At 32.5% G+C, this 72,089-nt stretch overlaps 2 protein-coding genes and 1 long non-coding RNA gene across 3 annotated transcripts; 2 read left to right on the top strand and 1 right to left on the bottom strand.

Moving 5' to 3' along the window:
• The first annotated feature begins 19,370 nt into the window (after positions 1 to 19,370).
• Positions 19,371 to 32,575, top strand: LOC127716300 (uncharacterized). Its single transcript, XM_052222461.1, has 4 exons — positions 19,371 to 19,839; positions 26,719 to 26,934; positions 28,979 to 29,677; positions 32,299 to 32,575. Exons 1-3 carry the CDS (start codon positions 19,380 to 19,382, stop codon positions 29,665 to 29,667), a joined length of 1,365 nt encoding a protein of 454 aa, XP_052078421.1. The 5' UTR covers positions 19,371 to 19,379; the 3' UTR covers positions 29,668 to 29,677; positions 32,299 to 32,575.
• Positions 32,576 to 38,335: 5,760 nt separating this feature from the next.
• LOC127716295 (E3 ubiquitin/ISG15 ligase TRIM25-like) lies at positions 38,336 to 51,110 on the bottom strand. Its single transcript, XM_052222456.1, has 5 exons — positions 51,066 to 51,110; positions 48,315 to 49,301; positions 42,372 to 42,410; positions 40,240 to 40,357; positions 38,336 to 38,977 (listed from the first exon to the last, which is right to left on the bottom strand). Exons 2-5 carry the CDS (start codon positions 49,279 to 49,281, stop codon positions 38,479 to 38,481), a joined length of 1,623 nt encoding a protein of 540 aa, XP_052078416.1. The 5' UTR covers positions 49,282 to 49,301; positions 51,066 to 51,110; the 3' UTR covers positions 38,336 to 38,478.
• Positions 51,111 to 67,846: 16,736 nt separating this feature from the next.
• LOC127716325 (uncharacterized) lies at positions 67,847 to 70,453 on the top strand. The gene is made up of 3 exons (XR_007988868.1): positions 67,847 to 67,983; positions 69,216 to 69,356; positions 70,340 to 70,453. It is a non-coding gene; the product is annotated as an uncharacterized LOC127716325 (long non-coding RNA).
• The last annotated feature ends 1,636 nt before the right edge of the window (positions 70,454 to 72,089 follow it).

Here is a 72,089-nt window from a genome sequence, read left to right as displayed (position 1 = left end):
CTTATTGTATAATATAAAAATTAGGAGATGTGGAAGCAAGCAATTATAGGCAACCGTACGGCCTTCGACAATGTGAAAAACTCATACCGTATCATATGGTCGGCTATAAAAAGGCCAGTTATGAAAATAATGAAAGAATTCATTTGAAAAAAACTAACGGACTGATTTATAACAAAAGCTAGTTTTTACGGTAATGATGTTTATGATCATACTTTTCTCAGACTATTGATGACGTCCTTTCATTAGTTTTCAGTAAGGGAACACCCATTTGATTTCGAAAACAGGGAGGGAATGTGAATTTTGAAAATGAATTACTTGGCCTGGTATGAACTGAAATAATTGGCTTTGCACAAGACAGGATGAGAATGAACTCTCTTCAACATGACGGCGAGTACTATTATATCGGTACTTTGTGTTTTTTGTCTTCATGTTAGTTGTTTTTGTGCTTCATGCCGATTTGATAAGTCAAGCCATTCCAAACTGTTTTTTTCAGCAGATTTTTTTTATGCTGTTTTGTAATACCATTGTCCAGGTCAGGGGAGGGTTGAAGGATCACAAACATGTTTAACCCCTCCAAATTCTGTACATGTCTGTCCAAAATCAGGAGCCTGCAATTAAGTGGTTTTCGTTGGTTGCTGTCTGGTTTTTTTGTTGTTGCACGAACAGTGGTATATTTTTGTTGTCGTTCCCACCGAGAGGGATTTAGGTCGAAAACATCAAACAAGACTTTTGATGTGCCATATTCCGGATGTGAAACAAAACCGACCGATTTGATTCCGATACTACAATTATAACAAAATATTTATTCAATAAAAAGTTTTGAAAAACAGACATAAAACAGATTTCTCCGAACAAAGTGACTATCTACAAAGTTAGCTGGCTATTCACAACAAATAAATCAACCACACAACAAGCAAAAAAGACAAATGTTTTGAGTGACCTCTGTCCTTGTTAATGACATAATAGTGTAAGCAACAAAATGATTAATGGCACGAGATAATCCGTGTTTAATCAATACCAAAATGTTGACTTAATTTGTGTTTTTAATTGCTAATTTCTTCAAAACGATTTTTATTTCACGCATGCAATTTGGCACACACATGCACTGTGTCTTATTGCTTAAATCAGAGTAGAAAATATTGTGATGATACACGTACTAATTTTGCTTTCGATGAAAATAGGGTAAATTTCGGGTAAAATTTTACTCTTACTAAAATGCTGAAATACTTATATCAAAATCACTTAAATACTTTTCGATTTCGTTATATGATATATTTAATATATAAACTATATTATAGGTACTGTTTTAACTACCAACAAAGAACGCCATAATTTTATTTTTCATGTTAAAGATTCCCCGTACAATACGGTATCTAGTGGTACCCTGTAAAAACACAAAATTTAGAAAATCCTGACCACGGGAACTTACGACGACAAGCATGATTGTAAAATATAATGATTTTCCTATAATGTGCAAAAAAATCAGCCGTGTGTTATCCGTTAACTTAAATTGTTAACTAGAGGACTTTTTGGACATTGGGCACCCTACTATTAAACGGGTGAACGTTAAAAGGCCGATTTACATGTATTCAATAACAATTTGCGATGTCACTAAATGTGTTTAAACCAACAACAGTGGCATGTATGTATTGTCTTAATATGATAACGATATAAGCATGATAAGGTTCCGAGAGGAAACAGTGACAATTATCGGCAGAGCCTCGCATTTTTCCTTTGCTGATCATTATATTATTATTATGTTAAGTCTATACATACTTATCGTTTTTTTTGACTAAAGTCGTTCGTTGATTATCGTTTACGAACCCACTACTTCAATAAGATGGTGTATCATAATTCAAATATGCTTAGTAATCCTAACTTTTGTTTATCTTTTGGTAACCTTTGAATATCTATATATTTGGAAACCTAAAAAGCACAAGTCATATTGTTTAATACTCGCAACTTATGTGATGAGAATTAAGGACAATAAGTAAAAAGTAAAATCACAAAAATACCGAACTCCGAGGAAAATTCAAAACGGAAAGTCCCTAATCAAATGGCAAAATCAAAAGCTCAAACACATCAAACGAATGGATAACAACTGTCATATTCCTGACTTGGTACAGGCATTTTCTTATGTAGAAAATGGTGCATAAAACCTAGTTTTATAGCTAGCTAAACCTCTCACATGTATGACAGTCGCATAAAATTCCATTATATTGAAAACGATATGTGAACACTGTAAGACACTTTTATTTGAACCTTTTCGAATATTAAATTGACGAAAATGAGGAACGAATCTGGGAAAGCATAAGTTGCTCATTTTTATTTTATCAATGTGCATGACGTATAAATCTAAAATGTGGCAGGCATTCGAAGGTCATTTTGTTTATCAAAAATTAAGATTTATTTGATAATCATCAGAGAAAAAAAATATTACATATTTACTCGTGGAGTATCGGATTAAACTGTCTTGATTTATCCACTCGTATTACTGTAAGAACCATATATATCAATTAGGATATTGTTTTTGTTATCTTATAAATAAATTTTATCACAATGCAAATATCATCGAAGGTTTCAGGGACACTTGCTAATGTTCTGGTGTTCTGTCCAACATGTTAAAAGTTCTCACTGTCATAAAAAAGCTCTTTCAATTATTTTATTATGAACATGCTAATGGTCTTGATATTTATTTACTTAGTTCCATGTTACTAGTAGAGATGAAAACTGTATATAGACACAAGAAGATGTGGTATGAGTGCCAATGAGACAACTCTTTATCCAAGTCACAATTTGTAAAAGTAAACCATTATAGGTCAAAGTACGGCCTTCAACACGAATCATTTTCCCACACCGAACAGCAAGCTATAAAGGGCCCCAACAATGACTAGTGTAAAACCATTCAAACAGGAAAACCAACTGTCTAATCTATATAAAAACGAGAAACGAGAAGCACTTATGAACCACATCAACAAACGACAACCACTGCATATCAGGTTCCTGACTTAGGACAGGTGCAAACAAATGCAGCGGGTTTATACGTTTTAATAGGCGCCAACCATCACCCTCACCTGAAGCAATAGTGTAACATCACAACATAGAAAGACACACTATAAAATATCAATTAAAATGGCTTAAATCAATCAAAAGACATATTAAAAAACAAGTGAACATACACTGAACGAATAAATTTGATCTATGACACAATGTAAATACAAAATAAATAAAAAAAAAGGGGTGAGATGTTAAACAATATCAGAAAGACAACCATAACCTTGGACAAAATGCCGCCAAATAAAATAACGTACACATGTATGAATATGTTAAGCAAAAAAAATGAAACGGTTAGTTTTAAATGATTAAATTTTCTTTCTAGATGACTTTTCACCAGGATATGTTTTTTTCTGTAATTAAATGTTAACACATGTATATTGAAGTATGATTAATTTATCATTATACACAGGTACATATCAATTTTAAAATATTTTAAAGGATACCTCTTCTTTTTTTTTTTGTCTCGGATGCTTGACATAGGACTATCCGGCAGTGACGACAGCGGTGGCGTTAACTATTTGTATACGTAGAGCTTTATATATCAGAAGGAAGAAGACCTATGCTTCATTCCTTCTATGCAGATACCTTATGTTACGAAGTTTCCGTCTGTCCTTGGCCTCGTTTTAATGGTTCAGCGACTACTTGAAAGAATTATAAGAGTTTTTTTTGTCTATGAATTTCTTACTTGTTATTGGTAATAGAATAACTATATTTGATTTGGAGTTTAGTATGTCGTCCATTATCACTGAACTAGTATACATATTTGTTTAGGGGCCAGCTGAAGGACGCCTCCGGTTGCGGGAGTTTCTCGCTGCATTGAAGACCCATTGGTGGCCTTCGGCTGTTGTCTGCTCTATGGTCGGGTAGTTGTCTCTTTGACACATTCCCCATTTCCATTCTCAATTTTATTGATATACAGGTTCCTTGTTACGTCTATATGTCATAGACATGGTTCTCCTGACCTCGACCTTATTTCATGGATCAGTGATCAAGGTTAAAGTTGCGCTATTATGTCCGTTTCTCAAAATACTATAAGCAGTAGGTCAGCTAAATGTGGTGTATGTAATGATCGTTAAGGATACATGTCAGACTGGTAGGTTTCATCTGACTTTGATCTCATTTTCACGGTTTATTGGTCAATGCCAAGTTTTTTGTGTTTTTGTATGTTTTTCAATTACTATAAGCAATAGTTGATCTGTATTTGGTGTGTCGAAGGATTGTAATGTGAATATGTCTGTCTGGCAGGTATCAATTGTCCTTGACCTCATTCCGTTTTTTTATGTTTTGATCTGTTTTTCAATTACCATAAGCACTAGTTCAACTATATTTGGTGTATGGAATGTTTGTAATGTCTGGTAGGTATCATTTGTCCTTATTTTCAGGGTCCATTGGAAAAAAAAAATATGAAAACAATACGTTATGAATTTCATGCGTCCGAAGCGTTTTTCTGGATTTAACTTCATCAGGAACGCTCAAAGCCGAATATTTGAAAGCCAATGATGTATAAAGACCAAAACCGTTGAGGAGCTTTAAACCTAAAAGGACCTTAAAAATAGCTAAATCCATCTAAGGCCAACTTTGCCTGAGGGAGTTGAAACCTTAGTTTCTGTATAATTTCAAAATTTATAAACGGACAATTGTATATACTTTGTTATAAATCATGTCGGTACTTAAGTATTGACTACTGAGCTGATGATACCCTCGGGGAATGATAGTCCACCAGCAGAGGTATCGACTCAGTGCTGTAAAAAAAATGAAAACAACACGTTATGAATTGCATGCGTCCGAAGCGCTTTTCTGGATTTACCGTCATCGAGAAATAAAAGTTATGTTTCTTTAGATTATTCCTCTTCTCAGATACTATAAGTAATATAGCAACTAAATTTGGTGTATTTTATGAATACTAGACGTACATGTTTGTCTGGCAGCGATCATCTGACCTTGACCTTATTTTCAAGGTTCATTGTTCAATATTTAGTTTTCCTCGTTAAGTCTGTTTTTTAAATATTGTAAGCAATAGGTCAACCAAATTTCTGCATGGGATGATTGTAAGCTGTACATGTCTGTCAGACATGTTTTTTTATTACCTTGTCTTCATTTTCATGGTTCATTTGTCAACGTTTGGCTTTCTTGGTGAAGTCTTAATCTATAAGCAATACTAGCAGCAATATGTCATGTATCATCTGAGCTTGACTTCAATTACATGGTTAATGATTCGGTTTGTTTCTTTGACACTACAAGCAAAAGGTCAACTATATTTGGTGAATGGAATGATCTAAAGGTGTGTATTGGTCGTCTGTCTGTCTGTCTGTCTGTCTGTCTGTCTGTCTGTCTGTCTTTCTGAGTTAATCTTACGCTACATTATTGTCATTCATACTGTTACGTTTGTGTGATACTTGCAGCTAACCCTTCATATTTAAGACTGTCAACATTAAATCAATCTTAATCAGGAAACAGGCGAGACATTTCAACGTGTGTACTCTTCTTTGTCATTTTTATTACATTTGATGATCATAAATTAAAGATAATCAACTTGTTTTGAATAGCTGACTGCAGATATATATCAATTTTAAGCATATTTATTATATATATATATATATATATATATATATTAAGACTAAATGCACATATTCTTCATAAAAAGTATCTGAAACTTCTGTGTATTTTAGAATTGTGCATAAAGCTTGACATTAAATATTTAAAACTGTTTGTGATTTAATTTGTTTTTAATCCTGTTTCTGACAGGATATATTGATTTATAATCATTGTTGTTAGACATTTCTTTATCTAAATTGATTACAATATTTAAAGAATTGACAATGCTTAATGCGTCTCACGTTTTTTTTTTTTTTTTTTTTTTTGAACTCATTCTTTAGCTAATAAACATAATTTTGAATTAAAAAATAATTTCAAAGGAATCCCTTTACTCTAGGATCAACTTGAATTGTCAATCAGTCTATTCATCATACAATACTATTTTGTTTGAATGGATATGGTTAGCAATACCGTGACAGGAAACATTTACATTACTACATTGCATTCAATGAACAACGAAAATTATTAATTGTGTAAATTTAACATGTTAAAATTAAAATGATGGTTTTTTCTTATACCTGGAAAATAGTTTACATAAAGCAGCTTAAACATGTTAAAATGGTTCCAATTTTTCCATTGCCGGCTAGTTTCATGAGGCCTAGCTTTCCACTTTTCCTTGGTACGACTTTTCGATTTTCTTCTGATTATTGTCTTTCCATTTTTCCGTGAAAAGAACTATAATCTTTGATGATTATTCTAATTATAATATCATTCCCGTGGAAATACTTTTTGATTTTGTTATGATTGTAATTTTTTTCTCCCGTCACTTTTTGTTGGCTTTAACTGTTTGGTTATTTCGCAAGATGTCGTTTAGATATTTGGTATAAAGTAAAATAACACATATACCGAATTCAACAAGGAAAGTCCTTTATCAAATGACAAAATCAAAAGCTCAAACACATCAAACGATGGAAACCAACTGTCATATTTCTGAGTTGGTACAGGCGTTTCCTTATGTAGAAAATGGTGAATTAAACCTGGGTTTAGAAACTATGGTATATGATATGGAACAGTTAATAAGATTTTAAAACTACTCTGCTTAACAAAGCACTTTTCCTTGTAAAAGTTATTTCCTCAAACACTTTTTTTTCTCTCATTATTACCTATCTTTTGCAATCATAGATGATCCAAATTAATTCTTATCCAAATTTAATCAATCTATTATCAGGAGAGCGAGAATAATTTTGACCGAAGCCATCCGGAAACTCCGTTCGATAGTATATTCCCTTTATGTTATCGACATTGGTGAATTGCTATTGATACTTTTAAATGATACAGACCTATTGTCTTTTATTTGAGGTGTCTTGTTTACCAAAAAATGAGGTCAAGGTTATTGTTTTGAACGTGTTGATAATAAAGGCGAGTAATGGCTATTAGACAGCAACAATACGTAAAAAACAAGACATCTAGATGTCCACATATGGGTTTCCAAAATTGACAAAGCTTTCCCACATTTTTTTGTATGTCACTTCTCTGAACACTTTTGTATATGTTGAACTCATCTGGTTGCTTCTGATTCATGTATCTTGAGAAGGAACAAGGAAGGACAAACAAAATTAAGGAATTGATGATTACTTTCAATTAACTACGTTAAAAAGCTTGAGTCTTGCAACTTGAAGATAGCACAGTATTCCTTCTATATCCATTGTATTGTTGTTCTATGAACTGTACTGAAATGATACTTGCTAGCTCTTTATCTAACGCAAATGGAACATTTTATTTTGATCAGTTTGCTAAGGAATCGTCACATGTTTATAGAATGCCTCAACACCATATCATAGACATGTTAGTGTAAAAACCTAATAATTTTGTATCGAAAGACGACATATGTTAATCAGTGCACTAGAACAAAAGTGCATCAATGAGTGAAAGCATTATCAGGATGAACGCAAATAGACAGCAATCATATGTAACAAAAACAAGACATCCAGAGGTCAACATATGGGTTTCCAAAATTGACATGTTTCTATGCCAATTGTCAAGATGTAAATCGCCCACTGTTTCATGAAAATGTGAATAAATTTAATAGAGACTGCCAAAGTTCTACCATTACCCATTAAGATAGGTGGAATATAATAAAGAGATATTCAAATTTATGTCAAAAACAATTGAAAATGACATACTAGTAGCCAAAAACGAACAAAACAACAGTATACAAACCACAACATAGAAAATTAAAGACTGTAATACGTATCCCGCGAAAAAACGGGTATGATCTCAGGTGCTCTGAGAGGACAGGACTGTGGTTAAGACACTTGGAACACCGTTGTCAAATATGGAGATCAACCAACTTGTGATGAATTTCGTAAAATTTTCAAAGGGACTTCAACTTATCCACTTGGAACTCTTAGCAATAGCTCTTTGAATGGTCCGTAGGTGGCGTGTTGCAAGCCAACATTTCTGTCTATATCTGTCATAAAATATACTATCAATTGAGGCATGCTGTGTTGTCGTTCTTTAGAACGACAACACATTTCTTTAAGCAAAACATTAACGGTTTTTAAAGTGTTTTGCATCTGTTATTACCGCAATTCCAATCAATTACCAACAGAATAAATCACTACAGTCAGTTTTACTGAAAGGCCATATACATGGTAGGTATAGTGTCCGACTGGGATCGTGGTTTTTCGGGTGATGTGATCGGGTTTTTTTCGAGTGTGACCACTTTTTCGGTATTGACATGATTTATAACAAACCTTTCTAAAATTATTTACCGCCAAGGGGGACAGGATAATAGACATATGGTCACTTAAGTCCTCTTCCGACCGACCCTTTCCAAAGTGGGACGTCCGTTTGGTTGTGTGGGATGTCAAAGTACGCAGCCACGTCAGGGCAGAATGGGGCGCCGCCCGAAGTGGACAGAGAGTGCTACGCTCATAGCACGTTAGGAACCCTAGCAATAGCTCTTTGAATGGTCCGCAGGTGGCGTGTTGCAAGCCAAAATTTCTGTTTATATCCAATATACTATCAATTGAGGCATGCTGTGTTTTCGTTCTTTAGAACGACTACACATTTTTTAAAGCAAAACATTAACGGTTTGAAAGTGTTTTGCATCTGTTATTACCGCAATACCAATCAATTACCAACAGAATAAATCACCACAGTCAGTTTTACTGAAAGGCCATATACATGGTAGGTATAGTGTCCGACTGGGATCGTGGTTTTTCGAGTGATTTGATCGGGTTTTTTTCGAGTGTGATCACTTTTTTCGAGTGAATATTATCAAAAATGTAAACAAACAGACTTCCTTTCTGGTGAAACGTGAAAAAAGAAGCTCGAACCTTATATACAATATCCTAGAAGGTAAATTAGTATGTTTGATAAAAAGATAAAAAGAGATTATCGACCCTACATTATTTTGTTTTAAAAACGTTTAATTTAGCCTTACAATGCTTTGTTCCAAAATATAGATTAAAGCCATTTTTATACACATACCAATACAAATGTCAACAGAAATGTGCACATGGAATCTATATTTACTTAGATATATAGACACTTTACAGAAATTCTTGTTTTTGCATTGAAAAGGACATTTTGGAGAGTAAATTCTTTTTAATATGTCCGTGTATTTTCGAGAGCAGTCCGTGTTTTTTCGAGTGTGTCCTTGTTTTATCGAGTGAAAAAACAAAATTTCTTTGGCTTAAAATGTAATATGTCAGTGCATTTACGTATATAGAACAATGAAAATGTTCAAATAAAGTTTCTTTAAAAGCACGAAACAATGCATTTAACCTGTTTGATAATGCTGTACGTTTCATAAAAAGTCATCGTTTATTTGCATTCCGAAATCTTCATGTAAGTGAACCGATATGGATCTTATACAGTAAACATTCGTGATTTAAAGAATCTGTATGTGAGCTTAGACATGTTGGACTGAGACGTACGTACACATAGTACATAAAGCAGGTTAATGTGTTTTTTTACAGAAAATATATCCTTAATGTTTCATTTACTATGGGGGGAGGGGGCATTTATTTATTTATTTATTATTATTATTATTTCCAAAATTTTAATTTTCATAATTTTGGCAAAATTTTTGGAAATTTCTGTCCATATTTAATATATACTCTCATTTTCAGTGAGAGTCTGAATTTTGTATTGAAGCTTACAGATTATTTTTTTCGTTATTTATTGAAAACATTGGACAAGTCCACGAGTTTATTATCAGGTCAGTAGTCACTACTTCGGTATTGACACGATTTATAACAAACCTTTCTAAAATTATTTACCTCCAAGGGGAACAGGAGAATAGACATATGGTCACTTAAGTCCTCTTCCGACCGACCCTTGCCAAAGTGGGACGTCCGTTTGGTTGTGTCGGATGTTCAAGTACGCAGCCACGTCAGGGCAGTATGGGGCGCCGCCAGGCTTGGAGATAGCGTGCTACGCTCATAGCACGAAAAGAACCCTAGCAATAGCTCTTTGAATGGTCCGTAGGTGGCTTGTTGCAAGAACAAATTTCTGTCCATATCCAATATACTCTCATTTTCAGTGACAGTCTTAATTGCCCGATCTTCACAACAAACATCCTCTGTTAAAGTACCTACTTATTGGATTTACTGTTAATTTGTTCTCGTCTGGAACATGCATGACACATTTTGCCACTGGACGTTAAGCAACCAACAATGAATAATTTAGAATTGTCCGTTAATAAATTTAAAAATCATAAAGAGGCTAAGATTTCAACTCCATCAGGCAAATTTGACCTTAGATGGATTTGGCTAATTTTTATAATTAGGTTTCTTTTTGGACATTGGCATAAAATTTAAAGTGTTGCTTCGATTTTTATAAGATATTCCATTCAATTCAAATGTTATTGTAATTTATTATGTTTTTATTTTTTTGGGGGAGAGGGGGGAGGGAAGGTTGGTTCCTTTTCTAGGAGAATATTTGGTTTTATGTTGAATTTTTCTGATGGTTTATTCTTTTTCCTTAGTTTTCTTGCTCCTATGTTTTTTCGTCACTGTATTATATATCAATCATAAAATATTATTGACTGTAAAAACAAAGGCAGCATGCAATGACATTAAAAAGACTATGAGTCCCTGAACTCGGTTCTGACGACCTTTTTAAAACGGACCCATTAATTTCTTAAATATCGTAATTTTACTGCTAGGTTATGGTAAAATGTATTCAGAACACAAAGTTATAATAAAATTGAAAATCGTTAAATTTGATCAATATATTAATCTGTTTTTGTGACTTATTCAGAATATATATTATTGCCCATCGCTAAATTACAGTTACAAACTAGAAAAAGTCAGATTTTAAACCAAAGAATGTCTTCTTTCTTATTCGCATTTTCTTAAAAAAAAAGACCGGACCATTTGTTAAAAAATCCGGTCGTTTTAAATGTACGTTGCTCTCGAAAAAACACTGACAATGTAAATAACTGAATTTTAGGTTAAATACAATGAAATTGTGAGTCTTTTGTGCCCAAAACTTGTATAGTATTCAAATTAGCATGGACGGTCATGAATAATACTATTATAATTGCGAAATAGCAGTTAATTGACCTGATCGCATGTTTTATCACTCGAAGAAAACCGATCTACACTCGAAAAAAGTGGACCGATTCACTCGAAAAAACACGATCTCCGCCGGACACTATACCTACCTTGATTTAATTAGATAGAAATGATTCTTATACTAGATTGACATTTTGGAATATAAAGTATACAAATCATAACTATTTGGCATTAAAGGAGTGCCAATTAAAAAAAAAATGGATACATAAGGGACGTATCGATATCTAGGTCAAAGGTCAAACAGCATGATGACCATGAAAAGAAATGAATTTAAAGTGTTTACTTGAGACTTATAACAATCACTATTAATTATCACAGTCAGATTTACTGAAAGGCCATTTTACTAAATCAGAATGAATATTTTACTAGATTGATATTTTTACAGAAAGGGTATACCTAAGATGAGTAGCAACATCTAGGACAAAGGTCAATCAGCATGATGATCGTTAAAACAAAGACACATAAAAATAACTAAGCCCTACAAAAGTGGTCCAAAAGGGTATGTAACCCCTGCTGTTTGTCGTGAACCCATTTGGTTGTTGGTAATTCATGTATTTGGAGAAGAAACAAGGAAGGACAAACATAAAGAAACAATAATTAGTTTCAATCAACTCCGCTAATCAGTTTCAATCAACTCCGCTAAAAAAACTTAAGTCTTGTAACTTGAAGATACCACAGTATTCCTTCTATATCCATTTTATTGTTTGGTGAACTGTACTGAAATGGTACTTGCTAGTTCTCTATCTAACGCAAATGGAACATTTATTTTGATAAGTTTGTTAAGGAATCGTCACATGTTTATAGAATGCCTCAACACCATATCATAGACATGTTACAGTAAAAACCTAATAATTTTGTAACGAAAGAGAACACATGTTTATCAGTGCACTAGATCGAACAAAAGTACATCAATGAGTAAAAGCATACTCAGCGTAAACGCTATTAGACAGCAAAAAAACGTAAAAAACAAGACATCTAGATGTCCACATAAGTGTTTCCAAAATTGACAAAGCTTTCCCACATGTTTTTGTATGTCACTTCTCTGAACACTTCTGTCATAAGGTCTATAATCAAACATGTATATATACATAAGCCAAATTGAGATTGAAATATAATAAAAGTGCATTGCTGTAAATAAAGTACAGTTTTCCCCATCGGAATATCTTATGTTTTCGTTCTTTAGATCAACTACACATATTTTTCAAGCAAAAAATTAACGGCTTTTAACGTGTTTTGCATCCTTTACTACCGCATAACCAATTTATTACCAACAAAATAAATCATCACAGTCAGCTTTATTGAAAAACCTATATTAAATAGAAATGATTATTATACTAGATTGACATTTTGGAATAAACAGTATACAAATCATAACTATTTGGCCTGAAGGAAGTGCCTATCAAAAAAAAGTAATGGATACATAAGGGGCGTATCGATATTTAGGTCAAAGGTCAAACAGCATGGTGACCATGACAAGAAATGAATTTAAAGTATTTACATGAGACTTATAATAATCACAATTAATTATCACAGTCAGCTTTACTGAAAGGCCATTTTACTAAATCGGAATGAATATTTTACTAGATTGATATTTTTGAAGAAAATGTATACCTAAGGTGCGTAGCGTTATCTAGGACAAAGGTCAATCTGCATGATGATCGTAAAAACAATGACATATAAAAATAACTAAGCCCTACAAAAGTGGTCCAAAAGGTATACATGTAATCTCTGCTCTATATGTTGAACTCATCTGGTTGCTTCTGATTCATGTATCTTGAGAAGGAACAAGGAAGGACAAACATAATTAAGGAATTGAGGTTTACTTTCAATTAACTACGTTAAAAAGCTTGAGTCTTGTAACTTGAAGATAGCACAGTATTCCTTCTATATCCATTGTATTGTTGTTCTATGAACTGTACTGAAATGATACTTGCTAGCTCTTTATCTAACGCAAATGGAACATTTTATTTTGATCAGTTTGCTAAGGAATCGTCACATGTTTATAGAATGCCTCAACACCATATCATAGACATGTAAGTGTAAAAACCTAATAATTTTGTATCGAAAGACGACATACGTTAATCAGTACACTAGAACAAAAGTGCATCAATGAGTGAAAGCATTATCAGGATGAACGCAAATAGACAGCAATCATACGTAACAAAAACAAGACATCCAGAGGTCAACATATGGGTTTCCAAAATTGACATGTTTCTTTGCCAATTGTCAAGATGTAAATCGCCCAGTGTCTCATGAAAATGTGAATAAATTTAATAGAGACTGCCAAAGTTCTACCATTACCCATTAAAATAGGTGGAATATAATAAAGAGATATTCAAATTTATGTCAAAAACAATTGAAAATGACATACTAGTAGCCAAAAAGGACCAAAACAACAGTATACAAACCAAAACATAGAAAATTAAAGACTGTAACACGTATCCCGCGAAAAAAACGGGTATGATCTCAGGTGCTCTGAGAGGACAGGATTTTTGTTAAGACACTTGGAACACCGTTGTCAAATATGGAGATCAACCAACTTGTGATGAATTTCGTAAAATTTTCAAAGGGACTTCAACTTATCCACTTGGAACTCTTAGTTTAATATAGCTTCTTTGCAAACAGCAACCTCTATCAAGTTAATCATGATAGGAAACACAAGGTCTTGAATATTGTTTAAACATGTAGATATGTAATCCATATGCAGGCGGTAATGGAATGTTCACAATCGGAAAGCAGCAAATATATCTTTTGTCGTTGAAGTCTTTTTTCAACCGACCCTCATTGTTAATTTCTAGATGTAAGTCAAAATATGAGGCAGACTTTTCTATATTCGGCGTATCCTTTATTCCAAGTCGACGAGATAGATGCGTTCAACATAATCACCAAACTTTGAATTAATTAGTTAGAGGCCATCATATACATTTTGTATATAGTGGAACGTGAAGTTCAATGATAATGCTAGCTTCATGTTATTTTTTTCCAAAAAGCTCCTGTATGAGGTTTGTCTCGTATGAACAATGAAACGAATCGACATACAGAGGAGCACAGTTGGTTCTATGGGAATGCCGATATTTTTTTTTGTTGAACAGATACGTTTTTCAACCGTGACAAAATTGTTGTCAATCAGGAAATGAAGCAACTTGATAATGTCAATTTCAGAGGATATTTTGTTTCAATCAGAGCTCTCGTATCATGCATGTATGGAAGAGTAATAGATAGGCAAGTGCTTTCAGCTGTAGTGTCCTGTATACACTGTGTACACGTAAATTGTAGTTGGATTTTATCTTTGGATGCCTGTCTGTAAAGTTGTCGAATGATGTCTGTTTTACATGTTCTGTGTTGTAATCATTGGTTACAGCATTCAACCGTAAAATGTCAAAAGTAGGGGTACAGCAGTCAACATTGTATTATAATCTTAATCACTGTTACCTGTTACCTATTCTGTAAATTCCGCCTCTGTCAGGCGCACCACCAACCGGTGTAACTTGGGACTTGCTATATACAGGGGCTCAATCATACCTTAACTACATGATTTATTTTGGGTTTTCAATGTTAACTTTATATTTTATTTTGGGATTTCATGGTTAACTTTATATTTTATTTTGGGATTTCAACGTTAACTTTATATTACCAGGTATATACAATTAATGACCAAAAATAGGAAATTAAGTATATACTTTAAAACGTGTATGTACATGACTCCTCTACTAATTATCCATACTTCTGCTTGTATAGTTCACAAAAGTTCTCCAGATGGAATTGTTCACAATTTAGCGGTTTCAAAATTATTGTCACTTGTATAATTCTAGGTTATTTGAAGTAGCAAAGCTCTTCTCTGATGCAGTCTATAGCAATAACCTCTAGATATGCATTCAATTATAGAGATTGTGGATTCATCTAGGAATTCCAAGGATGAACAGTCAATAATAACTTTGAGTTGCAAATCATCAGATGATAATATTTCATTATACACTCCTACATCAACACTGTCATATAACTTTACTAGCATAATATTTAGGAAATGCTCCTGTATGTCTCTCAATTTTTCACACCATAAAAGGAAATGTTTAATGTCCTCGCTTCCTTTGCCACATAATTTACATGCTGAATTAGTTCCACCAGATCTGTCGAACTTAGCTCTGTCATGTTGTAAGGTGTATGTTCCACACATGATTTTTGCTTTTATACAGGCCATAGTTGAAGTAAAAGGCTCTGTTCCACAGCTATCCCATACATTATGGGTTTTTCCTTGAGTTATATTATTGACATTTAAAAACTTAAGAGATGACTTAGATTTTACCTCTGTTTTTAGTAGATCCATCCAATATGAGGAGATAGTTTTTCTTACAATATTTTTCCACTCAATTTTTCCAGGTGGCACATTAATAAGATCATGTGGTGATAGTAAGCCATACTGTTCGGTTAAATCAACAATTTTCACAAACCAACTATTTGAATCACGCGGCATTACAGCCAATTATCTGATAGCAACTTCACGCTCGACAGAACCATGGTTTCTGATGATGTTTCCGAAAAAATTCAGCATACGCTTATGCAGTTCAGACTCAACTGGAATTTGACCGAGAAGTAAGTAAACAGCAGACGTAGCAGTGCGCTCTGGCAGATGCTGAATTTGCTTTAGAAGTTTGGTATAGTATACGGACAGTAATTTCATATCAGAAACGGAAAGTCTTATAGAGTCTAAGCCATTCAAAAGTCTGGGTAGCACATAAATTTTCACCAGGTGCATCGAAACTTTAGGGTTAAGTCCATTCAATCCATGGAGCCCAGCTCCCATGAGGGCATACACCGTATTTCTAGCTGTCTGAATTCTACTAGGTACACAATCCTTCACACCATATTTAGAACTGACATCATGATCAATACCAAGATGAGTCGCTTTTATTGAATTTTGAAGAGGTTGACCATTCAACGTAAATAAATGTTCAGTTTTACTTCCATACTGTAGAGTACATGACTTCTGACTGCTTATAAAAAAAACCAAATATGTCAACAAAGAAAAAATAAAAAGGCATATAGACAATTTTAAAGCACATATATAACGCCACAGTACCCAAATTGCGCTTATTCAGCAAAAACAGCAGCGGAAATCATACAAGTTTTCTTTGAGACTGAACAATTTGTATTTTTATGATTTGACATTATACACGTCTTTCAACATAGGTAAATATATTTAAATATACACAGAACGTCCACAGTATATATCAACAGATGAAGGACTCACTATAAACAGTAAAATCTACGGAAACGACGTCAACAAAAAGCCATCTTTTAAAAATGAGCAAATAAAGTATGTTACAAGCATGAGGGGGTGGACAACTTTTGAGGGAGGTGGGAGGTGGGGGCGGGAGTTGGGAGACAAAAAATAGGTGGGAGAGAAAAAAAGATTCTAAAAGTGGGTGGTGTGAGATAGGGGCGGGAGGTGGGAGAAGGGTACCCCCTGTCCACCCCCTCAAGCATCCATTTCTTAAAAAATGAATACTAAGCATGTATGGAAGGGAATATCCGCCATAATTATACATTTTTTCAATTTGTAAAATACAATTTCTTAATTTGTAACATGCAATTTCTTAATTTGTAAAATGTAGTTTCTTAATTTGTAAGATGTATTTTTTACATCCGTTACATGAATTTCTACTTTCTACATTTCTTAATTTGTGAAATGAAACTTCTTCATACATGCAATTTCTTAATTTGTTAACGTATTTCCTTCGTTCGTTACATGAAACTCTACATTCCTTATTTTGTGAAATGTAATTTCTTTGTTTCAGTCACGTTTTGGGAGAATGTTTCAGTGTAATTGTTACCGCTGCCGCTAATGAGAAGTTCCGTTTCTCAAGTTAAAAATCAACAAGTTACAAATCAAGGAGTTTTACATACCAAGAAGTTTTACAAATCAAGAAATAGTTCCACAACATACTGTGGATCTATGTCAACTCGTACCTTAGCCAACTCATACCCAATATTTACCAACTCGTACTTCTAGTCTACCAACTCGTACTTTTACCACTCGTACACAATACTTTATTATTTATACGCAATAAAATTTTCATGTTCTTTTATATTATAAAAAATTCAATAAAGTACAGCTTTATTTATTGGGAATCTGATGCAATTTGTTTTTAAATCAGAAAATATTTTAAGTAAATAATTCGTCTTTAGAAGTAAGTGGTTAAATATATGAAATTGTTTGAACGATAAAATTATTTCATACACATGTTGAATAATTATGATCAGACAATGTTCTAATCAGTGATCATTAGTCAGTGGCCGGGGGGATTGAAAACCCTGTTTGAATGACCTTTTTATATGACTTGTATGTGTTGGTCCTCTTTTAACAAATGGCTGGATCAGCGCCCGATTGGTGGAAAATAGGCTCGGACCTACAAAAATAGAATGGGGTTGTTTAAATGAAAAATAAACATAGAAGGGTTTATGAAAACACAGATTTCGGAATTAATGATGCACTTTTAACACAAAAATCCGTTGAGTTTTTCCTATTAACTTCGTAAAAACCAAGCTTGAGGGAGGGGGAATAAGGGCGAAATGTATGATTTTACATTTACAATCATTGTTCGTATCTGTTATAGTATCTAAATAACTGTATATGTAAAAACGTTTGGACTATGTTTAGTTCCTTTACTGGTTTTTTGCTTCAAAAAGGTTAGAAAGGCTCGTCCTTTTTCTAAAAAAGTTCATCGGAAGATATCAAGACCTTGATGATAAATATTTTGTATCAACTTCACAAATAATACACGATGGTCATGAAGTATAGATTCTAGGTATTGACGGTGTTTATCATCTTAATTACGTGTTGTAGTGTTCTTTTATTTGTCTTTGTAAAGTATTACTCCTACTGTTTAGTCCATTTTTGGTAATATCCATTGGACTTGGCTCGGTACTTATACATCATTGTGCTATTGTGCTATGGTAAATTTTTTGTATTCTTGTCTTTCGTTTTTGCTAATGTGCTTTGTCTATATGTCTTTTTGTTTTCTTTGTTGACATTTTTGTTTGTTTTTATAGAGATTAAGATTATAACACAACGTTTTTTTTACAAACTTTAAAAATATTTTTTTGGAAAGTATTAGAATCTGATTCAACAATAGATTGTCTAATAGATCATAATACATTTCTTGACCTGGTTCTTTATTTTGTACGGACATTTAGTTTATAATATTTTAAAGTTTTAGTCATTTTTTTCCATGAGAGGGTGCTGCCGGTCAAGATTTGGGCGTTTTCCATATCATTCATTTTAACTAAACTAAAGTAAGTTTATTTGTTATAAAATTAACTTTAGAAATTATGCAGAGATTATTTACGGATTCCCATGATTTTTGGAGAGTTTTTAGTCCAAAGTTGAAAATTTGACTTCTGCATATGTATACAAGGGAAGTTGCCGGTCAATATTTAGCCCTTTCTACTCAATGTATTACTAGTTATAATTTTTTTCCGAATTATTTGTTAATAAACTGTGTTTAGATATCCTATTAAAGATTTTGACCGTGTTATTTTTTTTTTCGTGAATTTAAGTTCATATTTGAAATTTTGACTTCTTCATTTGTACACAAGAGAGGCTGCCGGTCAAGATTTTGCCCTTTTAACTTAATGTAATCCTATTTTATTTTATACCATTTAATTTTTTATTAAATTGTCTTTAAAAATCATGTTCCAGATTTTGACCGGGCTATATATTTTTTCGTGAATTTTAGTTCAAAGTTGAAATTTTGACTTCTTCATTTATATACAAGAGAGGCTTCCGGTCAAGATTTTGCCCTTTTCTTCTAATGTATTGCTAATTATTTTTATACCATATTATTTTTTATTAAATTGTCTATAGAAATCGTTTTTAAGATATGACCGGGTTATATGTTTTTTCGTGAATTTAAGTTTAAAGATTCGAAATTGGATTGCCAGAGTCACGCTTAACAAGGCTTCCGGTCAACTTTTTGGTCATAACGATTATCAAAATTTTCTTTTTAATTTAACTTATAGAATATCATATAAGCTTTCAAAATCCGTTTCAAGTTGTAATTTATCTTAAGCAGTTCCAGAGAAATTACTTATAATATCTCAATTTTACACTTCCGCAGTTTAGACCCTCCCGAGAGGTTCGAATGAGATTCCCGCCACAATAACGTTGCTTACCTTCCCCTTTACAAATATTCCCCTAACATGAAGATGATAACATCACTAGGTCGTAGGAAATGTTGCTTTGCCGTAATTACACAGTCATTTCGATCTGCTCAAACTTTAATGCAAACAAATAACAAGAACTTTTTACAGGCAATTTCTAATGAAGACGATATTTCCAATGTCATACGCAGGTCTCTTGAAAATTATACTGATATTACCCTTGAACCATATCAGATTATTAAATTCTCTCTGGGAAAAAGCTTCACTAACGCTGGTGTAGACATTCGGCAAATAGTAAAAGATTCGAGAGGAAAAATTATTGATCATTTTGCTTCAAGTGAAGATGACAAAAACATTTACACTAATCAAATTAAATTTGAATCTGTTTTCAAGGAAGGTTTCAATGCCCTTTATAATACAGCAGATGGTAAATTAAGTAAATGTTCAAAACTAAACTTTGCAACTCAAGCTTTCAGGACAGGATTTTTAGAAAACCAAGGTAATTTGTAATTTTGATTTACCATACTTCCCTGCAGCAGTGCGCCTATATCTGACCTGCTCAGTCACTCTCTGACGTCAAGAAATATGCCCAACTGCCTGACACGTCAGGCTATTATTGCCTTGGTCAGACAAGTATTACCAATGTCAGCCAATTTTTCTATATTGTCTTAATATTATGTATATTCCAGGCAAATTATATTTTCTGGTAAGGTTAAAACTTAAATTTTTCATTTCTCTGATGTCAACTTTCAAACTTTCAAAAGACTGCGCTCTGTAAATCTTGTATCAAAGTGAGCAGAAACTATCAGCAACATCAAAATGTGTAAAGAAAGATATTAGCATTATCATAATATGACAGCAAAACTTACAGCTGACTTATCACATGTTATCAAACTTTACTTTTGTTTAGACAAACCAAGTGTAAAACTGTTTTAAAAAGGGAGAAAATAAATGACCAGAAATGGTACAATGAACAGAGTAACATGTTTTCTGTGTATTTACATCATTAAATATTAGCCGCTTGACACATACATGTAGCAAAGTATTTTTGCTAATTTGCTGCTCTCACACACCAGAAAAGTTTGACATTGTGGCTCATGTCTAATTACAAAATTAAACATTTATTAATCATGTTAATGTTAATGTGCAGAAAAACAATAATCTAGACATGTTTTCAACAAGTTAAAAAAAAATATACGGTAGTTCATGTATCTTTGTATTAGCCTTTACAAATTTTATGGTTTGATGGGAAAGGGGGATAACCATTGTAACTAAATTAAATAATCTTAACATGCTAAATGTTGAATGTTACTGTATACTTACACATAACAGATAAAGATGCTATATACATGTAGAAAGCCTAAGTTCATTTGTGGCTGTCTTGCGTCACAGTACCCAAATTGTACTGAGTACCCAAATTGCACCTATTCAACAAAAATCGCTGCGGAAATCTTACAAGTTTTCTCTGAGACTAAACAATTTGTATTTTTATGATTTGACATTATACATGTCTTTCAACATAGGTAAACATATTTAAATATACACAAAACGTTCACAGTATATATCAACAGATGAAGTATTCCCTGGAAAAAGTAAATCTACGGAAACGTCGCCATGCGACATTCACAAAAAGTCATCTTTTAAAAATAAGCAAATTAAATATATGTTACAAGTATCCATTTCTTGAAAAATGAATAATAAGCATGGACTATTGTCATATTGTTCTAAATATTTGAAGAAATAAAACAACACGTCTGTTATTGGATTTTTAAGGATGTGAATTTAAGCATGGATGCAATTTGGGTACTCCTCATTACTGAATCATGGATCGTTTGGAAGTAAGTTCAAACCCATTTTTCTATGATTTCAATATGGTTTCAAAATTAAATTGATGTAAATATATAGTAAATAAGGATACGTCTACAAAATAAACACAGAATGGAAACTTTTGTCTGGATCATAAAAAAACGTGGGTGAAAAAACTTGACAAAATTGGTGCAATTTGGATACCCTCACATTATGTTATTAACTGATTTCAGTTGTTTTGTATCTTGAATGTTTTTCTTCACGTTGTTTTGTATCTTGAATGTTTTTCTTCACAACCTCCTTGACTAGCATGACTAGTCATGCTAGTAGAATATATACATGATATATGACACTTTTAAAAGTTGGAAGGTGTTTTCAGATAAATTTTAATGATTTTCAGCTTTTCTTATTTCAAATCAAAGTCATCCCTGCTTTAAACAGTGGCATATAAAAGTAATTACAAAGATAAGTTATAAAATGAAAAAAAGTAATGTTCAAGGTCAATGACATTGAATAGTTTATATCGCCAAACTATGCTTTGCAGTTTATATTTATCGTCTCAATTTTGCATGCAAATACGTGAGATATATAAAAAAGGTCCTAAATTCTGTAAATACACAATCACTACACTGCTAAAATGTTCAGGATTTTTGTTGTTTAAACACAGGAATATTCTGAAAATTTTCCCTTTTTTCGTTGCCATGTGACAGTTTTGAATTATTCTCTGAAATTCCTGTTACATCATACAAAATGGATATTAAGAGTTACCTCCCATTCACTGTTTGTTTCATTTCATTTTAAAAAAAAGCAAGAGGTTTTTTCTTTCAATGAAAAATACTATAAAAATGGACAAAGTTTAATTTTGAATTCATGCATGAAATTGAAAAATAAACTCAGAGGCACATTGTTCTATTCATAAACATATCTCCATGTTATTTTGTAATTATTTTTGTGAATTTGGTATTGCTGATGAATTTGTTGTATTTTGGTATACCAATGTTCCTCCATCCATCAACACTTTGTACAAGGTGTCAGACCACTAATTTAACCCACTCCAATATATAATATATGTAAAAGGAGCCCAACACTGTAAAAAAAGTGCTTTTGATGTCATAGTTTACTTAAACTAACAAACGAATTTGAAGAAATGAAACCTTTTGTGAAAGAAATATATTTAGATCAGTACGTCCCAATATTTTTCTTGTCCTTGATTCTGCATTAAAAATTGATGATTATTGCCCTCCATAGTATACTTAGTAAGTAAAAAAAAAAGGATTTCTGTTTATTAGTATTTGACTTCTTATGGTTGTTTTTCACTGAGTAACTTAAAACATTGGTTGAAAATTGTCACATAGAAAGGTGTTGCAAAATATTACAGTCTAATCTCCAATATTCCAAAATTTATAAAAGATCACATAAAAGAATACTGTGATTCTCAACAGATTGAAAATGTCAACATCTCTGACGCTTTTTGTAATCAGATTATTAATAATAAGAAACCAAAATTTGTGTATAAGAGTCTTATTGATCATATATTTCAACCTCCCTTTGAAAAATTTCAGAAATGGGAGCAGCTGATAGACTCAGAAATTGAAAATTGGCAAAAATATTTTATGCTACTAAGGAAGTCTTGCAAAGATACCTACTTAAAAAGTTTTCAATACAAAATACTGCACCAAATAATTCCTACAAACTCTTTTTTGTACAAGATAAAGAAGAAAGATTCTAGTTCATGTACTTTTTGTAATCTTGATGTCGAAACTATTGTACATTTTTTCTATGATTGTCCAATAACTTTTCAATTTTGGTCATCATTATTACAGCAAATAAGATTGTATAGCAGGGATTTTGACATCAGTAAAAAGCAGATATTCCTTGGTTTCTATTCAGAAAGCTTGTTCATAAATCTTTTATTTATAGTAGCAAAAAATTATATATACAAATGTAAGTTTAAGGAACTTACTCCTAATATTGTTGGTTTTAAAAATAGAATAAAACAATATCAGTCATATGAATATTATATTGCAAAGAAAAATAATAATGTTGATGTATATGAACAATTTTGGACCCCATTACAATATATATTTCCACTATAGAGTATGATATTAATCTGTGAGCAAATTTTTTGATTATTTTTTGTTTAAACTTTGATGCATATAATTATAAACAATAATTATGTACATAAGTAAGTAATGTATGTGTGTATGTAAGTAAGAATTGTATGTGTGTATGAGAGACTGAGAGAAACTGAAAGTGAATGCAAGTGGTTCTCATTTCTTTTTTCTTTTTACCTCTTTACATTGGTATTTCCTGATATTTATTCATCTATTCATAAATTTTTACCCTTTCCTTTTTTTCTTCTTTTGAATTACTTTCAGTGTGTTTTAAAGTTTGTCCTAGTTATTTAACTTTATTTTATATTTTTTTCTTGGGAGGGAGGAGGGGTTAAAGTTTAATAAAATCATTTAAACATTTATTGCATTAAAAGAAGGGAGGGAAGAGAGAAGAAAAAGAAAAAAGAAATGAAATTACTCTTGACTTATAATCTTTGTTTGATTCCTTAAAATCCAAAACTAAATTATATCTCATTTTTGAAGAATTGTTTATTTTTTGTTTGCTATATTAGACATTTATATTGAACCATCTTATTTGTTAGCATTTAACTTACATGTGTTTATACCAGTATATTATATATATATTTAATGAATATTACTAACAACCACTAACTCCTGTATATATAAATATCATTACTAATGTTAACGAGGCCGGGATAAGGTACCGGTAATTGATGTTTTAAACTAACAAATGTAAAGATTTCAATAAATATATAAACTCTTAAAAAAAAAAAAAAAAAAAAAAAAAAAGAAAGGTGTTGCATGTTCAATTCAGAATATACCTGGTTGATCTATGAAGTTAAGAAAGCTGTGAAAATTTGGTTAAAGGGGCATTAGCTACCAAGTTCATGTTTACCGATTTGAATCAAATTCTCATATTTGATTTATAACATACTTCAACGAATATCCTAATTATAAAAAGTCTGAAATAAACAATTGACAAGGCATGGGCTCGAAAATGTATCAACACTTCTTGTGTATTTTAGTCTAGACACCATCTAATTAACCATCGAGGTGACCTCTGAAGACTGCCAACATTCATATTACCCGATATAAACATAAATATAGATAAAAATAGATAGCGAACTCATGCCATTCGATTTTTCTAGGTCTGTTTGATTTCATATTATAGGTTAAAAATAAATGTTAATCATCGTTTTTATCTGACAAAGGAATGAGTTTTTGTGGATTTAATCAGTCAATCAAATGGTTTACTCTTGTTTCACTTTCAATGTTGACATTCTTTTCTTTTTAATAACTGAACAGCCTAGTTCATGCTTAACCCATCTCTAGCTAAGGGGTTAAATTGAAGGTCATATGAATATGGATTCTATGAGGTCTAATTATTCACTTGCAAGTAAATAATTCATCAGTGATGTTTCTTAGCTTATTTTGACAAAATTGAACCAAACTGGTTGCTAAAAGCAAATTATTATTTCACTATTTCGCTTTCATTAATAATTGAACAAAAAAAAATCTTATTTTAAAATTTTTTTATATCTCGTAGCTAATGTCCCTTTAAGTTTGAATTGGTGGTCTGACACTTAGAAGTTACACAAAAAAGGTGTCACTTGTACAATGTATATCCCTTTCAAAGACGTGACATATTATCATGATTATGGTATACCAATGTCTGTCCATTCATCCATCAGTTAACACTTACATGTAGTATTAGAACTCAAATTTGCTGGAACTAATTTTCAATTATTTCAACACACAAGTTTTGATGTTAGAAAACTCCCTTTAGATTTTGCAAACTCTAGTATGCCTTGATTGATTCCCTCAAAACTTTACATTTTTGCTGGCATTGATAAAAGGTCCTTTTCCATTTCTTTATACTTTCTGTATTTCCTTTCTAGAGTTGTGGGACTTTAATCGTTTGAATTTAAGCAATTTGTATGTATCACACACACTTAGTCCAGTAGCATGAGTATGCCATGATTGATTTCACTATTCATTATTTTTGGGATAGATAAAAGGACTTTGTTTTTAGTTTTTTCTGATTTTCTGTTCCAGAGTTGCAGGACTTTAATTGTCAAATTTAAGTAAATTTTTTCACATGTTGTACCATTTATAACTTGAGTTTGCTTGAATTGGTTTCCTTACAACTTTACTTAATTGTTGAAATTGGTAAACATAACACGTCATTCGATTAAAAAAAAATTGGATATGTCATTCCAGAGTTATATTGGACTTTGTCCATCAGAAAAATAATTTTAAGATGTTCAATAATGGCCTTTTATCAGTCAAGGGTCTAACTTAAATAAGTTATTAGAGAAAAATAACATACATGTTGTTATTGTGGGCTGAAATATCAAAAAACTCTGATAACATATGTATGTTACATGTTTCAAAGAGGTAATATACTTCCTTTACTTTGTTAAATTGTATACAAGTTCTACTGATATTATTATTGTCTTTATGTATACTAAACTTTAGAAAGGTATAACAGTTTATAATTTGCCAATCATGTATAGTACACCTATGTAACTGTTATTACAGAAAATATATGCCTGTAATAACTAAAGGGTGTTATCACAGCTTTTCTACATCTCTTCAAAACCATTTCTCAGACATATATCACAATGTATTTTAATTCATTGTAAGAAATAATGATCAGAGCAGGTAATGAGGTTCTGAGCAAGCTTCCCATTAATTCCCAAGTGTCTCATTTTATAAGTTACATGCCTGTAATAACTAAGCCTTATTATTACAGCTTAGTGTATCCCTTAAAAGCCTTGTCTCATTGATTTACCATGGTTGATCAAAAATGTATTAATTGAATTGGAAAATTAATTATGTATTAAGTTTCTGTGCAAAGTTTCAAGAAATCCCAAGAGCCCACTAAAAATAAAAATATATTTTGATATATTAACTAATAACAAACATATGTTACTACAATTTAAGAAATAAAGAGCAGACAACTCATAAAAGTATCTGTAATAACACATGTATGTTATTTTTCTCTAATAACTTATTTAAGTTAGACCCTTGACTGTTTATGCGATCTTGGCACAGGGTTTGTTTGGTTAAGGGCCATTATTTGTGTTACCCTTAATTTTAGTTTTCTGTATATGGATCACTGGTGTTGTTTTAACAGTCTTTTGACAGTTTCACAGTTCAATTGGGATTATGTAAGTGCATATATACGAGGTAAACATGCATGTACAGTTGTTTGTAATTTTTTTTATTCAATCGGATGATATTTATTCAAGGATTTTTTTAAGCATTTATATTCGCATGTATTTCTTTTCAGCGAAAAATACACCTACATATACATGTAAAGAGAAATAGTGTTTTAATACTAAATTCCTACATTCAGACATTATTTCCATATCTATTTATAAAATTATAAATTTAATTTGAGCATGCTGTCCAAATATTTTAATCAATTGATTTATAAGTTTCAAGTGAATTTCTATTACTTACACATGTATATACAAATCCTGTCATTTCAGATTTTCATGAAAGATGCTTAGAGAAGATGTTTTATACTGATGAGGAAAGTGAATTATTCAGGACAGTGCTTCTAGCTAACCATCTGTTTGGAAGACTTGCAGCAAACTTTGGTCAGAATTATTTTGTGTCACAAGATCACAGGTCACATGACACATATAATAAATGTCCTTGTGATGAGTGTGGAGAGAAAATACCATACAACATTTCTGGTATAGGTATGTATCACATGATCACAGGTCACTATGACCTTGAATTTAACCTTTGACCCCAATGATAATAAAACATCTGATTTTCAATTGCATGATTTGGGTCAATATGCGTAATTGATTTTCCATAGGCGGTAATGGTAACGTTTTCTTCTGTAGCTCAGTCCATAACGTAAACTTGGATATGTATGATGGCTTGTTTCGAGCTGAGACATTTTCACATATGTGGTGAAATTTTTGGGGTACGAAGTGAGATTAATTTTTCCGTAAATTAGCATACCCCGAAATCTTTTTGTGATGCGGCTCCTTGTGGTTAAAAATCCCTTTTTTCACACAATAAGTTCTTTGAAAATTTAATACTTTGAATACATTTAATAGCTCCATAGTTTTTACACATTTATTCTATGGTCCTTTACTTTCCAAATCAACACAAATGGTTAAGTTCAGTCATTATTAAAAATAGAAACATGTCCAATATCACTACACAGAGATTTTTTGTTTATGCACAACTTTTGAGTTCCTCAATTAGAGGCACATTAGGGATATTGACCCATTTGGTGAATTACTTTTGTACTGTAGCACTTAGATTGACAAAACTTTGTATGCAGAAGAATCATGCTGACCTTGACCTTTAATTTCTGAATTTGCAGTATCCAAACCTCAGACTTTGTTCCTGGATCAGTATAATTCTTTCATATTGACCTATCAGTAACCAGGTGTCAATCTAACACAGAGGCACTGATTACATGTATATGTTCCAGACCATATGAGTATTTGGACTATACACGAATTGTCATGACCATGTGCTTATAATATATACTCAAATGGTATACGTGTATGATCGGGGTAAATTAATACGACGAGCATTGAACAGTACTTGCATAAGGCATAAACCTTCAATGTGTCATAGATCATTTAGATTAAGAGTTTAAAAAAATGAAATTTTTACTTAGATAATAATTTGGTTATCATTGTAACTTGATTAATGAAATACAATGAATTTTACTCACAAGTTAAAATTATAGTAGAAGCATTTTTGCATTGTCATAATTATATGTCTTTACAAAACAAGTTGAGCAAAAAGTCTACTGTTTTACACATAAGCAATTGGAGCATTGAACCCCATATTTTCCTTTTTTTGGTGTTTCAATTTGTAAATGAAGATTTCTTAAACATTTCAAATTATTTTCAGTTACTGTTAACCAACTAATTTTCGTGAGCGATTTATTTTTTTTGCGACTTTCGCGAGTAGAAAAATAACGTGAATATAAATCATTGCGAAAATGTCAAACTTGGATCTTTTCTTAATCAACAAAATCAATAAAATTTGAGAGTCATGAACTTTAATCATGGCGAAGTAGACCGAAAATGGCAAAACGCGAAATGAAGTATCCGCAAAAATAAGTTGGTTTACAGTATTCAATTTGTTCATGGTCCTCTTTCTACGATTTACAATTACAGTAGTGTATATGTGCTGCCCCTATATTCTTATGTAGAAACCACTGTTATTGAAAGATCAAGTGAATAAGAGTATGAAAACAGCAGTTAAGTGAAAATAAGTGGAAATTAGAAGAAATTAAAGAAAATCTGATCTAAATGCTGGGGGGAAAAAATGTCCATGCACCTGTGTGTGTTCTTAATATACATAGATTCAGACAATATTTATATAACAAAGATAAAGGATTTCAGTTAATAACTTGTGCCGATTTGGGTTCAGAGAACGAGCTGTGTCTGTTAAGGAAGTATGAATGTATTCGAAAAATATCTGTATGTATATAGTCTAAATACTCGTTTGGTCTAGCCCCTTAATAACCAAACGAGTATATACTCATATAGTCATTACCATACGCGTACGGTCCAAGTCATATGGTCCGGAATGAATGGCTGAAAACAAAAAAAATCTCGAAAAGTCATTGCATTGTATTAGTCCTACTATGTGGACAGCTCTAGTTGCATTAGTTTTACCAGAACCAGTCTTAAAAAAAATGATGCAGAAGTTACTTGCAATTGTTTCAATTTTTAGAAGATAATTGTTTCCTTTCTTTTTTTGTAGGAAGTGAATTTCTGTGGTATGGATATCCAGATATTATTGTGAATTCTATTGGAGGAAGTACTATGATTGCAAGGCCTGAAGAAAAAGATAGAGATGAACAAATAGCTGAAGGTGATATTTATTTTCAGGCAGATTTTGAAGAAAGACAGTTACTGGAAAGTGAAGAAAATATTGCACTTCTAAGATATAACAGGAATATTTCAAAGTTTGTCGCTCAAGCTGTCACATTTTCTTTTTACCAAAAGTATTATCAGTTAAAACTGAACAAGAACAAAATCAATGTTGTTCCTGTAACTCTTGTTCCGACATTAGCTGTTACTGGAACTCATTTTGACATTTATTTATATGACCATGAACATGATATTCTTTTGCGTAATAAAGGACCACCAATACCGTTATGGAGAAATGAATATCCCGAGGCGGAATTAGAAATGTCATCGGTACTTAAAATTTGGATGATTCTCAATCATTTAACACTCCAACCAAGTCTTGAAGAAAATATAATTCAAGAACTTAAAGGCTCATGTCAATTTTTACATGCGTTATCATCAGGACAAAAGAATATGATAGGACAGACTATCAGTATGAGGAATAGGTTTTATCCTAGACGGTATACAGAAATCGATGCTCTTCCATTGCAAAGACGGGAGAAGATCCTGAACCCTCCAAAGAAAAAGGATTCAATATGAGAAATATGTGGTAAGATAATAAATGAGAGGAAATATTCAGTGTTTAAATATACATCCTTGGCTTTCAAATTTTTGGGTGTAAGCTTACTTCAGTACTGACATGATTTATAACAAACTTTTCTAAAATTGGCCGTTTATAAATTTTGAAATTATAAAGAAACTAAGGTTTCAACTCCCTCAGGCAAAGTTGACCTTAGATGGATTTGGCTATTTGTTTTAGGTATTTTTGTCATATAGCTCTTCAACTGTTTCGGTACTTATACATCCCTCGGATTTTAAATGTTTGGCTTTGAGCGTTCCTGATGAAGGTAAATCCAGAAAAGCGCTTCGGACGGACGCATGAAATTATTAAACGTGTTGTTTTCAATTATATATCTGATGAAGGGTAAATCAAGAAAAGCTTTTTGGGCGCACGAAATTCATAAAGTGTTTTTTTCATTTTGATACCTAGATATAAGTTGTCTATCTTTATTAAATATTTATGTGTGGGTTTGAGCTTATCTTTGCATTTATTTAGAGTTTCCATGCACAACATTTCAAATCACATTACCGGTACTTGAATTTGTTCCTTTAATTCGATTGATGTTATCGTAGTAAATATGAAATTGAAAATGGAAACGGGGAATGTGTCAAAAAGACAACAACCCGACCAAAGAGCAGAAAACAGCCCAAGGCCACCAATGGGACTTCAACACAGCAAGAAAATCCTGCACCCAGAGGCTGGCTTCAGCTGGCGCCTAAACAATAATGTATACTTGACATGCTCAATAGTATGGTGCTTTGATATTGTCAATATAATACAATATCAAAGCACCATACTATTGAGCATGTTATAATCTAAGGGACTTAGGCAAATTCAACATATTGAAAATCCATAGCTTAATACAGTACACACAAGGAGATTTGGTCAAAAAGCACTATTGCTGCTGTGGAGTGATTAACTGTCAATCTGGGTACGTAGATGCTGGTGATCTGATAACATTTTAGTTTATAAATATTTTATATTGAATAATGTATTTCAATGCAAATTTAATTTAGTGTTAATAACTTTTGAGTGAACCACCTTGTATGTTCCATATCTTTAACAATCTTCAGAACTTGTAAATATTTGTAACTTTTGGTCCAACAAACAGAAGTCAAATCAAAAAGAAAACTTTTGGGTTTTCCATCTATATATAACTCCATGATGGTGACTTTGGCTCAAATTAACACATTGACAATATAACCAAAATAAAATCAGTTTATTTTCTTTTTTTTTGGGGGTGAATATTGCACAAAATTGGATAAAAAAAATCATGTATACATGTATGAGCATAACCAGACTTGTTATTGTTTCCCGCGTAACGCGTTGCGGGGGACATGGAAATACCAAGCGTCTGTCTATGTGTCTGTCTGTCCATCTGGTCTTGTTAGCGCTCTCACAGGTACAATTCTTGCCAGATTTTTATAAAACTTATACTATAGGTTAATATCAGCAATATCTCGTACAGGTTCTATAATGGTGGACAATCGAATTTTTGAAAAAGAGTTATGTCCCTTGGAAATATTAAATTTATGGAAAATGGCCTCATTAGCGCTCTCACGGGTACAATTCTTGCCAGATTTTTATAAAACTTATACTATAGGTTAATATCAGCAATATCTCGTACAGGTTATATAATGGTGGATGATCGAATTTTTTTAAAAGAGTTATGCCCCTTAGAAATATTAAAATTTATGGAAAATGGCCTCGTTAGCGCTCTCACGGATACAATTCTTGCCAGATTTTTATTAAACTTATACTATAGGTTAATATCAGCAATATCTCAGACAAGTTCTATAATGGTTGATGATCGAATTTTTTTAAAAGAGTTATGCCCCTTGGAAATATTAAATTTATGGAAATGGCCTCGTTAGCGCTCTCTCAGGTACAATTCTTGCCAGATTTTTATAAAACTTATACTATAGGTTAATATCAGCAATATCTCGGACAAAATTCTATTATGGTGGACGATCGATTTTTTCTAAAAGAGTTATGCCCCTTGCAAAATATTAAATTTATGGAAAATGGACTAGTTAGCGCTCTCACAGGACGTGACAGGTACAATTCTTGCCAGATTATTATAAAACATATACTATAGGTTAATATCAGCAATATTTCAAACAACTTCTTTAATTGTGGACGATTGACTTTTTTAAAAAGAGTTATGCCCCTTAGAAATATTAAATTTATGGAAAATGGTCTCTTTAGCGCTCTCATGGGTACAATTCTTGCCAGATTTTTATAAAACTTATACTATAGGTTAATATCAGCAATATCTTGGAAATATAATATGTGCAACGTGGGGGACATTGGAACTCTGTTCTTTTATTAAACTACTTTTATTAAAATTTACATAAGTTTGTCATGTTGTATGAATTTATGTGTTCTTATATGAAAATCAGTTCATGTTCAACTACAATTATGAACAAAGGAAGAAAACTCTTATTTTAAATATATAATTAGATGTTTAATTTCTTAGTTCACATTGCAAAATGAAACCAATCTTTACCTGTCTGTGCTCACAGGCACATTGATTGGATCTTTTCTTTGTGTGTTGAAACTTCCTGAGATTGAAAGAGATCGTTTTAAAATTATGCTTTATTTTCCAGGTTTAACTGCAGCCAACCACCAGTTAGGACATGATCTATACAAGTCATCCAAGATATGATTAACAACTAGTTTTTCGGAGAAAAAAAACAGAGATTTTTCTTCTGGATATTATGAAATATAACACATCCAGTATTAATCTATTTCTAGAATTGACACTTGACAAAGTACATATTATTTGTTAATCTCCTGTGATTGTTGAGTTTCAAATCATCACTGGAGAAAAGCTGAGAAAAAAATCAACATATTACTGAATTAAACAAAAAATATAATAAGCAATTCATATTTGTTTGATATTTGAAAAAAATCTAAAATAATATAGAAATAAGGAGATATGGTATGATTCCTAATGAGAAAACTATGAATCAGAAATCAAATGAAGTGGATTGAAGCAACTATAGGCATGATAGGTAACTGAACAGCTGTCAATAATAAACAAATATTCGACTGTTCAAAATATGAAAAAATTTATAAATGAACATAGTGAATAGAAACCAGGAAAAAACATTTGATAACAAAAATGTAACTGAACACAACCACTAACAGATTTCTGACCGAAATGTGAACATGTGGCAGGGTTAAAATCGTTTTTTATTCTCCACCAATGTAGAGAGCATTAGTTTTGTGTCCTTCCTATTTAATTGTTATGTTGGTTTTAGGTAATTTGCCATGACGTTGCAGTCATATCAACTTGAAACTTAGTACACATGTTCATTGTGTTACTGTTAGCTGGGATGGTGTCCTGTAGACATTTACTTCTTTAAGCTCTTTGAATAGAAAGAAACACAGAAGAATGTAAATTCAGAAACTTAACCATTTTCAGTCATATTCAGATTCAGTTTTAACAATCCAAGTATTAAATTAATTTGAGTTGCCCTTTAAATAATCACAGATTCCAGACCTGGGGTCAATTACATGCCAAAGTAATTAATTACATTTCAATTACATTGATTTTTAAATGTAATTAATTACATCACAATTACATTGATTTTTAAATGTAATTAATTACATTTCAATTACTTTTGTTCAAAGACATGTAAGAGCGATATCATTTAAAAAAAATCATAAAAATGACAACAGGATGGAATAGAATGAAACTTTTATATATACATGCACTTTTTAACAATGAAAACATTTGTACAAGATTTGTTTAAAAAAAAAGTTTTCAAATTTTTTAACGTCATTGTTACATTAGATTTTCAATGGTGATAATTTGATTGCATTTCTTATTTTTTTGGAAAAAAACATATAACGAAAGAGATATATACTTAAAATTACAACTTTCTACTAAAAACGTTAATTTAGATTTTAAGATTTTCTTATGTACCTGATGTGAAATTTGAAGTAACTTTGAAGCTTCCATTTATTACAGAAGAGAAATGGTAGTTTTTTCCAGACTTGTCTTTTGACAAGTCAAAATTGTCAAATATATTGGACTCCATTCTTGAATGTTTTGACTGCTGTATATAAAAATTTTTTTAGAAAGTGTTTAAATAATATCCATCTATACAGATTTTAACATATAAATATGATGGTTTAAAAAAAATTGCCTTTGGAATTTTAATCAAGGGACAAACTTGTACTTCATAATAAGTAAAGTGAAAGGAATAACCTGAGACTAAGATTATTGTTAATTGTTAGAACAACATATTTACGTATGTACAAATTGGTATTGTTTTTAATTTTTATGCTTTTTATGTAAACAGAGAAAAAAATTAATGAATTAAATAAAAACAAAATTATTATACATGCTATAATGATTAGTGAAATATCAAGGATTGATATATTTTTTTCATCAGGATAAATGTTTAAAAAGTATTAAAAAAAATCAAAGTACAAAGTGCATACTAAATGTAGGAAAAAATAAAATTTACAAGTTGCATCAGAAAAGCTCAAAATGTTTAAAATTTCCCAGCAATTATTTAAATGTAATTCAAAGTAATTGAAAAGTAATTCATAATTACATGACAAAAAGGCAATGTAATTCATTACTATCAATTACATGTAATTGAAAACATGCTCAATTACACATTACACGGAATTACTTTCAAAATTGTAATAAATTACAGCTAATTACAATGACATTTTTAATTACCCAAAGTCTGACTGATTCAAAAGGATTTTTTTTTGCATGTAAAATGATATTCTGTTTTGATTCCTTAAAAAGTCTGTCCTTGAACTTCCCTCAGCACAAAAACTTCAAACACAACTTAGAAACTAGACGAAATTTGAAGAGAAACTGACAATACCATGGCCAGAAAACGACAAAAAGACCACATAACACTACAAAGTTAACAAAAGACTGCACAGCAGGAATTCCCCACCCTCCCCAAAAAACGGAGTTGATCTAAGGTGCTCCTGAAGAGTGTGCAGGTCTTGGTCAACATGTTTATTAGGGTTTACCTTGTCTCTAACCAAGTGTGAATTAAATAGAATGTGTCCCTTGCATTGGTATTGGAAAGGAATGCCATTCGTTTTTAGCTCACCTGGTCCAAAGGGCCAAGTAAGCTTTTCTCATCACTTGTTGTCCATGGTCGTCGTCGTCCGTTTACTTTTACAAAAATCTTCTTCTCTGAAGCTATTGGAACAAATTTAACCAGACTTGGCCATAATCATCGCTGGGGTTTCTAGTTTAAAAAATGTGTCCGATGACGTAGTCTGCCAACCAAGATGGCCGACATGACTAAAAATAGAACTTAGGGGTAAATTGCAAGTTTTGTCTATTATTTTGAAACCTTTATAAATAGAGAAAATCTGACAAGGGCTCAAATGTTCAGAATGTTGAGCTCTACCAATTGTCCATATACGTCAAAACTGTCAGACGACTTCTGATAGGAGTTATTGCCCTTAAAATTTTTGCCCTCGCAACTGAAAGTTGGGGGGCATATTGTAATACCAATGTCCGTCCGTCCCATTTTGGGTATATAGCTATTCCAGATAACCCCTCCTACAGTTTGAATACTAGAAAGTTTTCACTTTGCTGACTGTTTGTACATATATTGAAGGTGTGTATGCGGTCAGGGTTTTGATTTTTATTGTTTTTTGCTCTTTTGGGAGATAGTTGAACTTCGTCATTTTAGGAGTATATACTTGCATAAGGGCTGCATAGCGTTTCAGGATAACTCCTCCTACAGATTGACTGCTAGGAAGTTTTCACTTTGCTGGATGTTTGTACATATATTGAAGGAGCGCATGTGGTCAGGGTTTTGATTTTTATTGATATTTGTCCCTTTTTTGGGGGGAGATGGTTGAACTTTGTCTTTTTTTTTTAGTATTTACTTGCATAAGAGGTGCATAGCGTTTTCGGATAACTTCTACAGTTTGAATGCTAGGAATTTTTCACTTTGCTGGCTATTTGTGCATATACTGAAGGTGTGCATGTGGTCAGGGCTTTGATTTTTCTTAATATTTGCTTTTTTGGGAGATACTTTGTCATTTTTTGGAGTATAAAGTTGCATAAGAGGTGCATAGTGTTTCCGGATAACTCCTCCTACAATGAATCATAGACCTATGTGCTACCATGCTCAACTTTCTGTATTTTAAAATAACACTTTGCATCTGCGGAGGCATAATTTGTGTCTCACAGACACAATAGTATCTCAAAGAAAGTCCTACATTGACTTTGTTATAATACAGTTACTTCAGAGTGGAGTTCGGGGGCATCACTTTGTCTAGTTGCCTATTATCTTGAAAACTATAATAGATAGAGAGAAACTTCAAATTGCAAAAATGATCAGCAAGTTCTACAAATAAGTATAATGGTTGAAATCGTCAGCCGACTCCTTATTAGAGTAATTGCCCTTTGATGACGATTTTTACCATTTTTGTTTTGCGTTTTGCCTTATGTGACAAAAATGATAATAGATAGATAGAAACTTAAATAAGCAAAAATAATCAGCAAGACGAGATCTACTTACAAGTCAAATTTTGCCGATATAGTTAGTATAGTTGGATGTGTTTCTATTTGTATCCATCTGATGAGTTAAAGTTAGGGGGTGGGTTGGGATCCCGTTAACATGTTTAACCCCGCCACATTCTGTATATGTGCCTGTCCCAACTCAGGAGCCTGTTATTCAGTGGTGGTCGTTTGTTGCTGTGTTACATATTTGTTTTTCGTTAATTTTTTTTGTACATAAATTAAGCCGTTAGTTTTCTCTTTTGAATTGTTTAACATTTGTCATTTCGGGGCCTTTTATAGCTGACTGTGCGGTTTGGGCTTAGCTCATTGTTGAAGGCCGTACGGTGACCTATAGTTGTTAATGTCTGTGTCATTTGGTCTCTTGTGAAGAGTTGTCTCATTGGCAATCATACCACATCTTCTTTTTTTATGTCACTCTTCATAGGAGTGATTGCCCTTAAATGAGGATATTTGTTTTTCCCTCTTTTGTGTTTTGAGCAAAAACTAAAGAAGATAGAGAGAAACTAAACAGACTAAATGATCAGCAATACAAGATCAACAAAACAGAGCTTTTTGTCATGAATTCTATTCCCGTCTACAATGTCGGTGAGAGTCCTTTGTTCAATATGCATATGGACCGAGGTGAGCAACACATGCTCTGTAGAGCCTTTAGTTTAGTTTCTTGCATGAAATTCTCGCAGAATTACATATGATGCTAAACTGGTCGCAGTTCCTTAAACTCTGCATAATGCTTTATATTGCGGAATATTTAAGACCCTGAAAATGTATGTCGTGTTGTCCACGATTATTTCATTTATAATTTATAATGGGACAAATAATTGTGGTATATACCATATTTTGCTTATGGAGTAATGATACTGTCAATTCTGTTTCGTCTCAAGCGCTTTTCTGTATTTACTTGGAGCAGGGACTTTTAAGGATATATAAGTATAAATATTTGTCCAAAAGGATAATTTAAAGAGTAAGCAGATCGACCCACGTTCTAATTCGCTGAGGTGAGATGGAACATTAGTTTCTTAATTTGAGTATATTTTAAGAAAGTTATTTATGTTATAAATCATGTCAATCGGTTGACCAATACAAGGTATCTGTGTCTCAACTCACTAGCGATATGTTTTCGCGGTCTCAGATCTTTGGATATCAGCAAAGTGGGCTAATCTGATAATTAAACGATAGTGTCATTTTGGCTAACTGTCGAATGGCGATGACTAGCAGTCGATGCACCCAATCACTCTCATTTAAGAGTTTATGGGATTGCCTGAAGGTACATCCAAATTCAAAATATCTCTTAGAGTACATTCAATCTGAGTCTTTTACTCGTGCAATTGTAAAAGAACCTTTGACGTTTTATTCTTTACACTAGTATTCCTCATTTTAAACTTGAATACAGATTGATTGAATTCGTAGAAAATTTCAAAACAAGAATGGTCAACGTTGATACAAATATCTTGTATTTGGATAAATCATAACTTGTAATAATAAATACTCTTTGACATAACCAAGATACTGATGTGTTTATTGGCAACATATTTTAATATAACGTTTTGTAGACGAGATTAAAATCAGACAATTGGAATTCCTATGAGAACCAGGTAGCTATGCCCCACTTGTGTATCCATAACTTCGTCGATTTTTATAACAAAGATTTTGTACGTCAGACGACGCGCTCTTCGAACGACTTATCGGTGATGCTAGAATAAAGAATGTTAAAAAGGCAAAGTAAATTACGGTAACCCCGAATGAGATTATCATGAGTTCAACAACAGTTGCAGCATGAACAGGACCTGGTGATATTCAAAGAGAAAATGACATCACATCATGTCCGACCTCAACCCCATCCCCATAGGTGAAATGTGATTTAGAACCTTAGATGGCAAATAAGTGAGTTGAATGTTGACGATATTTAATCATATTTTCAGTACTTCAGTATCAAACAGACGAAAAAACTCTTTAAAATACCAGGCTTATAACTTAGTAAGCCAGACGCGTGTACATAAGATTTAGCAGGGGGAAGCCAAATCAAATACAAAGTTGACGGGCATTAGTAACCGAAAATTAGAAAAAAAGTGTACAAAATACGACTAAAGCAATCAATATCTTGGTTAGGAAAACACCAGTGTATAAACATTTCAACATTTTAGTAAAAACAGTAAAATTATAGTAAATAAACATATCAATGATTTATCATGTCAGCATACAAGTACCAACTAAATAAACATGAAATAATGCATTTGTTTGAGATTATTAAAGTGATCTTACTTCACTAGAGAGACTTTTGATGGCCTGTAACAAATGTAGCAGTCACCTGAATTTGTGAGGGATTGTAACCAGAAATAACTGGAAACAGAGGCTGTTCACAATTTACATTATGTACGGCACAGAGATTTTCTCCTTCTTCAATGTTATAGATTTCCCATGTACCATTATCTGTATTTAAGAGGAAACCTAAAACTATGCGACATTCCTCATCTACCTGGTTCTTCACGAGAGTTTTGTGGAAAAGAACTACTTCTTGTCTTATCATTTGGACACACACAGCATCACACTTTGGATGGTGGATTCCCACCATCGAATATGTGAATGGTTGACCTTCAATATATTTCTTCTTATCTATGGATGTATGTCTGGCAATACCAATCTCAAAAGCAATGTTGTTTTCTTGCAGAGGTGCTAAAACTTTCATACTTATGATAACTTCATAAAAATATATCCCAGGCTGTGTAAAAACATGTGTTCCCCGTGCACCTTTGAAGCGTTTGTGTCTGTAATCACAAAAAAATCATAATAAAGTTACCAAACTAAATAAAAATATGGCAGAAAATACAATCAAATGATCAAAAATGAAAATATTTTAAAACATGTCAAACATTCATAACAACCCCGCAAAAATATAAATTAGCTATACATGAATATTTTAAAAAGATCAAATCAACACATAAAAGCCAGTGGCTAGTGCTGTGATCTTTTTATGTATTTATTGGGGTTTGAATTAAGCGTTGCCCGAAGCACAGTTTGTATGAAGCGCTTCATACTAAAAACTTGCACACGATCAACGCTTTTACAATCCTATGAAATTATAAAAATATTATATTCTTATTTTTACAATTTAGACTACAACCATGACACTAAGTGTTATATCAAAAATTTAGTTAGTTTTTTCTTTCCATTGCTTTTAACATTTTGACGGTTGCACGCACGTGCAGTGATAGCTGCTGTATTTTATACTGAAATAAAATTTAATACTGGAGTGCCTTGCGAATGTTGTCAGCAAATCAAAATTCTATTCTATTAAACATACATGTAGTTTGTTTTGTACTGCTTTGATACTATTTCATTTGAGTCGTTTTGAAGTTGATATTCACATAAAAAAACCAACATTACCAATTTTACTGGATCAGTAAAATATTTTAAATTGATTTTATTGTATCAAATTTAATTTTAATCAGTTTAAATCATATTTAATTCTGCCAAGCTGCTTCGGGATAGTTGTTCATAATTTATAGAAATTATTTGTGTTGAATTTTAAGTTCTAAGAATATGTTTTACATTCTTTTCTTCACAATTAAAAAGCATCAACTCCTACAATTTCATTGGTCGAGAGCACACTGCTATATTCATAGATGTATAAACCCATAGATGAAGCTCAACACTGACTTCAAAGGTTCTATGTGCGTTGTAATGGCTTTCACATTTATCTGATAATGACATGAACCAGTTGGTCATTGAGATGTGATTGACAATCTAGACAATAGAAAAGTGACAATTAAAAGCTACTTATAATTAGCAGTCAAACATGCTAAAAATCAGAAAGAAACAAAATCAATGGGTTTATACATCTATGCTATATTCTAAATAATATTAAGATTTTGTGATATATGAAGTAATACATTGATCTAAAAGACGTCAAAATCAAATTCAATCTATTTAGAAAAGCAGGCGAGATATCCCAGCGCACGTGTACACTCTTGTTTATAATGACCTGTATACAGTAAGTAAAACAGCTGCAGTATATATATATATATACCTGCTAGAATTATATGACTCTTCTGCAACTTCCTGTATGCTGTTAGAAAAAGTTGTTCCATCTTCCAAAACACTCACTTCCTTATGTGCAGTTTTTTTATCAAGGAAAAATCTCATTTCTGTAGACGAAGAAAAAAGACTTCATAAACTTTAAAAACTAATATCATTCTAGACCAGTAGATATTTACTTTTCAGCACAATGCATATTTGTTATTGGAATTCAAAATTATCAAATATTTACTACAACAACTATTCAACGTTGAGAGTTTTCGTTTACCAGATAGACGTATTGAAATATATGTCTGTTCCAAGTGTACAACCTGACTGATTATATTCATGAATCTAGCCGTCATATTTTTACGGACAAGGTTTAATACACAATATCATGCATGCTTTTTGTTTCTTCTTGTTTATTTCTAGCGTCATAGGCGACAATACTTACATTTTCTAAATTTGATTATTTTGATAATACACTTGAAGAACTACGACATAAAGATTATGCGTGATATTAACGCTTTATTATTCTGTTTTAGAAATCAAAGTCAAATGGTGACATGAACATCTTCGAAGGGAAATTAATTGTTTATAGTATCCATGGCAACCCTCATTTTAAACCAAAGGAGTCGGTTCACTAACACATAATTTTAAATTGGCCTTAAAAACCCGATTTTTTTAAACTACGATGATGTTATAAAAATAATATGAAAACATGTCTTAAAATGTCCATTTTTTTTTATTATAAAAGATTTGTTCACCAATTATGTTATAAGTGATGTATTTGTGACGTCATAAATGTAGGTGAATTTGTGAACGCCTGATTTTTGGCATAATTTGGTGAAATTTATGTCCATTTTTGCTGAAAAGTAACAGTGGCGCCACCCTTTTCCCACACATATTTTTGATGAAATATTTTAAATATACCACATTCTAAACTTTTGAACCAAAGTTTCAATGGACGAAGGGTGGCGCCACATATGAAATCATGAAATAAGGTCTACAAAGATGACGAATTTCTAGAAAAATGGACTAAAATGAAATCTAAACTTATTTCCGGCTAATATATTTATAATATATGAAGAAGATACACATTTTTTCTTTTTATACTTTCAACAATAATTGACTCATAATACATACAGCAATACACACACAGTAAATGCACTCACACATTTGAAGTTTTAAAAATGAACCTTATGAAGACCCTTTATTGAGATTCCTGTCTCTACTCCTTTATGAAAATTATGAAGCCTTTTCTTTTAATTCTGAAGAAAATATTTCCATGTGTTTCAAACTTTTCATTGTAAATAAATACCCTGCAGTTTTTTTCAAAAATGAATTAGAAAAAAAATATTATACCAATTAATCCAGTCATAGCGTACCAAAGTTGACTTTTTACACACTATGTGCACAGCAGGCCAACCTAATGACTTGATTTGATATGATTTGATTTTTTGTGTTTTAACGTCACTTTTAAGCACCGCTTTTGGGTTATTTCGTGGCGGCCAGTTTTTATTGGTGGAGGAAGCCGGAATGCCCGGAGAAAACCACCGACCTTCGATAGGAAAACTGACAATCCTAGTAAATTAAGATTGGAGTCGAGTGCACCCGCACGCGCGGGGTTCGAACTCGCAACCTCAGTGTTGACTGGCTAGTGATTACAGTAGTAACTACTTAGACCACTCGGCCACCGAGGCCCCACCTAATGACTTGAAAATGAAATGCTACTTTTGTCCTTTAAAATGAATGTTATATATGTAAAAACCATAATGCTATTTTTGAACTTCTGCAATTGGATTTATTTGGCTCTTTAAAAAAAAAGTTCATTGTTTCACAGGAAATGTATGGTTCAACCCAACACTTTTTCTTAAAATGTCCTGTACCAAGTCATGAATATGGCAATTGTTATCAAAAGTTCGTTTCCATGTATGTTGGCGTTTGTTTTTGTTGCACTTCAGTGTTCCTGTTGTTCCTTTGTTTTTTTTTTTCTTATAGTTGATGTGTTTCTCTCGGTTTTAGTTGGTAACCCGGATTTGATTTCTCTCAATCGATTTATGACTTTTGAACAGCGGTATACTACTGTTGCCTTTATTGAAATCATTTAGTATATTTATTGATGTGATAAATGTTGGTACTCACGACGAATCTGGGAAAAGATGTCTGGATTGTTGGTTATCACTACAACAGATGAAATGAAAAAATTTAAATAATTTGATTATCAAAACATAAATATAGTTCATGCTCTTTTGAGATGCAAGTATTTTTTTACGCTGGAGTAGGCACTCAAAAATATCTATCAAACTGCATAACTTTTTTCAAATTTTAATAAGGAAGGAAACCTCCGAGTTTACAGTCAATGACAATTTGGGAAACGCAATCTCTTAAATATCGTATCAAAAAGTGAATTGTATGCACATATGCAAGGGCTGCTGGAATGTTGTTTCACTGAAATGAACATCAGAAAATTTATTTCGTTCCTTCTTTCGAGAAGAGAAGTTCTAGCCTAGCCCTCAATGCAATTTTCTTAATGTTAGCCAAAAAACGTTGTATTCTTTATTCTAATTATAGGATATATGCAATAACTTATTCCTAGTTATTGTTTTGATTCATTCAGTACGATGAAGTCTTTTTATATAGCGGAACATGACATTAAACCATAAAGCCCGCTTCCTCCTAATTGTCAAAAGTCCTTCAAATAGTATGTCTGATATGAATAAAGGAATAAGTCGACAAGAGGATAACCTTTTTTGGTAATATAGGGATAGATCTATGAAGCGTAACAAATGTTGTCATGCAGTAAATCAAAAGTGCAGAGAGTCTTCATTAAAGGAGAATAACACATTTAATTGGTCAATAACATATTACATTCAATATGTTCATTTTGTAGCTCTTACCGAGTTGATGTTTTGGTGTCAATAGTTTTCATTTCATAGGTGTCATTTCTACCTGGTTCATACTTTGTATTTTGATAATTTTAATGAAGACAATTACTTGTATGTTGTTTTTCTTTTCAGTATCCTTCGTGGTCATCATGGTTAGTTGGGAGTCCGTATATATTAAAACAGAAACATTTCGACTATATTTTGTATATTTTATCCAATTAACGTGGTTTCATGATTTACAAGTTTTGAAAGGTTTGCGAAAGATTACAGTGATTGCAAGAACTTTACGGAGCTAAATTCGGTCAAGAATAAATGAAAACAATACCAAAAAGCAATCGGACCAGGTTAAATTTTGCAAAATATGGCCATGAATTTCAACTGTGCCATAATATATAGAAAGGACAACAATTTGATTAATAAACGAAACTGTTTCAAAAGCCTGGACGCCTGTAAAACAAATATCTGCAACAGAATTCATTTTGCAAAAACATGACGAATTTATGCAATTTCGGACAAGGTTTCAACAAAAAACTCTTAATAAATTTCGCCTGACCTTTATCAGGAAAGCTCAATCCATAATTGTTAAAAACAGGAATGACAAATACTTAATCACGTTGGAAGCTTTATCACCAAAGGATACCAAAAAATAATAGTCAAATTCATTTAAGGTCAACTTTATCTGAATGTTCTGTAACCAAATAATGCCGATGTTAATAGAAGAGAGGCGAAAGATACCAAAGGAGCATTCAAACTCATAAGTCGAAAATTAATTTCAATCATACGTAATAGTTACCTTGTACTTAAATAGAATTAGAGATTTACAAAAACTACTGACAAAATAAATGAAGTTATTTTCGCCTTTGAATTGTTTTACATTTGTCATTTCGGGGCCTTTTATAGCTGACTATGAGGTATGGGTTTTACTCATTGTTGAAAGTGACCTATAGTTGTTAATTTCTGTGTCATTTGGTCTCTGGTGGAGAGTTGTCTCATTAGCAATCATACCACATCTTCTTATTTTTATAATCTTCATTTACTATTACTGGGTAGATACCACTGCTGGTGGAGTGTTAACGCTAGCGCCCTAGGGCATCATCAGCCCAGAAGTCAGTGCTTCGGAACTGATATGATATTCAACATATTTTTTCTAAAATTCCTCGTTGATAAATCAATAAATTACGAAGAAACTAAAGTCCCTACTCCCTCTGGTTCTGACAAAGTTTAACTAAGCTGAATTTGGCTATCCTTTTATGACCATTTTGTCCACACATAGCTACTAACGTTTCTATGTTTTTATACATCTCAGGGTTTCAAAATTTTGGGTTTGAACGTTCTTGGTTAAGGTTAATCTAGAAAAGTGATTCGGACGCTCAGTTTCATCTGTATATTTACATTTTGGTCTATATAAGGGTCGATCTTGTCTTCATAATTACTAAGGCAAAGGGCTTACCCTAAAACGTAAACGTAGGATACAGTCACATAGTTGGGCCAATACTTCATTGAATTTTTTGAGAACTTAATGGAAAATATCTTATTTTTTAAAGTACATAAATTTTTGGGTGAGCTATGAGATCACTTCCAAATTTCAGTAATGTTAAAGATAGATTGTAAAATTAAGAATACCATGAATGATAAGGCACAAATCCCCCCATCAACTTATATATGGGATGAAATTTCACCTCAAGAATTTCAAACTGCCTTATCATCAAATAAGATACAAAACAAAATAAAAGATCTTAATGATAATATTTATGATAATATTGATATTTTTGTTTATGATTTAAATTCCATCATAACAGAAGCAGTTGACATCTCCCTTAAACTAAAATGCCCCAAAAAGAAAAACCCAAAACATTTAAATAATATAAGACAACCTAAATGGTTTGATATATCACTTACACGCTTAAGACGACAATTAGATAGTAAGGAAAAGCTCCTTAAAAATATAGCAAAGATCCAATTGTTAGGACATCTTATTTTTCACTATTAAAATTGTACAGAAAAAACAGAAATTAAAGGAATTTAGACGGAGTGTTATGGATGAGCTTGACAACCTACATGAAAATAGCCCTAATAAATACTGGAATTTACTAAAGGATTAATCTAAAGATAAAAACAAATCTACATCTCCAGACATTCCAAGTAATACATGGTTTGAGTATTTTAAAGAGCTAAATAAAAGTAAAATTAATACAACCGATAACAATTTTATTCAACGTTTTAAGCAATTGGAAAAGGAAAAAAATATTTTCAGAACTTGACTTCCAGATTTATGATAAAGAAGTAATTGTAGCAATATATACATTAAAAAACAAGAAGTCAAGTGGCTTTGACATGATCTTAAATGAAATGCTTAAATGTAGCCAGTCAATAAAAAATTATTTAATCATATTCTGGTAACTGGTTCATTCCCTACTATGTGGGCAAAAGGATTTATAGTGCCAATATTCAAAAGTGGTTCTACTGATGATCCCTCAAATTATAGAGGTATAACCATTGGAAGTGCACTAGGAAAACTATTTGCAAAAATATTAAACACAAGGCTAGAGAGTTTTTTATCCAAGAGAAATATAATATGTAAAGAACAGATTGGTTTTTGCAAGAAAAAGAGAACAAGTGACCATATGTTTGTTCTCAAAACATTAATAGAAAAATATACTCAAATGGGTCCTAAGCTTCTCTTTTCTTGTTTCGTCGACTTCAAAAAGGCATTTGATACAGTGTGGCATATGGGTCTCTTCTATACACTAAGACAATATGGTATAAGTGATTTATATTATAATGTTATTAAAAACATGTATAAAAAGACTGAGTTGAATGTGAGAATTGGCAGACCTCATATGACAGACTCCTTCTCATCTAATATAGGTTTTCGCCAAGGGGATAATCTTAGCCCTAACCTTTTTAAATTATTCATTAATGACCTTCCAGAACTATTTGATAAGACTTGTGACCCAGTTCAACTTGACTCAATTCAGTTGAACTGCTTATTATATGCTGATGATGTAGTTTTGCTATCTGAAACAGCAGAAGGCTTACAAAATTGTTTAGAGAAGTTTGTACTGTAATAAATGGGGATTAGAAATTAACTTTAAGAAAACAAAAAGTTTGGTTTTCAATTGTACAGGAAAAAGAAATCATTCAACTTTTAAATTGAATAATTGTCCTATTGATAAAGCTAGACAGTATACATACTTAGTGATAAACTTCAGTACCTCTGGAAGCTTTACAGAGGCAAAACATGATCTATATAAAAGAGGACTCAAAGCCCTTTTCAAAATTTATAAAATATTTAAAGATCATAAACCCAAAATTAAAACTTTATTACATATATTTGACCACACAGTGAAACCAATTTTAACTCATGGAAGTGAAATTTAGGGCGCTTTAGATTCAAAAAAGTTAACTGACAAAGGACATTGTTATTTGGAAAAATTATGCAAAGAACTGCAAACTGAATCAGTTCATTCCAAAATCTCTAAATTTTCACTGGGAGTAGGAAAAAGAAGCACAGATATGGCAGTGATAGGTGAGCTAGGGAGATACCCATTATTTATTGAAGTTATAGTTAATATGTTTTCATACTTATCACGTTTAACAAATACAGAGGACAAATTATTGTCTGAAGCCCTCCTTGTATCAAAATCCTTATCGAACCATAGTAAGAAAAGTTGGTATAATTCTATGAGTTCATTAGCAAAATACTTAGACATAGATTTATTACAAGTTTTAAATGTGAATTCCAATTTGAAAAGATTTATTTTGAACAGACCAAAATTAAAGTATAATCAGTTGTGGTATTCATCTTTAAACGATGACAGAACACATATGTCATTTGGAAATAAACTAAGAACATATATAGACTTTTTAAGAGAAATATAAGTTTTGAACCTTATCTGTCTATAGGCAATAGGAATCTGAGAATTCAGATGACAAAATTCAGAATAAGTAACCATAATCTAGAAATAGAGAGAGGTAGATACAGGGGACTTCAGGCGATAAATATAATTTGTTTTCTTTGTAAAAAAGAAGTGGAAGACGAACTCCACTTTCTACTAAAATATTTATCTTTAGAAAGTGAGAGAGTTTCCATCATTCCAAACAAAAATTTTTACAATTTAGATTATCAATCACAATTTATTTGGCTAATGTCCAATGAAGATAGTCAAATATTTAATCAAGTGAGTAATTTAATTTATAATTTAAATATTGTTCGAAAACAACTATTAGAAACTTAGTAAAGTTATAAATGTTACTGTTAAGAAGACAGATGCATAATTAAGCTATTTATAATTGTGCCTGTTATTATGTGCTTATGACAGCACCAGAAAAAAAAACAGAATATTTGAATCCAGTTTTCTACATTTTTAGGACCACTGTATTTGTCAATGTGGAAACACATAATATTTATAAATATACATTATTGTGTCCTTTTCTTTTCTTTTCATTTTTTTCATAGATTTAATTGTATTCAAATCATTGTTATTATTGTAATCATTTGTACCAAATTTGATTTGATTATTCTGCCTGTAATTGGCGTCTTTAATTGACAATCAAATATATTTGAATTTACAATTTTGATAATTTTTCACTCACTTTTTTAATTAGAAACAAACTACTTTGAAAAAAGAATCTGGCCACATAAGAGTAGTCAAACTATATGACACGTATAAGATGGATACCTTTCAAATGTTTTTGATTGATCAAGCACAGTTACTGATGGAAGCTCATCATGAAAAATTACTAGTATTCTGGCCATTTGAGTATAACAAATAGACCCAATGCAATATGTAAATACTAACATAATAATATTAAACAAAACCGAATATTTGCAGAAATAACATCAGCAGTGTCCTTTGATAATTTTGGGTCCTCAATGCTTTTGAACTTTGTATTTTATTTAGACTTTTCAACTGTTTTGATTCGATTGTCACTAATGAGTCTTTTTTAGACACAGTGCTCGTCTGGTGTACAACATTTCAGTCTGGTATCTATGATGAGTTTATTTGTCTGTAAACTTACGACTTCTGTTTTTTTATTATAATTCATGATTTTTTTTTTGTTGGGTTGAGTGATATCATCGAAGACAAGCTAAATTTTCAACTATGCGGTGAAAAGTTAATTTGTGTACTTATAAAAACTTATATATCGTAGGGCAATATTTGACAGGTACGTGTGTATGCTAGCATTATGTTTTTACCTTTTAGAAACTCAAAGTTTTCCATCAATGATGGTTTAACCTGCTCAGGTTTAGGAACCGTTGGAACTATACGCTGGGCTTGGTCTTTTCTTCCGATCTTACCATGGAAACTATACGGTGTAGACTTGATAGATATCTTCCCAAAGGAATAAACATCTTGCAATACTGAATATACTTCTGACAAAATTTTAACCTCCATGTTGTTATCATGCAAATCATTTCCACTTTCCAAATCTTCCAGGAATTTTGCTTCTTTTGATGCTGTTTTTTCCAGTTCTTGCATACCGACATATATTTGCAATTCAGTTGCATATTTTGTCATCGTACTAAACTCGTCCTCCAATTGACCAACCAATTTGGCTCTGTTTTCCATTTCTTTAACAAGTTCCGCCAACTTTGATTTTAATATTGAATGTTTGGCATTTAGATCGCCAAGAATTTGCCTTTCTAGTTTGTCGAAATGATCCTCTAGTAATTTACGCATGGATCTAATTTCCTCAATTCCTTTTTCTTTTTGAGAGTTAATTATTTTAATCCTGTCTCCTATGTGTTTTATTACCTCTTCAAAACTTTCTCTCAAATCCTTTAAATCGTTTTTCAGTAGCGGAATAGCAGCAGATGATTTGACTTCTTTCAAAATGTCAGCCAATGGCTTCATGTCTTGACACTTCTGGTGCGTATCGGCGATACATTGAACGCAGCAAGGACATGCATGGGAAGAGCAATACAGTTCGTACTTTTTGTCATGGTCTTTGCATCTATTGCTTGTTTCGCGTATGGACTTGGGTAACTTATGATAATCTTCAGTGGACATTGTGCTATGTTCCTTAGAGGCTTTCGATCTTTTGTGATGTTTTTCACAATCTGTACAAAGAAAACCTTCACATTCTGTGCACCACGTGACTGCATAATTAGATAGTCCATCGTCCGTACAAAGGGTGCACAAATTTTTACTCGGTAATTCCATTTTTATTTACGATATCATATCTGAAAAGAATTTATATTCTAAAAAATGGTACTTGTTAAGTTACGATATCCTCTTTGTAACAAAGACCACATATGCAATATATTTTTATTGACAGTTGAATGGTTCATTAAAGTAAATATAATTTTCTTACGTACACTTGCAAACTAATGACACTATGACAAATCTTTTAAATATCTAACATATGACATTTAAACTGTATATCAATGTATTTAACTACTAACCATTTAAGTGATCCCAATGTTCCCCTTGCACATATATCCTTCTTAAAAGACACTTCGTCAAAGACCTGTTACGCGACCTAACGCACATCTCATCAGGTCAGAATTCTGAGCAGATGTTTTCTCTCCCTTTATTTTTCCAAAGTAAAACGGTTTCTGACGACTTTAAAAAGACAGGGGACATATACTAAAGGGACATTCAAACTCATGAGTCGAAATTAAACTGACAACGCCATGGCTAAAAAAGAAAAAGACAAACAGAACAACAATAGTACACAAAACACAACATAGAAAACTAAAGACTGAGCAACACGAACCCCACCAAAGACTGGGGATATCTCAGGTGCTCCGGAAGGGTAAGCAGATCCTGCTGCACATATTGCATCCGTCGTTGAACTCAACTCCAACAATGCGTTTCGTTATTTTTTTGTTTTTTTGTTCTGAAAACATTTCATTATTTGAGAAAGTGTTTCCTCGAACAAAAAATTCCTACAAAATTCATTACTAAATCGTTGGTCTTGTTCGAAGTGAGATAGACAACAAAATAAACAAACAATATCATACAATGTTAGAAATAAAGAGGTTGATTTTCATTTTCTTAACATTTATTTTTTTTGTTCCGGTCCTTTCGTAGCTTTGGCACCAACCATTCATCTTTTAGGGAAAAAAGTTTATTTCGGGAAAATTTTCAAATTGCAATGAAAACAATTTGTTTCAATCCCATACAAATAGAAAGTACCCTTTTTTTTACATAAAAAAAACACAGTTTCAATCACTTTATATAATAACAAATCCTCTCTGTGGCTGGCCAGTGGTTTACTGTTCAGATCTGTACATGTATGGGTTTCTGCTCATTAACACACGCCGTTTGGTGATCTGAATATATTTACAAATGAAACAGTCGATATTGGATAAATATTGTACTTATCGGGGTTACGTGGTAAAATGTGTTTCTCTATGGATTTCATGGAAATGCCGATTGCAATGTTCCGAATGGATATGGTGGGAAATTACAGCAGACCAATTTAGTCAAAATGGTCAGATTAAATTGGTGGGGTTCGTGTTGCTCGGTCTTTGGTTTTCCATGTTGTGCTTTCTATATTGATTTTGTCTTTTGGTCGTTTTTTGACTTTATGCCTTGGCATTGTCAGTTTGTTTTCGACAAATGAGTTTGATTATCCTTTGGTATTAAATGTACACAGAATAAGGGAATTGGATTTCATCACGATTTGGTTGACCGTTATGAATATCTGTTTCACAGGTGACGACAGATATGTTCTAATTGTTGTAATATATAATTGTTAAAAGACCAAACTCTCAGATAGGAAAAGTTGACCAGAGACGATTTCGACTGTTCTGTTTATCATGTTTATGTAAACCTCACAAAAATGTAAATAACATGAAAAGTTGTTCAAAACTCGTGACCTGCGCACTAAAATCTGAATTATGAATATTTATTATGAATTAAAGTCCAAACGAAAGTATGTCGGTATATTCATCAGTTGACAATGATAAAATGAAATTAATATTTAAAGATATTCTTACCATACTGTAATTGTAAACGGAATGTGTTCAAGGAAGTAAAATGTCCGCAAACTGGGACATAAATATTCATTATATATCGATTTAATAACATGCAATTGAAATGGTCTACCTTTAAAGGTTTAAAAGATTTGAACGTGTATGGAAAAAATAAATCATAGGTAAAGACGTGTCTGCTTATAGAAGATGTTTTATTTCCGCTAAATGGGCTTACCAAAGCATATTACAATATAAGACGTTATTTAGACAACAACAACAAAACAATAATCAAGTATACATACAAAGAACAAAAAAGCAGTTTGAACATGAATTAACTACACACATATATAAATATATATATAAATGACTGAATAATAGCAAACGATAAATCTTACGGGGCGATGGATCATATAATTATGATACAGTACACTACAAAATATATTATATAACAAGTCTAAAAGGGTACAACATCACCAAAAAATAATAATAAAATGAACAAATGTTAAATATTTCGGATAACAGATATCCTTCTTCAGTATGATCACGATGTAAAATGAATCATATCAATCTAGTCTGATTATAAAACTATAACAATCTTGAAATTTATACAATAAAACAGTCAAAACTGAACATCATAGAGACGCTTGTACAATTCTAAAATTTTAAACATGACGTTGGTTATGTAGCTATTTGCAACAGAGACTGCAAAGATATGCTTCAAATAAAATTAGTAATGTGCGATATGAACTGGTACAACTCAAAAATTTCAAAGGTAACGACAGTTAAGATGTTACAACAACGATTGCGTGGAAATACATTCCCAATAAACAGCACTGACCGATCCAAGCTAGTATAATATTTCAAATTTGACAACGGTAGAGTAATTAAAACAGAGGCTGCGTATTTAAACATCCCAAAAAGATAGCAGTTTGATAATGATTAAAAAAATAATAATAAATTTTGACTGAGGTTAAATAATTGAACGTGACTGCGTACTTATACATCCCTCCCAAATGAATAGAACCCTGTAAATTAAACTGGTATAATTAAAAAATTCCTTAAAACTGTAAGAGTCCAGTACGGAAGCCTGAGTTACTGGAAACAAGTGATGACAGGAAAATTAGTGATAGTAGGAAAAATGAGTGACTCATTCTATGTTTTTTTCATTTATGCCCTCTGGGGAAACTGTCCTTATCTTTCTTATCCAAAACCTTTCCCGAGCGAGTCTGTCGGCCCTTGACCAACCCTCGTTGTGGTCTATGATTGTGATGGTAAGGTTTTTGAGATCAGCTTGGGAGTGCCCAGGTGATCTCAAATGACGACTTACGGGGAGGTCGGGCTTGTAGGTGTAGTCACTTCGATGGCCATTCATGCGGAACTATTTTGCTGTGCCTCTTCTGTTTGTACTGTAATAGGTCATTGCGGTTGTTATTGTTAGCACGCGCAAACCCCTTATCTATGTCCCGTTTCTTATAACCTCGTTTGGTCAAAAATCCGTGAAGTTCCTGTAACCGTTTAGTGACAGCCTCCTCAGAGGAGCAAATCCGCTTTACTCTGAGAGCTTGACTGTACGGGATACTTTTTGTACAGTGTTTGGGGTGACAGCTTTGGGGAGAAAGGTACTGATGTTTATCTGTAGGTTTACAGTAGAGGTCTGTTGATATGACACCGTCCTTTATAGATGTAGTTGTGTCTAAGAAAGATATTTTAGAGTCGAAAATTTAATTGACTGGTGGGCGTTGTTTGCATGTCTGATAAAATCATCCAATTTTTGTTGGGATTCAATCCATTTCATGTCAACATCATCGATGAAACGGAACCAAGATAGAGGTTTGGATAAAGATGTTGAAATGATGTGTTTCTCTAATTTGCCCATGAAAATATTGACGTAAGACGGTGCCATTTTCGTCTCCATCGCTGTCCCGTTTATCTGAAGGTAATGTCCCATATTTCCTTACAAGACTGTATTCTGTCATCATGAGGTATGTTGGTATACAATGAGGTGACATCTAAAGTGACAAGGAGCGTTTTCGGAGGAAGAGGGTTCATGGATTCCATTTTACGAAGGTAATCTGTAGTGTCTTGAATGTGAGAAGGAAGATTTTCTACATGAGCTCTTAAATGAAAGTCTACGAATTCCGAGATTTTCTCAGTCGGGTGGCCGTTTGCGGATACAATGGGTCTACCAGGTTTGTTAACCTTGTGTATTTTGGGAAGAAGATATAATCGACCAGGCTTGGCGTTCTCTGGTTTAAAATATCCGATTGTATCCTCATCTATGTGACCGTCATTGTGCATGGTTTGTATCGCAGTAATAATTTTGGAACTAAACTCGGAAGTAGGATCATGGTCAGGTTTTTTATAAAATCGCTCATCAGAGAGCTGACGCTCTGCTGCCGCGATGTAGTTAGCTTTGTCCATTATCACAACGGCACTTCCCTTGTCTGCTGGTTTTATCACAATATCATCTCAGTTTCTCAGCAATTGTATGGCTTTTTTCTCGTCAGAAGAGGTGCTATAAAAGGACGAGTACTTGTTGATAGCTAGATGAACAACATCCGATTTGATTTTGTCGATAACATCTTCCAGTGTAGCAGATTTGCTTGGTTTGGGAATTCTGATTTCTTCTTTCGATTCAGACGTGTCTGAGTCTTCCACATTATCCTCCTCATTGTCCTTGTTACCAAAGTATTCTTTAATTCTGAGGGTTCTGCTCGGGAAAGGTTTTGGATAAGAAAGCTAAGGACAATTTCCCCAGAGGGCATAAATTTCTGCTCGGGAAAGGTTTTTGATAAGAAAGCTAAGGACAGTTTCCCCAGAGGGCATAAATGAAAAAACATAGAATGAGTCACTCATTTTCCCTACTATCACTTATTTTCCTACCATCACTTGTTTCCAGTAACTCAGGCTTCCTGGACTCTTACAGTTTTAAGGAATTTTTTAATTATACCAGTTTAAATTACAGGGTTCTATTCATTTGGGAGGGATGTATAAGTACGCAGTCATGTTCAATTATTTAACCTTAGTCAAAATTTATTATTATTTTTTTAATCATTATCAAACTGCTATCTATTTGGGATGTTTAAATACGCAGCCTCTGTTTTAATTACTCTACCGTTGTCAAATTTGAAATATTATACTAGCTTGGATCGGTCAGTGCTGTTTATTGGAAATGTATTTCCACGCAATCGTTGTTGTAACATCTTAACTGTCGTTACCTTTGAAATTTTTGAGTTGTACCAGTTCATATCGCACATTACTATTTTTATTTGAAGCATATCTTTGCAGTCTCTGTTGCAAATAGCTACATTACCTACGTCATGTTTAAAATTTTTAGAATTGTACAAGCGTCTATATGATGTTCAGTTTTGACTGTTTTGTTGTATAAATTTCAAGATTGTTATAGTTTTATAATCAGACTAGATTGATATGATTCATTTTACATCGTGATCATACTGATGAAGGATATCTGTTATCCGAAATATTTAATATTTGTTCATATTATTTTTTGGTGATGTTGTACCCTTTAAGACTTGTTAAGTAGATATATATATATATATATTAAAGTAATTATGTATATATTATCTATACATATATATGTTTAAAAGTGTTATACCTCCTCCTCAGGCACATACCAACACGAAATAGTGCTTTTAATGAATTGTCAATGTATTGGATAGTATGTAACTAAACTGCAAAAGCCATCAAGGGACGGTGCTGCATGGCAAGGTGGGAGATAAACGCACATTGTATACATGTACGTTTATAGACAATTTGGTTATAGTATTATTAGCAGATGCTCAAACCTGGCATGTCATCCTCGTGCTTGATGCAGAGGGGTTGATACATATTGTAAGGTGACCCGACTACAAGAGGCAAAAAGGGACGATGCTAAATGACATTCCCAAGTATACATAAAACCAAATAGAAAAATACTTATATATATGGGAATCATTCTGATTGTAAATGATGAAATATATACAAAAAGGAACATTATTATTATTGGTGAGTTTAGCAAACCACAATGCCATCCTCGTTCCTGAATCAGAGAAGCTAGATCTATATTTTGCCTTCATCAATCAAATCACAAACAGATATTATTATCAACATTCTCTACATTAAGTAGCCAGATCAGTTTTTGGCTAGGAATCAAGTGCCTAAAATAGGACAATATGAAGTACATGCAGTTTCATATGTAAAATAAAAAATGTTTTTCATCATCAATTTCATTTGAGGTGCACCTCGAGAAATACTATGATATCTACCTAGTTCAATCTAAGTCTATGTGACGAAATACGCAATCGAGTAAAATTTCTCCTCCGCTCAGGGGATCGCAATAAAATAAGATATCGTTCAAGACCAACATTTGTCTTGAATTAAAGTGCTATAGCTACAGAGCTTTCCATCAGCACAGTTGTGCATTTGGAGTCTCCACTTATCCTCCTAGTACTGGTATAGAATTTTATATAAAATTTATTTGTATAAAAAATTAAAGCTATAATTGCTTGCAGAAGTTAAACTGCCAACCCCTTCAATAACCTTTAGAAAGAAGTTAAAGGATCCATACCATGACGAAATGTTTGACATTGGCAATCTTAACTGAATATCATACAGTTATTATTACAGTATACGTATTGTAAGGGTTACAGTTACTGTACATTTAATTGTGTACTGAAAAGCAATACCACACAAGTATTTGTACCCCATGTATACAAATAATATATATATATACATATATGTAAACATAGATTTTAATGTATTTTTTTATAATCAGTGCTAATGAAGAATATGTATTTTAACAAATGTACATTGAAATGGCAAGATAATTATAAAGTGCCAATAAAAAAACAAACAAATTTATTTGTAAGTTTACTTCAATATACCAAACATTTACATGTGCACGTATGTGACCTTGTAAATGTATGTAAATTCCCTATTAAATGAACAGATATAAAAGGAAAGTAACATGCAGTCCCCCTTTGAAATGCTAAATTTGCAACAATACATGAAAAAATAAACCAAAAATTAACAAATTAATGACATAAGTTGAAAACAAATTGACAAATTTAGTATTCGTTTTGTGTAAAGTCAATTGTTCACAACCTACCAGTCAGCTAGTAATAAAACCACACAACACAGAAACAAACAAAAAAGCATCCATGCTAAACTAAACATGCATACAGTTCTTGAAAATGTTTGCAAACTTCACATCAAATATAATGTTTGTTTGTGAACTAATAAAATGGTCATTTAGGCATTCAGATGACTTAATTTCAAATTCCCCCACAAAAACAAATTCATATAATTATATTATCAGTGATTGTTGTGGATAGTTATAAATATTAAGTAAAATAGAGGCGAAAGATACCAAAGGGACATTCAAACCCATAAGTCGGAAAAAAACTGAAACGCCATGGCAAAAAAAGAAAAAAAAACAAAAGACAAACAACAGTATACTAGACACAACATCGAAAACTAAAGACTTAGCAACACGAATCCCACCAAATACCAGGGGTGATCTCAGGTTTTCCGGAAGGTTAAGGAGATCCTGCTCAACATGTGGATAAACCAGGCATTGATTGTGAATAGTAAATACATGTTATTTCTAGTATACATGTATCTATATTAATGTAACACAGAAAACGCGAAAATAAATGAAATAAAAAGAAAACAAAAAATAACGAATTTGAGAAAAAAGGAAGGGCTAAAAAAGGACTGTTATGATAAATATCAGTTTCGAAGGGTCTTAATGTAATCAATTTATCCAAAAAGGGTCGAAATAAAAAGATCAAAGAATGACAGTCAGTATTATGAGGGGCATATAACACCAAGTTAAAGAAAGACAAATACAACCTATTAAACAAAAAACTGCAGATTAAACAGCAATAAACAAGTATTGAAAAGTGTACTCGCAGTTAGGGAAGTTTGAATTCGGACGCTCCTGGATAGTTCCTGTACCACAATTGGCATCTATCATATTGCAAATCATCTGTTAAAATCTGACTTTAAAACGAACAGGGTAACAGTATCTGTAAATCGACTGTTAATTGGACAATGAATGTTTTGATATATGAACTTCTAGCGGAAAATATAGTAATAATTGAAAATTAAAATTATAATTTGGCACTGCTTAACAATATACCAATGCACATTGATATTTTAGTGAGGGAAACATAATTTTTTTTAGTATGAGATCGATAATTTGGGTCTTTATTTTCTTTTTTTAATTGTCTTCGACTTCGAGTTTGAATATTGCTTTGGTGTTTATCGCATTTGTTCGGAAATTAAAATATAAAACAATATTAAAATCCTATCCCATTTGAATTTATATATTTATGTTTTCCAACCATAAATTTTACTACATGTTGTATTTTAACCTCTATATTCTATGATAGGAAGGACATCTATATTTTAATAAAGTAATGGTTCATGTGCGGTTGCGATATATTTATTTTAAAAATGAAAAAAATAAATAAATAAGTAGGTAAATTAAAATTATAATACTAATGTTAGCGAAAAGAGGCACCAACACCATGCTAATAGGTGTGTATCACAAGATACGTCGCCAAATGTTCACGTGTTCTGTTATAACTTCATATCCTAATGAGTGGTTTCTTTAAGACTTAAAATTATGTCTTACTGTCTGTCATGTTTTCCTTTATTGCGTTAGTATAGATCAGACTGTTGGTTTGAATAGTTTGACTTTTTTCATGTCAGTGCCTTTTATAGGTTTTGCTCTTTCATGTGTCTTTGTTGAAGGTCTTACGGAGATCTATAGTTGCTCATATTCACATTATTTGGTCTCTGGTTGTCTCATTTCCAATCCTATTTTATATTTATAATGTCTAACTTTCTTAAGTAAATTGTATATGTACCTCATTTCTTTGATCATAGTATTTGTTAAAATAAATTACCTCTGTTCTTAAAATGTAGACATAGAACTTGACATATTATATTGACATTTGAGACAAGATATTCATAACCATGAAGCAGTTTTATAATACAGTGAATAGATGGAAACCGCTTATTGATTTAGATGGTGAAAAAAAGACATCAACGGCAGAACAAATAAACAATACGTAAAATGTCACATGAAACAAGTAACATGTGGTTTTGTTGTGTCAATGATTATCAAGTAAGATCAGTGAAGATTGAATCTTCAACAACTTTACACATTTTGTCGCTTTTTTGAAAATGCTAATCCTGTTTCTATGTATTTTACTGTCTACAGTAACTGCTATTTTTGCTGGTAAGTTATTCTTATACATGTCTAACAAGTAGTTTTTATTCATTTACGAACTTGCAAGTTATCAAGTTTAACTGTTCAATCTGCATGATCATTATTTAAATTGTTTTCAACTTAAATGTATAATGACATTATATATTTGATTTATTTTCTATATTCTTTATTCCAAAAGTAAAACAGCGTATATGTATCAAGCACAATAAATATTACAGTATGCACCACATAGTACAATTCAGTACTCCATTAATACAGTTTAAAACAATACTGGGGCATGACATTAACTAATATAACTTCACAATCTTGAAGCATGATATGCACATTCAGCAATAACGAATTCTTTCGGCAATATATAAATACTTTCAAGTCAAGAATATGGCAGTTGTCTTCCATTCGTTTCATGTGTTTGAGCTTTTGATTTTGAAATTTGTTAAGGGACTTTCAGTTTTCAATTTTTCTTGGAGTTCGGTATTTTTGTTATTTTACTTTTTTCCAATATTATCAAGTTCTTTTATATTTCGAACAGATGACAAATTTAATCAGTTAAATATTTAAGGATTTCTCCAGTAATAAGTTGTTTTATGCATGTAATAAAAGAATTACTCGATGAAAATAAATCAAATCAAAATCGAATCAAAAGCTTTATTTAAAGTCGGCATGTCACAAAACAAAAACATAAGCTCTTTAATTGAGCTTTTACAACCGACAAACACATACATTTACACAATAAAACTACACAATACTGATATTTAAGGAATGACTGTAATATTTTTTCTGTCTATGAAGAAATAACATCAAAAATGTGGTGCACACTGAATAACTCGAATAGACAGAAAAAATATTACAGTCATTCCTTATAATTAATTCTAAAAAGGAGTAAATCATGATAAAAACGTTGATGACGTCACGGTCACATGACAAAATTATGTCTATGAGCTGATAGACAAAACACTTTCAGCCAATCAGAAGACGTGTTACATCCAAAATTAAATGATTAAAGCATAAAAGACATAAAAACAAATATTTCATGCACAGTTAGGCAAGACTGAACTAAGTTAAATACTACACATTATCTGCATGCATGAGCACTTAGCTAAAAGTAGCATTAAAGCAGCTACATAAAACACTAAAGCACAGCAATCACAAATTATAAAACACTAAGTAAATAAAACACGAAAAAGAGTGGACGTATAATAAGCAGCACTACTCTGTTTCAAAGCTGTAACATAAAACTTCAAAAATACAATGTAGATGCTAAGCACGTGCATTGCAATGGCATGAGTTGCCAATCCATGAGTTTATTAAACTCTTGAATTGAGAAAAAGATGTTTCAGTTCTAAAGTGGTTTGGCAACTCATTCCATAGTTTGGCTGCAGAATATCGGAACGATTTCAAGCCATACCTCGTAGTTCTAACTGCAGGAAAACGAAAACAAAGCTCTCTAAAAGAATTTATCATAATAGAAATACTGATTAACGCATTTGTGATCGATTTAAGAACCCAAGAACTTGATGTTCACAATACTATATCTAGCACATAAACGAATTACACATTTAACTCTCTTCTGCTTACAGCATTCAAATCTGTTCACAATATACAATAAGATAAAAGTGAAATTTAAATATACAAAACAATTACCAAGGATAACTCGATGTCACTTGCATATGTTGATACTTTATAACAATTCCGTGCATTGTTTATTGATTCCTATGAAAGTTTTATATTCCTATTAAAATGTATTTGTTTGCTAAGAAAATTGGCAGCTAATGCCGTTTTCATATCTTGACAAATATCTAAAAATTGACAAGGGTGACCGATTGAGAACAAAAAGTTCAGTTTTTCCATTTTTGAGCAGTAGAATTCCAGCAGCGTCTGCATATGTTGTATATATCTCCAAGTACATACGATATTACAGGGCTTGAGCTTTCTATCGTAACTTTCTTCATAGAGTAATGATGCTTACATGTATAGGGAAACTATTGAACCATGGGTTCCAAACGGTAAAGTTAAAGTTTACCCTTTGAACGTTTTACGGACGCCATCATGATTTGGGGTCTCTGTGTTTATAGGAGACTACGAATATGTTAAACTGTAGTGACACAATCGCGTTACTTCCTTTTTTCCTAGATTTTGTACATCACTCACTGTCTTACTATTTTGATAAATGTTAAGTGGCATGTTGTTATTCTTTCCGTTTTTTTTTTTTTTTTAACTTCAGTTATAGTTTTTGATTGTCCCCATAGTTCTTCCCCCTTCTTTTTCTGACAAATATGTTACTACACGTACTTAAAGACAGACTTCAAGTATCTTTGGTGACCATTTACAATGACGATCCACTGTTGCATAATCCTTCTACGGTATAAATAGCACAACATGTGCTGACATGAAATACCTTTGGGTCGATGTTTTAAAAGGTATTTTGAATATGTTATTGTAGTAGCCTTAGTTCCTGGCCAGGATTTCATTCAAATGTTTTAGAGCTTATATGTTATTTGTAAATTATACAGATCCATTTTAAATTAAACTTTTGACTTTCGCTTATTGTTCATCTGCTTTGCGCCGGTAGTAAGCTGGAATACAATTAAGGACTTACATTTCGTTCTGAGTAATTGCTACTTTCAAAAAAAGTTCGTACAACGTTTCTGAAATTTTCGTTTTATTAATGGTTTTATACAGAAGTTTGGTGTTCTGAATTTAATTAATACCTAGTATTTTGATGACAATACGGATTACAGTGTTCTACTACTTGGACGGCAGATTACAATTTACACTAACACTATGCATTGATAATATTTTTCGGGAAGAGAAATCATCTGAAAATTACTGTTTACTGGTTAATAGTTTCAAAAATATTTACTAGGTATTAACCATTAAATTGATGCAAATATTTTCCCGTAAAAAGAATATTAACCGATTAATAGTTTTAAACACTATTGACTGGTTATGAACTATTTACTGGAAGCAAACATTTACCCGTACTTTCTGAAAAAATATTAAACACTTACTTACTGACTATTCGGACAATAGCAGGTTTATTATCCTCATAGCCAGTAAATAATTGTATAATAATATTACCTACATACGATTATTGAAGATGCCGACCACTGTCTTTGGCATGGTAAAAGAAAGACTCTGGGAGAAAGCTGGGCATTAGGATGTAAAGTACACAAATGTGGCGATGATGGAAAAGTCAATACGGTAATTAAAAAAGGTAAGTCTTTATACAACCATACAGTTCAAAGATTTCAAAAATAATTAATTTTCCCATAGGCGACAAGGATAGCCTTTTTCAAGATACAGACTTTAGAAAGTTGAGTTTTTGAACGAAACCTTGCTTGAATTAAAGAAAAATTATTAGAGCAGTATTTTTAGTCCAAAAAATATAGGTTCTCGTTGCTCGTTTACACGGGCAATACGAACGAGTTGGGATATATAAACACCGTAAGATGGAGCCAAGGGAACATCGCCGTCTAAAAAAGGAAAATTAACAATAGGAAATGAAAAATCGTCTCTTTTGTCGTAAATTTTAGTATGGAGTTTCCCCTTAGAAATTGAAATGTCTAAATCTAGAAAAGGACAACTACTGCTGTTTATGTTAGATTTATTAAAAGTGAGTTCCTTTGGGTAAATTTCGGTAGTATATTTAGAGAACTCTGGATTTTTTAACGAAAAAATATCATCAAGATAACTGTAGGTATTGTTGAATGTATCAACCAAATGTAACAATGACGTGTCTTTACTGAGTTCGGTCATAAACTGAGATTCATAGCAATACATGAATAAATCTGCTATTAAAGGGGCGCAGTTAGTGCCCATAGGAATACCTACTACTTGTCGATAAACTTTGTCGCCGAAACGTTCATATATGTTTTCCGTGAGAAAATTTAAAGCCTCAATCATATCTTCACATTTCCAGTAAGTGTAACTAGCACATTTCCTTTTTCGTTACAGAAAAAGGCTTTAAACGAGTTACAGCAAATAAATTTGCAATAAGATTTTTCAAAAGACCATTTAATTAAATATGAAAACTTTTTCTTGGTCAGATTGCGTGGAAGTGTAGAGTAGAGAGTAGGAAAATCATAACTGTAAACAGAATTAAAAGAACCATCAAAAGCACGTATTTTATCTAAAACCTCTAAAGAATTTTAACACTCCAAAAATAATTAATACCATTATTTTCATAAGCTTTATTACAAAAGTTAATAACAAGTTCTTTGATAGTAGTAAGGGAGGTAGTTAGAAGCACTGACATATTAGTAGTAGACACTTACTAGATGCGAAGATTAAACGGAATTTAAATGGTTGTTTGCGTAATTTAGGTAACAATTACATAGTCGGGACTTTCAAATGTTCGGAGTGATATGCTTGTTTACAATTTGACTCTCTGTGGAGCGTACGGACCTGAATGTAGACAAATTGATAATTTCGTTTTGGAGAACTTCCGTGTAGTATATGCGTCACACCACAACTACACTATTGGCTGTTTTGTCTGCCGATACAAACACAAACCGCTTTGCGAGTACTTGGGAGTTTATTTTTTTTTCTAGAAATGGGTATATATCATGGACCGACCCTATTATAAATTCAAATACATGAATTCGGATTTTCAGATTTGGAATATTAAAGATGGCTGAACAATTACGTTTCTAGATTATTCCTTCTACTTATGCTTCTCTATCAAAAGTGATGACAAAAAACAAAGGTGTACCCTGCTATCTTTTAGCACTTTTGAGTGCTAATTTCAATCGTCATCATAGTTGAAAGTTTATGCCAGTATCAGTTAAATTTGTTCTCAAACCTTTTTTTTCTTCATTTTGTTTAAAGTCATATGAAACGATTTTCTTGTAATTATAATGTTAAGGAAATTATTGAACCAATGGATAGATATATACTTAACTGTGTTCTCTGTGTACGTTTTTTTTAATTTTACATTTATAACGAATCATGACGTATAATCGACAAAAATATATTTAAGTTAGTGATTGTTGATCGCAAACTAAGTAGTTTTCGGGGTTATTGCCGAAGTTTACCAGATCGTGACATTGATAAAATATCAACACAGAATCATGGAGCACGTAAAAAAAGTGAGTTGACAAAGCGATGTAATTTTTTTCTTTATATTGTTCATGTGTTGTCATATGTTAATTAAACTGTGCCATAACAGTTGTTAAATGATTTGATGTACCACTATTAACTAGTTATTTCAGATTCAATTAACACTATTTACATTCCAGTGCACGTTTGATTACTGTAAACCAACTTATTTCGCGGATACTTTATTTTGCGTTAATAGATATAAGAAGATGTGGTATGAGTGCCAATGAGACAACTCTCCATCCAAGTCAAAATTTATAAAAGTAAACCATTATAGGTCAAAGTACGGTCTTCAACACGGAGCATTGCCTTACACCGAACAGTAAGCTATAAAGGGCCCCAAAAATTACTTGTGTAAAACCATTCAAACGGGATAACCAACGGTCTAATCTATATAAAAAAACGAGAAACACTTATGAACCACATCAACAAACGACAACTACTGAACATCAGATTCCAGACTTAGGACAGGTGTAAACAAATGCAGCGGGTTTAAACGTTTTGATGGTACCAAACCTTCACCCTTTTTCTAAAACAATAATGTAACATCACAACATAGAAAGACACACTATAAAATACCAACTGAAATAGCTCAACTCAATCAAAGGACATATTAACACCAGTGAACATACATTGAACAAATAAATTTGACCTATGATACAATGTAAATACAAAATAAATAAACTAAGGGAAGAATAATAAAAGTTACATGTTATATCGGTATGAAATGTTAAACAATTTAAGAAAAACAATATGCTCGAACAAAAATATCAGCCATTTGCAATAACTTTAAACACAGGTAAATGAAAATAATTTTGTTGTTAGGTATACGTGTACAGTTTCAATAGAGAAAGGAAATATGTTTACAAAATAAATAATTTTGATGTTCATAGTAAGAAGTGAAAATTTATAGTAATACCAAACACTTATCAAAGCTGGTATATAGACCAGATATAACCCTGAATAACATTAAATAACAAAAAAAGCCCGTTCTATCCTTTTTCGCAGCGATTTAATTTCGCGATTTTCACTGAAGTAGTTGAATAAGGAACGATCTAAGTTTTATGTATTCGCGACGATTTATATTTGCGTTATTTTTCTACTGGCGAAAGTCGCGAAAATAAATCGCTCTCGAAAATAATTTGGTTTACAGTATTCTTTTAATCACTATGCTTCCCTCGATCGCACTTGTGCTGTCCGGTTGCCGAAGTTCTATCGAGAAAGGATTTTGTTTTACAAGAAAGTCCATGTACACTTGTTTTATAGTTAAACTTACCAATTCAAGTATATTAAACATACTCTTTTTTTTTTAAATTTGAAGTTTCATATGACTTTAAAGAATCAATTATATGTATTGCTAAATATCAAATGTTGACCTGTTGGTCACTGTTTTATTTAGGTGTACCCCTTCCATCAAACAAAGATTAGAATTATCAAAATTATACGTTACAGCAGGGTGGACGGATATGTCTTAATCTACATTATTCTTTGTCCAACTGTGGCAGAAATAGCACACGCTGTTCTACCCGGATTGAAACAACACACGCTGTCCTGATATGTTAGATATAGAACACACTGTCCAACCCGGTTATAAATAGAACACACTGTCCTAATCTATTAGAAATAGAACAGACTGTCCTAATCTGTTAGAAATAGAACACAATGTCCTACCCGAATAGAAATTGCACACACTGTCCTAATCTGTAAGAAACAGTACACACTGTCCTAATCTGTTAGAAAAAGCACACATTATCCTAATCTGTTAGAAAAAGCACACATTATCCTAATCTGTTAGAAAAAGCACACTGTCCTTAACTATTAGAAATAGCACACTGTCCTAATCTGTTAGAAATAGCACACTGTCCTTATCTATTAGAAATAGCACACACTGTCCTACTCTGTTTGAAATAGCACACACTGTTCTACCCGGTTTGAAACAATAATTACTATCCTAATCTATTAGAAATAACGCACATTGTCCTAATCTGATAGAAATATCACACACTGTCCTAATCTATTAGAAATAGCACACACTGTCCTAATCTGTTAGAAATAGCACATTGTCCTAATCTATTAGAAATAGCACACACTGTTCTACCCGATTTGAAACAACACACACTGTTCTCATCTATTAGAAATAGCAGACACTGTCCTAATCTGTTAGAAATAGCACACACTGTCCTAATCTATTAGAAATAGCACACACTGTCCTAATTTATTAGAAATAGCACACACTGTTCTTATCTATTAGAAATAGCACACACTGTCCTACTCTGTTAGAAATAGCACACACTGTCCTACTCTGTTAGAAATAGCACACACTGTCCTACTCTGTTCGAAATAGCACACACTGTCGTACTCTGTTAGAAATAGCACACACTGTCCTACTCTGTTAGAAATAGTACACACTGTCCTACTCTGTTAGAAATAGCACACACTGTCGTACTCTGTTAGAAATAGCACACACTGTCCTACTCTGTTAGAAATAGCACACACTCTCCTGCTCTGTTAGAAATAGTACACACTGTCCTACTCTGTTAGAAATAGTACACACTGTCCTACTCTGTTAGAAATAGCACACACTGTCCTATCTATTAGAAATTGCACACTCTGTACTACTCTGTTAAAAAAAGCACACACTGTCCTACTCTGTTAGAAACTCTGTTAGAAAGAGAACACGCTGTCCTAATCTGTTAGAAATAGAGCACTGTCCTAATTTATTATAAATAGCACACACTGTCCTAATCTATTAGAAATAGGACACTGTCCTAATCTATTAGAAATAGCACACTGCCCTCATCTATTAGAAATAGCACACTGTCCTACTCTGTTAGAAATAGCACACACTGTCCTACTCTGTTAAAAAAGTACACACTGTCCTACTCTGTTAGAAATAGTACACACTGTCCTACTCTGTCAGAAATAGTACACACTGTCCTACTCTGTCAGAAAAAGTACACACTGTCCTACGCTGTTAAAAAAGCACACACTGTCCTACTCTGTTAGAAACAGAACACACTGTCCTACTCTGTCAGAAATAGTACACACTGTCCTACTCTGTCAGAAATAGTACACACATTGTCCTACGCTGTTAAAAAAGCACACACTGTCCTACTCTGTTAGAAACAGAACACACTGTCCTACTCTGTCAGAAATAGTACACACTGTCCTACTCTGTCAGAAATAGTACACACTGTCCTACTCTGTCAGAAATAGTACACACTGTCCTACGCTGTTAAAAAAGCACACACTGTCCTACTCTGTTAGAAATAGCACACACTGTCCTACGCTGTTAAAGAAAGCACACACTGTCCTACCCTGTTAAAGAAAGCACACACTGTCCTACTCTGTCAGAAATAGCACACTGTCCTATTCTGTTAAAGAAAGCACACACTGTCCTACTCTGTTAGAAATAGCACACGCTGTATACATTAGAATCTATTTCTTTGCAGGATGTAAAGTGGATGGTACATGTTATGAACCGGACGATTTGGTAAAGCCTAACGCCTGTTCAGCACTAAAATGCGGGTTAAATGGCATTCTTGGAGATATTAAAATTGGTAATAGGCAGTGTTTAATGATGACTCTTGTAAATAAATGTCTTCTCTGCACTAGTGTACTTTTACATCTTAGTATATACTATAGTTTTAATATATAGAAAAATAATCCGAACCCAAAAGTAAGTACTGACTAGCTTGCAGATTGTATATCTTTCTGAGCCAGTGTCGCTTTTGTTATAAATATACTAGTACAGAAATAACGCCCTAACAGATATACAACATTCTAGATTCTATCATATCTAAAAACATCTAAATCCAAATCACAAACATCGTGGTCGATCAGGAAAACAATGATTTAGAAACCTGCGTCCTGTTGTCAATGCCAAGTGAACATAAGTGTAGGACCTTACTTAAAAATTATATACATATAGAAGTAATGCTAAATCTTGCTTACAATTTGAATGTACACAGTTTAGTCCTAAGACTACGACTACTAAACAAATTAGTAAAATTAAATTATGTAATCCAAATCCAATTACGGATAATTACTAAATTTAACGTAATTGGACATTCTGTATGACGATTTCTAGGAAAAAATGAATGGACACACTAGAAGTGATCATGCATTCAATTGCCTTTTTATCATTATTGTTTGGCGGCAAAGTTCAAACCCCTCAGAAAAATTTTACCGAAGAGACAATACTTTCCCGTTTTACTATGTGCCGCGAATATACTTCAATCGAATTTAATCTTTTCATTGGCATTCTAAAATCGAAGTTTTTTGTTTGTTTGGGTATTCTCAGAAGGTATAAGACTACAAATATTAAATTCCTTATCTGAATAAGCTGAACTAGACTTAAGGCTAGTCGTTCTTACTTCAATCTTGCAGGCGATCTTTATATTTTTTCTGTTATCATATAATATCGCGTTATTCTTTGTATTACAACACATTGTCATCTGTGAATAGGTTGTGACACAAGTGAAGGCTGCAAGAAGAATAAAGAAATATGGGGAAAGATTGACGGCGAATCCTGTGTCACTGAGAAATGTATAGCTCGGTTGGTCAGAGGGAAAAGATTCATTAGCAAAGTTGAATCACTAGCTCGTATGTTTATAATTAGTTAACCGATAAAGGCTAATATGATCGTACCTTTGACAATTGTATTGTTTTCACGGTTTTGGCTGCTGGATCAAAATTATTGTCACATTAACCAATTATACCTGTATTGATGGCTCAATTTTGTCAATATAATGAAACTATAAACAGCTGTCATACAAGTGGGAGGTTTATCTAGCTATAAAACCAGGTTTGACCCACAATTATCCTCGGAAAATGTCTTTTCTAAGTCAGGAATATGACAGTTGTTATTCATTCGTTCCATTGGTTGTTATAGTCTAACGTTTGATTTTGTCAGGTTTTATGGACTTCACCCATTTTTGAATATACCTTGGAGTTCGGTATTTTTGTGAATACATTTTTAGTTCTTAATGTACATTTAAAGTGATAAAACAATTGCTTGGTTTTTTTTTTTTTTGGGGGGGGGGGGGGGGAATTTTAGACCCTAAGGCAAGAAAAAGCAAATCATAAGTTTATGGTTCATTGGTTATTTTGTGTAGAAAATATCGAAATCTCAACAGACCAAGGTGATTCAAATATAGCATTACTTATGTATCTCAGTGTACGATCAGTCCTCAAATGGTAGTGACAAGGTAGAGGAAATATCCTGGTCTAGGTTCTCTCCCTTGCAACATACGGGTATCTGAGACACCTTTGTTATCGTTCAGAGCCAAACAGTTAAAGGACAGGGAACCTGTCTAATCCTGGTCAATCCTAGAATAATGAACCTCTGTCACGCATTCATATTTTTTTTGGGGGGAGGGGTCCAATTTAGTCTAGAATCAAGACCTGCTATCAAATACGCTTTTAATTTCACAATATGTGCATTTTAGGTATTTACTGTTGGTGTGAAGAACGTGTAAGAAGGCATTCAGTTGTCGATTGAGATTTCTTAAAAAAAATGGTTTTCATTTAAACACACCACACTCGAATATAACACGATCGAGGTACTTAACTCGCATTTTTGAAAAATGTCATCCGGTCGCAAACTTCAGTTATATTTCGATTTCTCGGTTGTCTACCCCACTAAAACTTGTAATGTCGTAAATATAAATTCATTTATCTACACAATAGTGTATAACACGCCTACCTTTATTGTCGGAATCATTCGTAGCCGGCCTCCCAAAGTATGTCAACCGTATATTTTCCTCTACCCACAACTGATTGGAAATATAAGTCTCGCAGTAAATGGTTAGGTATGTGTTTTGTTTGTTCCACAGGTTCAAAACATTGCAAAGAAAAGAATGCCGATGTTTGCCATCGGCGAGGTACTAACTGGTACGAATATGATTCCAAGGAAGATAAATGTCACGGAATAAAGTGTGGTGTCCGTGGGCGAAGACAATTGAAAAGAATGAAAGGTTAGTTCCAACTTTGATCGTTTTTTTTATACATAAATACTACTTTATCTTCATCTAATGTTTTCATGGGTTCGAACCCCGGCCGGGTCAAACCAAAGACTTTAAAGCGGTTGTTGCTGCTCTCCGCTGAGCAGGCAAAAAAGAGTTTCCTAGCTTGTTTTCCAAAATCATCCAGATTCAGATGTGTCTATTATATAATATAGTCCGAGCGTCATACTTAAAAAAAAGCCTCTTAGACATCGATCCTCGCTAAGGTCCGGACTCGATCGACACATGCAGTATAAATCATATTCCTTGAACAACATTAATAGGAAGACAACGTTTATATAAAGGAACCCATCGGAAAGAATTAAATATCTGTTTTCAGTTTCACAAAAATTCTTACGACAAAAGTTGATCATAAGTCATGAACAATTCGGTATACTTACGATGTGATGTGAAACTGATTAATTTTATGATAAGGTCAGCAGTCAACAAGTCAGTAGAAAGTGAAGCAACCATTCGATTATGATATAAAGACCATTATGATATATTGGTTAAAGTTTGAGGCAACAGTAGGTAGTTATCCAAGGTTCAAATCTAGTAAATTCGCTAGGAATATTCAAAATTTAGAAAAACAGAGAAGACTTCGGAAACCGCACGAACTTCCAACGGATTGATATCAGGTGCGTCGACAATGTAACCGTCTCTTGTAATGCATACAGTACTCTCATTCCCAACTCCGGCATAATGTGATAAAGAAAATAGGTTACTAGTACAATTAGTATATGTACAGATCGGACGACCTTAAAGATGTGCCAAATACAAAAATAATTAATCGTCACATATATGAGACAAGTATAGTTGTTTCCTTACTAATGTTTGAGAGGGAAGTGGATAGTATCAGGTATCCACCTAATGAATATTTTGATGTAAGGAACTCGCATAAATATAAATCTATAATAGTTTAAGTATACATAAGAATTTTTTTTTTTCAATTACAGCTTGTGCGTTTGGTGGTCAGTGTATACCATTTGGGCAATCACCAAAAGATAAGCCAGGTTGTTTGTGTGCAAGAGGTCGTATGGTGTGTAGCAGAGGTCCGATATAACCGGAAGGCAGACAAACGACATTCACATTTATGCAAATAAAGATAATGAGTTATCTGAGTTTTCTTCCAATCGTAAAGTTCGTCTTTTCTTCGTGTTGTCCGCATTCTGTTGCTCTCCAAAAATAATTCAACGAAGCTACCATGTTCAATCTAACATAGCACCGTATGTCCTTGCATTCCTTGTGTAGTGTTGTAATAAATATATTAGCATGTCTGCATGTATTATCGGATAATTGCTGATTATTATTGCTATTATTATTTTCTTTAAAAAAATGTATTTATGATGGTCTTGATGGGGTTTACAGAATAGAGAATAAGGGGCAACAAGTGTAGAATAAAAGGTAGACACTAATAAAAAGATTAGAGTAAACCGGGATGCTTAAATATCAAGAATAGAGAAAAGTAAGCCAAAAAGTACCGATTAAAATGCAAAAAAATGTTAGGAATAGAAAAACATTATCTTAAATATAAAGAATAAAGAATAAAGAAATGAAGAACCCCCAAGCCAGACCCTCATTTATGAAACATATATCAGGACAACAAAGACACGTTCCTTGAAGAACCTTTATCACGTGATTTTTTATAAGACGTTCGACACATATCATTAGGAACCCATATAAGCAAATCACGTAAGTGCGTCAGAATGAAATAGACCCTTATATGAAAGAGGGGCGAAAGATACCAGAGAGACATTATCAGGTTATCGGAATTCCAATGGGGACTAACTGTGCACCACTTATTGCGGACCTTTTTTTGTATTGCTATGAGTTACAATTTATGACAAAAATCAGTAAAGACCCATCGAAACAACATCTGATACACAAATTTAATAATACTTTTAGATATTTGGATGATATTTTGGCTCTCAATAATGACGACTTCAGTATGTATACTAAAGAAATTTATCCTGTTGAACTTACTTTAAATAAAGCTAATACTAACAATGACCACTGCCCTTTCCTCGATCTTGATATCTATATCATTAACGGAAAGCTTAATACTAAAATATATGATAAAAGAGATGATTTTTCATTTCCTATCGTTAATTATCCATTTTTAGATGGTGACGTTCCCTTGTCACCATCTTACGGTGTTTATATATCTCAACTTGTACGATTCGCTCGTGTATGTAACAATGTTTTAGATTTTAACGAGAGAAATTTATGTATTACTGAAAAATTATTACACCAGGGTTTTCGATATCACAAACTAGTCAAAACATTTACTAAATTTTATCATCGGTATAAGGACATCATTCGTAAATATAGCTCAACATGCAGACTTCTTATACGTTCAGGTATTTCACATCCATTTTTTTATGGAAATATTCTTTATAAAGCACAAAAATGTCAGTATTCACCTCTGAAACTAACAAAACCTTTAAATAGACTTATTAAGAAGGGATATAGTTACGATACTGTTGTCAGGTCATTAAAGATTGCATATTTTGGCGTTAATATTGATTCACTTATAGGGTCTTTGCATCGGCACTAAACACATTTATTTAAAAACCAGTTGTTGGCATGACACGGGTTATGTTCTTCTCATATATGTTATGATGGTATGATACTAAACCCCTAACGGGAAGGATTGTGCCTGATATTCATATGATGAAGACATAATCTTTCAATCAGTTTAATTGA

Source organism: Mytilus californianus, unplaced genomic scaffold (genome assembly GCF_021869535.1).
Source record: "Mytilus californianus isolate M0D057914Y unplaced genomic scaffold, xbMytCali1.0.p SCAF_9, whole genome shotgun sequence".
NCBI classification, from domain to species: Eukaryota; Metazoa; Mollusca; class Bivalvia; order Mytilida; family Mytilidae; genus Mytilus; species Mytilus californianus.
The sequence above is the reverse complement of the archived record's forward strand: the minus strand, read 5'-3'. Positions and strand labels throughout refer to the sequence as shown.

Bases quoted from the DNA above. Each gene is read 5' to 3' on its own strand.
- LOC127716300 (XM_052222461.1), top strand. From the start codon at position 19,380: ATGAAGATGATAACATCACTAGGTCGTAGGAAATGTTGCTTTGCCGTA. The intron at 19,840-26,718 runs GTAATTTGTAAT...CTGTCATTTCAG, and splicing joins AGGATTTTTAGAAAACCAAG to ATTTTCATGAAAGATGCTTA. The intron at 26,935-28,978 runs GTATGTATCACA...CTTTTTTTGTAG, and splicing joins ATACAACATTTCTGGTATAG to GAAGTGAATTTCTGTGGTAT.
- LOC127716295 (XM_052222456.1), bottom strand. From the start codon at position 49,281: ATGGAATTACCGAGTAAAAATTTGTGCACCCTTTGTACGGACGATGGA. The intron at 42,411-48,314 runs GTAAAAACATAA...CATCTGTTGTAG, and splicing joins AAACTTTGAGTTTCTAAAAG to TGATAACCAACAATCCAGAC. The intron at 38,978-40,239 runs GTATATATATAT...TTGTGATTACAG, and splicing joins GAGTCATATAATTCTAGCAG to ACACAAACGCTTCAAAGGTG.